The 65,048-nt window shown below is 45.5% G+C and overlaps 11 protein-coding genes, 1 long non-coding RNA gene and 1 other non-coding gene across 21 annotated transcripts in view; 8 read left to right on the top strand and 5 right to left on the bottom strand.

The window, feature by feature from the left end:
- Nucleotides 1-357: 357 nt before the first annotated feature.
- Nucleotides 358-4,048, bottom strand: LOC112896960 (solute carrier family 35 member F1-like). The gene is made up of 11 exons (XM_025965099.1): nt 3,687-4,048; nt 3,061-3,155; nt 2,501-2,558; nt 2,213-2,407; nt 1,958-2,034; nt 1,727-1,809; nt 1,575-1,626; nt 1,299-1,367; nt 1,110-1,196; nt 884-948; nt 358-780 (listed from the first exon to the last, which is right to left on the bottom strand). Exons 1-11 carry the CDS (start codon nt 3,838-3,840, stop codon nt 681-683), a joined length of 1,035 nt encoding a protein of 344 aa, XP_025820884.1. The 5' UTR covers nt 3,841-4,048; the 3' UTR covers nt 358-680.
- A 2,025-nt stretch (nt 4,049-6,073) lies between these two features.
- LOC112896959 (PTI1-like tyrosine-protein kinase 3) lies at nt 6,074-10,438 on the top strand. Of its 2 annotated transcripts, none has more exons than XM_025965098.1 (8): nt 6,074-6,493; nt 7,032-7,165; nt 8,212-8,444; nt 8,621-8,747; nt 8,864-9,137; nt 9,534-9,621; nt 9,850-9,936; nt 10,113-10,438. In XM_025965098.1, the coding sequence occupies exons 2-8, from the start codon at nt 7,078-7,080 to the stop codon at nt 10,254-10,256; spliced, it is 1,041 nt and encodes a 346-aa protein (XP_025820883.1). In that variant the 5' UTR covers nt 6,074-6,493; nt 7,032-7,077; the 3' UTR covers nt 10,257-10,438. The 2 variants fall into 2 exon arrangements, with proteins under 2 accessions (XP_025820883.1, XP_025820882.1); XM_025965097.1 differs by having other exon boundaries at nt 9,489-9,621; nt 10,113-10,435.
- A 183-nt stretch (nt 10,439-10,621) lies between these two features.
- LOC112898381 lies at nt 10,622-11,639 on the bottom strand. Its single transcript, XM_025966706.1, has 2 exons — nt 11,377-11,639; nt 10,622-11,267 (listed from the first exon to the last, which is right to left on the bottom strand). The coding sequence occupies exons 1-2, from the start codon at nt 11,637-11,639 to the stop codon at nt 10,949-10,951; spliced, it is 582 nt and encodes a 193-aa protein (XP_025822491.1). The 3' UTR covers nt 10,622-10,948.
- A 6,251-nt stretch (nt 11,640-17,890) lies between these two features.
- LOC112898382 lies at nt 17,891-20,710 on the top strand. The gene is made up of 3 exons (XM_025966708.1): nt 17,891-17,915; nt 19,693-20,541; nt 20,655-20,710. The coding sequence occupies exons 1-3, from the start codon at nt 17,891-17,893 to the stop codon at nt 20,708-20,710; spliced, it is 930 nt and encodes a 309-aa protein (XP_025822493.1).
- Nucleotides 20,711-25,145: 4,435 nt separating this feature from the next.
- On the bottom strand, nt 25,146-33,093 carry LOC112896944 (transcription initiation factor TFIID subunit 4b-like). 7 transcript variants are annotated; one of them, XM_025965074.1, is made up of 14 exons: nt 32,701-33,073; nt 30,579-31,081; nt 29,878-29,973; nt 29,453-29,716; nt 29,039-29,356; nt 27,844-27,953; nt 27,662-27,749; nt 26,972-27,107; nt 26,830-26,885; nt 26,708-26,764; nt 26,474-26,617; nt 25,956-26,021; nt 25,629-25,887; nt 25,146-25,533 (listed from the first exon to the last, which is right to left on the bottom strand). In XM_025965074.1, exons 2-14 carry the CDS (start codon nt 31,053-31,055, stop codon nt 25,373-25,375), a joined length of 2,232 nt encoding a protein of 743 aa, XP_025820859.1. In that variant the 5' UTR covers nt 31,056-31,081; nt 32,701-33,073; the 3' UTR covers nt 25,146-25,372. The 7 variants fall into 7 exon arrangements, with proteins under 7 accessions (XP_025820859.1, XP_025820858.1, XP_025820857.1 ...); XM_025965073.1 differs by having other exon boundaries at nt 29,039-29,359; XM_025965071.1 differs by adding an exon at nt 32,382-32,552 and having other exon boundaries at nt 25,373-25,533; nt 29,039-29,716; nt 32,701-33,080.
- A 307-nt stretch (nt 33,094-33,400) lies between these two features.
- LOC112897115 (biotin synthase, mitochondrial-like) lies at nt 33,401-37,807 on the top strand. The gene is made up of 6 exons (XM_025965313.1): nt 33,401-34,034; nt 35,763-35,942; nt 36,144-36,250; nt 36,538-36,743; nt 36,888-37,027; nt 37,257-37,807. Exons 1-6 carry the CDS (start codon nt 33,834-33,836, stop codon nt 37,560-37,562), a joined length of 1,140 nt encoding a protein of 379 aa, XP_025821098.1. The 5' UTR covers nt 33,401-33,833; the 3' UTR covers nt 37,563-37,807.
- Nucleotides 37,808-39,546: 1,739 nt separating this feature from the next.
- LOC112896476 (probable E3 ubiquitin-protein ligase ARI8) lies at nt 39,547-45,977 on the top strand. The gene is made up of 15 exons (XM_025964449.1): nt 39,547-39,889; nt 40,468-40,589; nt 41,174-41,276; nt 41,398-41,488; nt 41,751-41,923; nt 42,035-42,136; nt 42,235-42,323; nt 43,109-43,216; nt 43,300-43,390; nt 43,621-43,710; nt 44,218-44,265; nt 44,453-44,524; nt 44,620-44,713; nt 44,808-44,961; nt 45,206-45,977. The coding sequence occupies exons 1-15, from the start codon at nt 39,683-39,685 to the stop codon at nt 45,459-45,461; spliced, it is 1,800 nt and encodes a 599-aa protein (XP_025820234.1). The 5' UTR covers nt 39,547-39,682; the 3' UTR covers nt 45,462-45,977.
- A 280-nt stretch (nt 45,978-46,257) lies between these two features.
- On the bottom strand, nt 46,258-48,723 carry LOC112896477 (calcium-dependent protein kinase 21-like). The gene is made up of 4 exons (XM_025964450.1): nt 47,734-48,723; nt 47,512-47,635; nt 47,248-47,391; nt 46,258-47,169 (listed from the first exon to the last, which is right to left on the bottom strand). Exons 1-4 carry the CDS (start codon nt 48,361-48,363, stop codon nt 46,385-46,387), a joined length of 1,683 nt encoding a protein of 560 aa, XP_025820235.1. The 5' UTR covers nt 48,364-48,723; the 3' UTR covers nt 46,258-46,384.
- A 447-nt stretch (nt 48,724-49,170) lies between these two features.
- Nucleotides 49,171-52,380, top strand: LOC112896478 (probable RNA methyltransferase At5g51130). Its single transcript, XM_025964452.1, has 8 exons — nt 49,171-49,485; nt 50,322-50,436; nt 50,678-50,725; nt 50,806-51,046; nt 51,151-51,238; nt 51,333-51,398; nt 51,828-51,896; nt 51,985-52,380. The coding sequence occupies exons 1-8, from the start codon at nt 49,312-49,314 to the stop codon at nt 52,072-52,074; spliced, it is 891 nt and encodes a 296-aa protein (XP_025820237.1). The 5' UTR covers nt 49,171-49,311; the 3' UTR covers nt 52,075-52,380.
- A 2,228-nt stretch (nt 52,381-54,608) lies between these two features.
- On the top strand, nt 54,609-54,680 carry TRNAT-UGU. Its single transcript has one exon. It is a non-coding gene; the product is annotated as a tRNA-Thr (tRNA).
- A 2,732-nt stretch (nt 54,681-57,412) lies between these two features.
- Nucleotides 57,413-62,413, bottom strand: LOC112897737. 2 transcript variants are annotated; one of them, XR_003229732.1, is made up of 5 exons: nt 60,865-62,413; nt 58,774-59,440; nt 58,054-58,112; nt 57,788-57,882; nt 57,413-57,689 (listed from the first exon to the last, which is right to left on the bottom strand). It is a non-coding gene; the product is annotated as an uncharacterized LOC112897737 (long non-coding RNA). The 2 variants fall into 2 exon arrangements; XR_003229733.1 differs by having other exon boundaries at nt 58,774-58,835; nt 60,865-62,410.
- Nucleotides 62,414-62,898: 485 nt separating this feature from the next.
- On the top strand, nt 62,899-64,208 carry LOC112898384 (putative magnesium transporter MRS2-D). The gene is made up of 5 exons (XM_025966709.1): nt 62,899-63,138; nt 63,243-63,296; nt 63,448-63,590; nt 63,718-63,840; nt 64,040-64,208. Exons 1-5 carry the CDS (start codon nt 62,899-62,901, stop codon nt 64,206-64,208), a joined length of 729 nt encoding a protein of 242 aa, XP_025822494.1.
- LOC112896357 (peptidyl-prolyl cis-trans isomerase FKBP16-3, chloroplastic) overlaps nt 63,942-65,048 on the top strand; it is a 2,590-nt gene continuing 1,483 nt past the window's right edge. Inside the window, exons 1-3 of the mRNA XM_025964299.1 lie at nt 63,942-64,237; nt 64,379-64,581; nt 64,672-64,976. Coding sequence (XP_025820084.1) covers nt 64,518-64,581; nt 64,672-64,976 — 369 coding nt within the window. The 5' untranslated portion in view covers nt 63,942-64,237; nt 64,379-64,517. The remainder of the gene's footprint in view (nt 64,238-64,378; nt 64,582-64,671; nt 64,977-65,048) is intronic.

Genomic DNA, 65,048 nt, shown 5'->3' on the forward strand with positions numbered 1-65,048 from the left:
ATCGATGCGCATCAAGGATGGGTTATAGATGGCTTTTTGGACGAGATATCGCTTCCTGAGGACATTGAGATCCTTCAGCTTTATAGCTCTAGGGTCTAGGCAAGTGACCCAAATGGTTTGCGAAGCACTCAAGTGACTATGGAGAACTCTGTCACCGTTCTATCAGTGTTGACATTACAAAGTACTGAGCAAGATGCTGTAGAAATCCTAAGAAAACTACCAAATTTGACCTCTATTTGTCTCTGGACAGGCCATTTAACTGTTAAGTACTTCATTTTCATAACAGTAGTTTTGTAAATCTGATGGTGCTGGAAACTGGTGAGCTGTATAAAGGTCAAATCAGTTAAGTTTTAAGAATAAGCAATACCTCAGCCTAAATTTCAGGTGGTTGACTGTTCGTGGGCTACCAACTGCTCCTGTTTACAGAAATTCCACCACTTCTATCAAGTCTCAAGTAAGTGCTGCTACACTTCGTCAAATTGTTTCTGGTACATTTCCTGCTCTCAGGCCTAAACTTTCTCAAGCTCTTCCTATATATTCGGCCAGTGTCATATGCATTCGCTATTCAAGGCATGCTACAACTCAGAGCTAACCTAGTAATCTCCTGGATGTGCTGGGAGCTGATGGCAGTATGGCACTTCCTTGCTATATACCAAGCTGCCATTGCCGCCAGCAAAGTTTCACACTGGGTTGTGTGCTCCAGCCTCCTCATCCCCCTCCTTGCCCTTTTCATCACTGGCCCCAGTGACCTGCGCCGTCTCCTCCACTTCCATGGAGCCCCTGCGTGCAACCAGAGGTATCAGTCTCAGTAGTCATGGAGAACCATGTATGTAGCTTGCCAAGATGCGGCCATAGCTGAAATGACAGTACAAAGGAACCATACTTGTATGAGTATATGATGATGCCAGCTGCCGTGCATGCAAAAGCAACGAAGTAGATCCAGTCGACCTGACCATGTGTAAACATGCTCCATGAGTATAATTTTTTTGAAAGTTTTGAGTATTGCTTGGAAATGAGGAACTGAGACAAGCCTGATCCTCATTGGCTTGAATTTGAGCGAGTTTCTTTGCCAGGAAGACTGAATGCGTAGAGTAATGCAGTGTACAGACCTTCTCATGGTAAGCGAAGATGCGGATCAGGACAGCCCACATGTCTGAAGTCAGGAGCGAGAGGTTCAGCATGGTTGCGCCACATATCTGCAACAGACGAGGGAATGCAAATGCAAATTCAACAGGAAAACCCTGGAAATATATACTAGCAGTCAGAATCATCAGTTGAGCTCAGGAATCCTGCAGTACCTTCAATACTGTTGGTACAGTTGAGTAGAACAGGAACATTGCTACCGCATATCCAAGAAAAGGGAGCACCTGAAACAACAGAAAAGGGGCATGATAAGGAGAATCAAAACAATGTCTGGATAATAGTAGGGGGGACAATCTAGAATTTACATCAATCAGAGTTTAACAAACAAAATCAGAATGTTTGGCATTCATGTGTTCTACAAAAAAGGGCTACTACTGCTCAACAAGATTGCCTGTCTGCAAGCACTGAGAATGATAGGGAGAGATACTTACTGCACCAGCATTCCATGTGATCGAATGTAGTTCTTTTCTCTCGAGTATACTTCTGTAGAAATGTCAAGGGAAAAGAACATAGAAACTAATTTTGAAGGGAGGAGAGTATAGAATATGATTGAAGATGCTAATGGATCAATTCCCAAGGATACATTTGTATTGCACTGACAATTGCTCCAAAAAGCCCCAGCATTGCCATCAACTCCACTCTGTTGCTTTTCTTGACCACAAACTCCTGAAATTTAATGAGAAAAATTGGTACATGCGTTCAGCAAGGCCGATTTTACAGCTAGCACAGCCAACTAGAAACAAATGATCATAAAATTGTTCGATGCAAATAACATCAAGTAATTTGTTAGGGTTTCTCAATAGTTGCTGGTTACCTCGGTAACATTACTGCAAGCATAAAGCATCGAACCAAAAATGACAAGCAAATCACCCTTCAGAGGGTTAGGTCCTTCTGCGAGGCAAATGCAATACAACATATGTTATGCTCTTGAATCTTAAGCATAAAAAATCGAACAATTTTACTATGTGTCCTGGTCAGAGTTCACGAAAGTATTTGCTGAAAGAAAAATATATTGTTGTTTATTGTCTTGTACGGGACTTAAAATAGCTTGAGAGAAACATATCCTTACTAGCTCGATCAGAGGCATGGACGTCTGAAAATACAACCAGTATCAGGCCAGCCACACAAACTCCAACGCCAAGGAACTTCCTGAGCCCGTACTTGGTCTTGAGAAATACCCAAGTCAGAACAATGACGCATGGGATCGACCAGCAATCCAGCAGCATCACGCTTGTCAAAGATGTGTATTGGTATGACTTCACAACTGCCCAAATTGAAAGCAACAAAAGACAATCCAAATCACAGAACCAACAGAAACTGCATGATCTTTCATTTGTGGCAACTGGCAACTACATACCGATGTAATTCGCTTCGACGTCGATAATTCCAAGTATCAAATAGTAGTACCATTTTATCTGCACAAAAATGTTACAATTTCACGTCATGATTGTGCCAAGCTCTATCCAAATAAAAACAGAATTGGAATGTTTTTTTAGCGAACTGGCATGAGATTATGCCAATTAATTTAATAGGAGCTTATTTAGATCTCTTAATAAGGAAAAAACACAGAATCAGAATAAGCATCAGTGCTGCTGTACTCCTGTTCCCATATACTCCTGCAGATAACAAATAGGCAGCCGTCATGGGCTAGGCCCTACATATAAGTGATAAGATTGGATACGTCAAACACTGTAGTCTGCAAGCTTCAATCAACGGTGCAGGAAAGAGAACAATCCAAGCAAGACCACCCACTGGTCAAAATCGAACAAACCAAAGGCTGGCCATGTGCTGGAGAAGCCGCAAATGGCCAAGAACATAGGAATCTAGGGGTTCTTTACGTCACTGAACATTTTCCGTGTACGAACTCTCTGAACTGGCAGGTCGTTCTGACGTAGTAAGGGATAGATGCAGACGTACCGTGAGTGGCTGCCTCCGGTAGAGGAGGACGCCGCCGTAGACGACGGCGAGGAGGACGTAGTTCAGGAGCGACTGCGATGTCGGCGCGTTGATGCCTGAAAATTCAGCATGTCGCAGTGCCTGTCAGTCAACTCGACAATTGCTTTGGGAGAACAAAATCTGAGTGCAGTCTGTCACAAGTTTGAAACAGAAGTTGTTAAAGAAAACTGAACTTTTTACCCCTAATGATTCGTTAAAGGATGTAGGGATCAGATTAAGTAGAGGTAAAAGCAGCACCACAGCAGAGCACATTAGATGTTGGGTAAGGCCTTCTGGAAAGGCAAGCCGATGGTTTAACCGGAAAGGCTAGGGAATTTTGTGCTCTGTATCGAGCAAAAGCGCCGCCAGGCCAAGAACAGCAAACGATCCAGAGATTCCCGTGGTTGCTCGCCACACCGCAGGAAAAGTCAAAAGCGCGATCTTTGGGAGATTTTTCGTCCCGTCAAAAATCCAACCTTTTGTCGTGGAAGTACTATGGTTGCCAACAGTAAGGATCACTCGTCGTCAGCGGCGGCGGCGGCCTTGAAGCAAACCAATCTAGCTAGCGCGGGGCGGCGTCAGGGCATGCGTGTACGGACGGTACGCACCTCGGCGGGCGAGCTCGGAGGAGGCGAAGCCGGTGGAGGTGATGAGCAGCGAGACGAACTGCCCCAGCGCCAGGCCCAGCAGCACCCACCGCGCGCCGCCGCCGCAGCAGCGGCCTCCACCTGCGCCGCTCTCATCTTCAGGCGGCGGCGCCATTGATATCTCGGCGAGGTGCGCGCGCGGGGCTGTGGGAAGCGAACAAGCTGCCAAGCCAAGCCTAACTAACAGGCAGCCCGGGCGCGCGCGCTGTGCTCTTCGCAGTTGAGATTGGATTGGTCGGTTGCGGGCGGGCGGGCGCGGGGGTGGGGGGGTTGGCGCGGGGCATTACTGGACGCACGCATCGGAGGGTTGGCGATGGAGTTTGACGCATTGACGTCTACACGGACACGGACGGCGAGGCCCGTCGATATAGGGCCGCTTGTCGCGGATCTAAACAACCCTATCCTCAGTCTAATAAGTTTAGAGTGTTAAACTTAAAAATACACTCAAGCACATACTCTACTGGACCTTTTATTTCGGAAGGTACATCCAAATCTTACCCTCCACCCTCCATTCCTAGAGAGGCTCTCTATTAAAATTAGAATTGAGAGCTATTGTTTGAATTGAAGTAAATTTAAAATCTCCTTAAAGTAGAAGCAACTCCCATTTAGCATTTGTAGGATCTAATTTAGGGGTTATTGCTGAGGTTCCTCTAAAGCACTTATACAAAATTTATCAAGTTTGAGATAATGCAAGATAAAAGAATTCCGACTAAAATAGTTATAACTTTGTTTTTTACTATTTCATACTACTTTTAACCACCTGCATTTACGATAATATTTAGTTAGTGTTTTAAACACAAGAAGATATCTTTTTGATCGTCTGACAGTATACTCCATTCCCTTTAAAAGGAATGTAATTATAATTTTATCCTAAGTCAAACTATCTTACATTTGACCATATTTATAGAGAATGGTGTCAACATTTGTAACACCAGATAGATCTATACCATGAAAATAAGATTCGTGGTAAATCAAATATTTACTTATTTGGCATTATAAGTGTTGATAGTCTTTTCTGTAGATTTTTTTGTGAAACTGAAAATAGTTTAAGTTAGACAAATCAAGAATTGCTTTTTTTTTGGGGGGGGGGGGCAAAGGGAGTATGTGTTAAAAAATAATGGTCCAAGTTAATTGTTTACAGGGACTGTTCTCTCTTTTTTTCCATGCGTTATTCAAACTTCATTCAGACCGTCCCTTTCAGGTTGGGGACAAAGGCTATATAGCTTTCCCTAGTGAAAAGAACGGATGGTGTGTATTGGTGTAGTCTTGCTTTCATGATTGGGTTGGAGAGCTGAGACCGAGAGTGAGAGAGACTTGGGACGTGTGGCAAGATGCTCCTTTTTAGTCTTTGACCCTGCAATTTCTGCTTTAATATAGTAGCCTTTTTAAGGCCAAAAGTCATGGACCATCGCCGCAAGCTAAGATCATCCACAACGACGTGTCTCCGTGCTTTGCTTTATGCTGGGAACTGAAAAGCTAAAGAAGCAATGTATTATTGCACTCTCAGTCATGTCATGCTCAAAGGTCGTCGTCTTCTTCCACACTAGCCCAAGCTCACTTCGTTTTCTATAGAATTATATTATGTCCGTTTAAATTAAAATAATTACATGTTATAGAACTTTTTTTCATGATCAGTCTATGTTATATGTGCTGGGTGTGGAAGTTGAAATTGGAAAAGGTTTCGCCAGCTGGGATAATCCGAAATGATTTGTACTGGCCATTGGGGATAAGCCGATAAGGTAGTCGCTAGTCTGCTAGTGTGCTTGTGCTGAATGGCAGCCATCATCGAATCAGTAAAAGCCTTATCCTAGAAGAAGTAGACCAGGTTATTAGGTGAATGGCACACATTACCGGAGCACGTAAAGAAAATGTGGGACACGTTTGAAGCCATCAATCCGCTGCGGTTGGGTGGGCCTGCCGGCAAGCCGGCGTTCAGACTTGCATGCAGTTCAGAACCCAAGCTAGGCAAACCTGTCAAGCTGCTGCTTCTGCTGCTTCAATCATCTTCTCGTGGAACCCAAGTGTTGGAGCATGGAGGCATGGGCTCCATGGCCACCAACTCTGATCGGATTCAAGCCATGGACAGTTTCAGACGTCGACAACGTTGCTCTGAGTGATGATGAATGGATTCTGATGAGGCCCGTGGGCAGAAATTCTCGCCGGGCCGCCGCCTCGTATGTTCTTGGGCCGAGATGTCCACGGCCTCCAGAACAACGTGGTGGGCAGTTTCGGTTGGAACGTGCCGGACGGCGTCTCCGTCTTCCTTCGATGAAAGCGACTCCTCGCTACTCCTCTACTACTACTACTACTACCTGGCAGCCAAGAACAGTTTGTTTCCACACCTAAAAAAGCCAAGCATTTCGCTCTCAAAGCAGATGCTTTCTTAGCGAAATTTTAAGCCTTGTTTATGCCGGCGGCGATCAGTTCAATCAATCAAACCGGCAAGGACCAGCGCGACCAAATCCTCCAGAATCCAGAGCAGAACACAACAGGTGCCGATGGCGGAGGCAATCAACCATCTGGGCAATAATGATCACCAAACGCATTAGAAAAACCGCGGCGAGCTGGAAAGCCGGCGCGCGGAGGCCGACAGGCAGGCGGCAGCCGGAAAGGCGACTCCGCCGCCCAGACGAACAGGCGAAATCATTTGATCTGCCCCCGCCCCCAGCTCGGCCACAGCCACCCCTCCCTCCTACTCTGCTTCTTCATCCCCTTGCCTTTCGCTGACGAGCCCGCCAGACTCCGTCCATTGCCTCCCGGCGCAGCAGGTGAGGAGACTCGTCCTGCGGTTTGTGGGCTGGAAATGCGCCCCGCCGCCTGCATTCCGTTGGTCTTGCCCGGCTTGTTATTTGGGAAATTTCGGGATTGTTTTGCTGCGTCTTTTCTTGTCTTTTTCGATGTCCCTCCCGTGCACACAGCACACTAGAGATGCCAGTGTATCAATATGTGTTGTGGGCTTGGCTTCCTCTTTTTGCAAATTGCTGCTGTTGTTTGAAGGGCTCTCTGACTCTCTGTTGGTTGGTGATCATAGGATGAACAACGTACAGTAATGCTTCATGTTCTTCCTAGTTTGCCTTCTTTATGCATGGTTTACATGTAGCTGAATGGCTAGTAGTAAGCATTTCTTAGTTTAGTGTTACCATTTGCAGTTGTTGAAGGTTTGCGCAAAGATTAAACTTTTGGCCTTTTGGGTGAAGGAATTTTTTTATTTATTTTTGGAACAATTTCTGGGGAGAGGATCCCCACCTACATAACTTATGAAACTTGTTGGTATTTACATCAAATACTGTTACCTTTTTCTTGCAGTTCTTTACATCAAGAAAGAAGAGCAAGAAGAGTTCAGTAGGTCAACATGCGCCGGTGGTTTTGCTGCACTCATTTTGACACGCCATATCTTGAAAATGAAAATGGATTCAAAAGCAGTCCGGACAGAACAAGTGGTACGTCTCTTGTTTCTGATGCCTACCTGTGTTACTTTATCATCCTAGCGCAGATTAGGAATTTAGAATGCAAATTTCAGCCTGTACTTGAAAGCACAAGACGTAATTGTGGCATTGCACGCTAGTGCTTGATAAAACTAGATGAACATATCCGGACATAACTTGTCAACAGTTGCTTTTCCATTTTGATGGAAAAAACAAACAGTTGCTTTTCCATTTTGATGGAAAAAACAATCTTGTATGATATAGTATCTCAATTACAACACTCAACAACTATGGATACATTTCATATGTATGCATTATATTGTTGTCTGTTGACCTGTGCACCTGCACTTGAACCTTGCTGTTCACAACCTGAAGTCTGAAGTAATACCAGTGCATGCCTGCGTCAACAAGCTAGCTGTACAGATTATTTTTTCATAGAGACTAATGATGTTCAGGGATACTACTTTTTTCCAAGAGCTCAATGGTGAGAGTGAGGCACAAACCCCACCTGAAATTTTTATTTCAAAAGGCGAACTGAGTACAGGCCTGCTACTCCGATGTTAGTTGCTTATCACTTATTAGGTCAGGATTAGCATTTGTGCGTGATGTTCGAACGATACAAAATCCTTGTATCGAGAAAACAGAGCCAAGCAAAATTGACTGCACAGCAGTATTCACCATTTAGGGGACCTTCTGCCTTTCTCGCTAGACAATGACTTAAGTCTGTAAAATAAAGATTTGTACAGGCAATTATGAGTGTAACCACTTACCAAACCATATTCGCAGTGCAAATTTGGTAAATTTAAGCTTACGCAAGACCTTTCAGGTATCATGTTTGGTACAGATGAGGACACTAATTAGTTAGACTCTCATGCTGCTTGAACTTTTTGGTGGCTCAGCTACCTTCTAAATAGTTATTTCTTAATAATTTACTCATCGCTTCATGCTATTAATTGAAGAAGGGTTTACGTGGTATATCAATGATTGTTCTGTGTATAATTTCTCTGCATTCCATGCTTCTGCTGCTGAGATCATAACCATATTCAACATATGCCTTTCAGGAACCGGTCTTACTTCAAACAGTGATCCTGCGAAACCACCTTCCATTGAAGTACCCGCATTGTCATTTGATGAATTGAAAGAAAAGACAGATGATTTTGGGTCAAAGGCTTTGGTTGGTGAGGGGTCATATGGAAGAGTATATTATGCTGTTTTGGAAAATGGAAAACATGCAGCCGTGAAGAAGCTTGATGCTTCAGCAGACCCTGAGCCCGACAATGAATTTCTAGCACAGGTATTGCAGCTTTGCGCAGACCCTAATACTGCGAAGACTTAAAATGTATTGAACTCTTCCACTTATTAACTGCAATAAAGTTGGTTTGCAAATTATCTTTTCTGCGAGACTTTTAATTATTAGTTATGCTTCTTATTGAACAAACTATTTATTCCCCTCCTATCCTCTTGATATAGGTCTCCGTTGTTTCAAGATTAAAACATGAAAATTTTGTGGACATGCATGGTTATTGCATTGAAGGAGATCAACGTCTGTTGGCTTATGAATTCGCTACAATGGGCTCCCTACATGATATTTTGCATGGTATGCGTCTAGCCACTTAGTCTTTTAACAAATTCTCGCCATGAACTTAGGGATAAAAGGAATTCATGTATGACAATGTGCAAGTCTTTTTTTCACTTCTGGTTTTCTTCCAACAGGAAGAAAAGGTGTTGCAGGTGCGCAGCCTGGTCCTGCTCTTGACTGGATGCAAAGAGTCAGAATTGCTGTTGATGCTGCAAAAGGTCTTGAGTACCTTCATGAGAAGGTTCAACCTTCCATAGTCCATCGAGACATACGATCTAGCAATGTTCTTCTATTTGAGGACTACAAGGCTAAAATTGCGGACTTCAATCTTTCAAGCCAATCTCCAGATATGGCTGCTCGCCTACATTCTACCCGTGTCCTCGGAACCTTTGGATATCATGCTCCAGAGTAATTATTTGACTCAGATATCAGTTGCACTTTGTTCATACTTTTTGCACAATGTATTTGGGATTACGCTCCCATATTATCCCCTATTAGTATTTGGCTTCATTGTCATAGTAAGAAACATATAATAATCTTTTGACTGTCTTGCATCTAGAAAATAACAACTGGAAAATAGGCTTCTAATATACCTAAACAAGACTTTCGTGTATGTTCCGACAAATTAACGGATTAGTGGAGTTTATAATCTTTAGTTTTACATACTTAGATCTGATATGAACAGCACAAGATAATTGTTTAATTGGAAAAAGATATATGCATGATTTTATAATATAAGAGATGTCTTATTCAATGCAGGTATGCTATGACTGGCCAACTGACTCAAAAAAGTGATGTTTATAGCTTTGGCGTTGTCCTTTTAGAGCTTCTAACTGGAAGGAAACCTGTAGATCATACAATGCCAAGGGGCCAGCAGAGTCTTGTTACTTGGGTATGCGTTAACTTTTTCACATTGTAATTTACAATCTCCTGAAAAATTGCATAGTTTTTGCTATCATCCCTGAAAAGTTATCATCAAGGTATTTAGAGAAACTTATACAACATACTTTTTTATAATCGAGAAAAAATTTACGAGATTAGCAGGAATGAATATTCCAAATTTTATGCTGTTATTGTTTGCACATTGATTTTTTCATTTGTTGTTCCATCTTTAACTCAGGCAACACCAAGGCTCGGTGAGGACAAGGTGAAACAATGTGTTGATCCAAGGTTAAATGGAGAGTACCCTCCAAAGGGTGTAGCCAAGGTATGTCTTCAACTCTGCTTCTGTCTATGCTCGTGATATGTAACTTAATATATCCAAAATACATATTTCTCAAACTGGCTGGTGAGATTTTGAAGTGACCCATAACTCTGCGTTGCTGGAACCAAATTTGTGAAATACAATGCCCTCAGCAGTTGTTTTCTTTGCTGTCGATGCAGCTTGCGGCAGTGGCAGCTCTCTGCGTTCAATATGAATCTGAGTTCAGACCAAGCATGAGCATTGTAGTCAAGGCATTGTCTCCCCTTCTTGCAAATGCACCCTATCAGGCTGCTCCTGCTCCTGATACACCTTCAGAAGCCTGACAGAATGTTCAACTCAGCACTCATGTAAAGAAGTAGCATTTGTTTCTCGGTATACCAATTTTACCAATTATTTGTCTTTTATACATCTGAATTGTGTTTGTGTATCTACTTTAGAGGAGGGAAGAAAAGGAGAAATGCAAATTTTTTTAACACGTACTTCATATGCTTGAGAACTACTGCAATTGATCTTTGCATCTGTATGTTTCATCCTTTTTCTATAATTGTGTTCATAATATTTGTGTTCTTCAGGCAGGGCCTAGCGTGTACGTTTAACTGCGCCTGTTGTAACTAGCTTGTGAGTTGTCACCCAGTCTGTCTCATGTTCAAAAACTCAACCTTTGAAAGTTCTTGTCTGTCAACAAAGAATGCCTTGGCTCTGGGTTTGCATTGTCCAATCCGTCAGCATGTTACATAAAGCTCTGCTTGTAATACAACCTTGGAAGCTGTATTGCTATTCCAAAAAAATAATACGCTACGACATAACTTGAAGAAAACCAGAAAAGAAAATCTTAACTCAACTCAATCTTCTGTTTAATCAGAAACACAAGGTACCAATGAACCTTCTTTAATTTTTTGGGCAATTCCTTGTATACCATCGAATCTTCTACCCCCTCAGTAATATACTGCTTGCTGTTCATCGTTGTCGCATAAAAGCAGGATCTTTTTTAAAAAAATTAATAGTGTGCAAGAAATTAATACTTTGCGTAGTAAGCTCCTGAGGTTGAAGGATCGATCAGCTCCCTCAACGTTCGTGTGTCCTCTGAGAGACAGACAAGGCCCATCAAGCTGCAATCATCGTCGTGCAGAGGAGTGGCGTCGGTGACCACAAAGAACCGCTCCCCTGACTTGTTCTTCACAGGGAAGTTGCCCCTCCAGCATTTCCCCGTGAATATGTTCCCGATGATGCTGTTCAAGGAAGGGATGTCATCAGGGTGGACGATCAATCTCGTGATGTCCTGACCAGCAGCTTCTGCTGAAGAATAGCCGTACAGATGCTCGGCGTTCTGGTTCCTGGGTGGCATGGAAGCAGAGAGAATTAATCGAACTTTGATCGAGTTCATGTAGTGATTGAGTAGATAAAATGTCTCATGATTCTTAGACCAATAACTTCGAAGGTTACCAGTAGAGGATCTTCCCCTGGAGGTCAAGGACGTGCACGGCCTGGCCCAGCGACCGCATGACCATCGCGTGGTGGCGGCGGGACAGCCCGGCGGCGCGGCGCGCGGGGGGGCGGAGCGGCGGGGAGTCGGCGGCCTGCTGGCTCTGCGTGCCGCCGCCGCAGTGCTCCGTCCGCAGCTCGTGGAGCTTGGACACCTCCCGCTTGAGCTCCGCCTGGCCCTCCTCCAGCGCCCGTATCTTCTTCATGAGCTCCTCCTCGTCCATCACCGGCGAACGACGACGAGCTCGGTCACTCTTTACTGCCGGATCAAATGGCAGCGCATCATATAGAGGCATCGATCAGCGTCCGGCAAGAAACCCAACGAAGAAAGAAGAAGGAAACACAACCGCCATGGAGTGTACGGAGATGAGAAATTAAAGATAATAGGCAAAGGGTCAAAAGCTTCGCTCATGCCTGACATAACCCGGAATGGAGCATGCCATGTCATGCGCATGGCAATGGCAGGCCTGGCAGCATGAGATGGGATGAGAAAGACGAGCAGAGATCAATTCAGATCGTGCTTGTCGCTTGCCGGCTTGGATCCTTGCTTGTGCAGTGCAACGAACTGTGCAAGGAAACTAGCTGGCTTCCTCATTGGACATCGAGCCCAAACTGTTCTTTTATTTAGCTCCTCTGTTAAGGTAGGTCAAGTTTCATTGTACTTGCATCGGATCGGTGTACAAAATATAAATAAATGTCTACGCAACAACTAGGGCATTTTTTTCAAAATAAGAATTGGGCCATGCGGTTTGGCCCTTACTCATTAACAAAGAACTATGTGAATGAGAAGTGCACTTTCTTATTACCTTTACTGTTCAAGTGTTTGTATAATCCAAGTGTAGTGGTTTGGCCTCATTTCTCTCCACTTTCATGGCGAAGCATGATAATATTTGTTTGTATTATATAGCAGCTGTGGAGCAAAGCCGACCTAAATGGTACTGCCTTACCCGAGAATCTACCACACATCATGCGTGCAGTCGCCCTAGTACTACTTGCACCATATACACGTGTTGCCTAGTACTACTTCCATCCCAAAATAAATCATTTCTAGTTCAAAAATTTATCCTAAAATAAACCAACTTTTACCCTCAGAGCAACTCCAACAGGAGTCTTAAAATAAGTTGTAAATTGAAATATAGGGCTCAACACTAAAATAACTGATCCAATGGAGACCCTATTTTACAAACAATCATCAAATTTTTTTGGCCCGGACGGAACCGGCCCCAAATCAGGGACTCGAAACCAGCGGTCCTATATGTAGGCGGGAGTGAAAATGTAGGCGGGAAACAACGCGGGAGGCAACAACAAAACTGAATTAGTTGGAAATGACGGGATTTGAGACCCGAGGGTTGGAGATTAATAAATTTTTTGGATCCTAAACTAAACAAATCAGACTCTAATACAAATTTTAGGACCCAGATTTAGGACTTCATGTTGGAGTTGCTCTAACTACTCTTTTATCGTATTACACGTCGCTCTACTCATTAACTTGTAGATCACATTGAATTTAAAGAATGAACAGATGAAGGGCATCGAGGTACGGTCATTTCTTTAATTTACTATTTTTTCCAAAAGTTGATGTATTTTGGAATGGAGAAAGTATTGCTTTGACTACACACAATGGCACAAGCCTTAAGCGGCAGCAACAAAAGCTTGAGCACTTTTATTTGGGTGTAATGATTTTTTTAAAATAAAAGAGAGAGTGCAATGAATCTATCCATTTGGTGCATGCACATGGAGACTCCTGCATATGACCCTTGCTATTCTATGCATGCATATGGACACAATCACACAACAATACGCGCCATATGTTTCCATACACTTATTCATAACACATACATATATACGGTGCACCTAGCTCATACAACTTCCATGAAAAATTAAATGATCATATTTGATTCGACCTTATTATAATAAACATATCCGTAGCTAAACTTCATTTGTTTTTCATGGAGACTAAAACGTATGCAAACCTATTTTTCATAATATTTTAGTCTATCACATTATGATCTCTTAATTTATATTTTGTTAATTATAGGGTGTTGGTGTTTAACCTCCAACCCCACCGAGGGATACCTCCAAGGTGGTAGATCGTAGGTGGGGTGTCGCCGAGATCAGGAACACGAAAATTAGTCAGATTCGGGTTGCAGTATGCGTAATACCCTACATCCTGCATGCTGGTTTGTATTACCTTATGTTGTGATTGTTGTGTCTTGGAGTTCTTCCGAACTCTACCTTGAAGGTGTCTTCCGAGTACTTCTTTGGTTGCATCGAGACTGTGAGGTGATCATACCCTATGTAGTTGTGAAGTCTTCTTTTATATAGGGTGCGATAAAACTCACACTCCATATGGAATAGCCCCCGAGCCCTAGGTTGATTCGAAGAATCAGGCTGAGGGTCAAATTAGTATTAAATCTTCTACTCTTATCTTCTAAAAATTTGAAAAATAAGCCGTCGATGATAGTGTCCTGCAGCGCCCGAGTCTTGAATCCAAATCCCAAGATTTGGAAAAAGGATCAAAAAATCGTGGCTTGCATTGTGTAAAAAAAAATAAGAATTTGGCTTGATAGTTAAAATGGGCAAATTGGTTCAGAAATTTAAAAATCTTTTTTTTGAAATGAGATCCCTGGAAAAATAGTTAAACAAATAACTTCTCCAAAGGAACCCTAAATTACCGCTCAAAACAAATCTTATCCCGAGAAAATCTCTTCAGCTTTCGCATAGTGATACGCTGAGTTATTTTCTGCGCCCAGCCTCGAGTATGGGAGGCAGACGAGCCGCCGAAAGCACGCTGAGTGCCCTGTCGCGCCAGCCTCCAAGCACAGGAGCTAGACGAGCCACCGAAGGTACACCGAGTAGCGTAGGTACCGGTCAGATCAGAGGAGATACGTCACATGGTGGGCGGCGCCGGTCCCCGAGCCTGGGGTTCGGCCGAGTCGCCGCTAGCATGCCGAGTGGTCTGTGCCGACGAAGTGGTGGCCAAGTAAGGAAGCTCTCGGGAGCCTACCTCAGCCAGCGGCATGATCCATATTTGGTCCCCTACAAGGTAAACATATTTTGATATACATGATATCGAGTCGGTAGCGAATCCGATCATTATAAAATGCATGTAAAATTTTTCGCGTCTTGCTCTTACTAGGTCACATAATTTTCCCGGGTAGGTAGCGTATTATATTTAAGCACCTGATCCCTGATAGTCATAGCCCATAGCGCAGGGAGCATGGTTGCATGCACGCGATAGAACATAGGCGTACAGACGAGTCAAGATCTCACGGATTAAAGCGTGTGCTACCCCGGTATTTTAGCGGCCGTTAAGAGAAAACTGGAGCAGTTGATGCTGCGTGAAAAAGGAGAATGCTCGTGGAGCGTATATTATACACCCGTTAGGTGTAGTCCCTACTGCAAGCCCAGAGCTACATGAGTAGTCACGAACGCAAATATGGTGTGGCCACGGAGGCACATGATTAATATACAGTGATATAAAAAATATTAAAGCATGATTTGGCTTGATTTGTGGGCGATTGTCAATGAAACCGCAGCAGTTGTCGATGGAGCCAACTAGTCAGAGTCGATCCCGAGTAGTTCTAGTCAAGCGGAGTAGTCGGGGTCATCATCGGTGTGTCGATGGTGTGAGCAGGAATCGTGCCGAGTAGTTGAGGTAGTCGGCAACGCAATCTGAAGTCGTGCCGAGTAGTCGTTGTAGTCGGCGACACAAGTTGGAGTCGTGCCGAGTAGGAGAAGAGTGGCGGCAGCTGCGGTACACGCCGTAGCCTGACGTAGATCGGTGTATAGGGTGAGACGGAGTTGCACAGCTGCACAGCCATGTTGAGCACATGCCATCGGACATTGGGTGGGACTCAAATTGTGTGGACTCCTAGATAGGAGCCGCGTTGCGTAGCCTGAATAGGAGTTGGGTACGATGTTCCCCAAATTAGATTGAATCGGATCCAAGAAGTTCTGGTGCAGCACTAGTCGAAATCGCGTCGAGAACGGACTCCTCCTTGATCTCCATAGCTAGACCAGAGAGTAGCATCTTATCGAGTTGTCGACAAACTCGTTGAGATGACTGTGTTGTGTTGCTAAAGATGCCTCTGGCTCCCTCGTGTCGGCCAGATGGCTGATGAAACTACCTGATTCATTGGCGACGCAGAACCAGAAGCCGAAAACAGCGCTGTTGAAGTCGAAAGATGCCATCAAATTCGCCGATGGATACTCGATGAACCCCCGTACTTGGCGCGTCAGTTTGTCGGTGTTTAACCTCCAAGCCTACCAAGAGATACCTCTGAGGTGGTAGATTGTAAGTGGGGTATCGCCGAGATCAGAAACTCAAAAGTGCAAGGAACACAAAACTTTAGTCAGGTTCGGGCCATAGTATGTGTAATACCCTACGTCATGTATGCTAGTTTGTATTGTCTTACGTTGTGATTGTTGTGTCTTTATTTGGAGGGGTCTCTGCCCGCCCTTATATAGTCTGGAGGATAGGGTTACATGAAAATCCTAATCTGATACTTAGTTTAAGAGTCCTAGCCGAGTACTGATTAGGTAGTTTCCTCCAGTTCCTACCAGTCCTACTCACGTACGAGTAGTTACAACTGGTGTAAAGTGTGGGTCATGTCCCATACTTTATCCTAGAATATATATAATATGTGCGCAGTCCCGTAGCTCCGGAGATCACATTGATTTTAGTCTATCATGTTAACTTTTATTTTGTAACTAAACATACTTTCTCAGTCGGTGAATATGGTATATTATGAATAAACATTGCAGAACTGGGAGAATATTCACTGCTAGGTCATTGCACTTTGAGTTTGAACCCACCATATTGTTCAACTCCTTACATTTCATGAATTTTCATTGGTACACAAAAAATCAATTTTCTTATGGAAATGGATGGGCTTACCCCTACTATATATTAATAAAAATAGAAATTGTAAAAATAGAAATAAAAAAGATTACACAAGAGACTCTAACCACGTTCTAATAGAGGGGAAATATCTAGGCTTCGCACGGCGCATAAACATGGAGAATTCGTGTTTAAACATATACAAAAATCAATTCGTTGGGTAATAATAATATCCCGAGGTCGTTGAAAGGCCAGTTATCTGCTGCAGTGTCCGTGTATCATCTGAGAGACAGAGACAGACGAGGCCGATCATGGTGCCATCATCATCATCATACAGCGGAGTGCCATTGGTGAGGATGGAAAACCTCTCGCCTGACTTGTTTCTGACCGGAAACTTTCCTCTCCAGCATCTTCCTGTGAATGTGCTCACGATGATGCTAGTTGCTGGACCAATGTCGTCAGCATGCACCAGCAGTTCCGCGACATTGCGACCGACTGCTTCTGATGCAGGGTAGCCATACAGATGCTCGGCGCATCGGTTCCTGTTACATGTAGCAGCAGCACCAGGATCAAGTGTGTATGAGAATTATATGTAGAATCACATATTAGTGTATTACTAATTTGATATGCTAGCTTCTTGTGCCATGCAACTTAATAACCGTTAGTTGTGTCTTGTGTCACTTTGTGGAACTACGTCCTGCTCCACTGTGTACTAACATTTTTCCAGCTTTTCGAAACAACATTTTCCCAGCATGTTTCTAAATAAACATTTTTCCAGCATGTCCAAAAGAAAACTTGATGCTAAAAGGTATGCACAAGAACAACTTAACCAAACCCAGAAAGAAAGAAAGAAAGAAAGAAAGAAAGAAGTTGGGAGAAGCCTTACCAGTAGAGGACCTTCCCCTGGAGGTCAAGGATGTGCACGGCCTGCCCCAGCGACTGCAGGACCATGGCATGGTGCCTGCGGGACAGCCCAGCTCCCGTATCCTCTTCAGGAGCTCCTCCGCGTCCATCGCCGGCGAACGACCCAGTCCGGCCTCACTCGCTCTACTATACTTTTAGTCTTTCAGATCAAATATACTGACAACAAATCAAATAGAGGCATCAGCGCCAAGAACTGAAGGAAGAAGACAAGAAACCGAGCCGCCATGAAGCGTCTCAAGATGAGGAGAAGATCATGAGCAAAGGGCCTTAGCTATCTCATGCCTGGCATACGAACGGCCGGTTGGCCGGAGCTTGCCGGACTGGATCCACCCTGTCCGTGTGATCGAAGAGGGAGATGGCAGTGTTGGAAATAAATTCTGCACTGTTAAGAAAAACGTTTAAACCATCTAAACGTGATTAAAAAAACCTAATGATAAAACCCTAATGGGCTGTGATCAGCAGGCCCATTAGGCCTGTTTCCAGAGGCTGGCCCCAGCCCCACAGTGCCTATAAACATAAGGTCGTGGTTAGCACCCTAATGACCTAATTAATCTCAATCTAAAACCCTAGCCACCACTAGTCTGATCGCTAAGGCATTGGAGGGGTTTGGAAGGCCAAGCACTCCCGTTGGCGCCCGAAGGACGCCGATTCGCCGCTGCATCTCCTACACCGACAAGAACGCCTACTTCCTCTACGGATCAGGCGTAAATGGCTGCCACCACTGCTAACGCTGGTATAATGATTACTGTTTATTCCGCATTAGATTGATTTGTCATGAACTAGGTTGTGTTAAGATTCTGGATAATCTTGCTGTTAATTTTAAGTTTTGACAAATCTAACAATCGGTATCAGAGCCATCTTAACCTAGTCATGCACGGTCATATTTTGAGCCCTTTTTTTATGCCTCTGTTTCGTCGGTTTTAAGATGCAAAGTGCTGTGCAGATTAGATCCTATTGCACAGTTAAGATTGATTCTTTTTTAGACGTAATTAGTTCCTGCAGAAAGGTTTTATGTGTTAATCATGCTTGATTAGATCTAAATCATGGTTAATTAGTTTTCTGATCACGAGATTATATCTAATCTAATTCGGTTTATGTCAAATTTAAGTTTAATCTTGATCTGTTAATGCTAAGTGTCTCGAATTAGATGCAAAGGTTTAACATTTATTCTAATTCATGGTTAAACCGAGACAAAATCGATGATTAGCTATGCAATTAAGGTTAGGGCATGCTGCTAATTAATCTGTTCCCAAATTAGATCTCTGTTCATGTTTAATTTCCGCAAAATAAGATTCAAAATCATGAACAAGATGCATAAGTAAGCATTGAGAGGAAGGGGAATACAAATCTCAGATCCCGTCATGAACCCTAACCCTAAAAAAAAACTCACCTGCGCGCGGCAGCCGGCTGCCCGCTGCTGGGCCCGCCCGCGCGGCAGCTGCACCCCGCGTGCGCCGCCCGCTCCCGCAGCGCCACGCGGCCGCCCCGAGCGCGCCACCCCGAGCGCGGCAGCCCACGCGGCAGCCGGCGCCCGCCACGCGGCACCCGCGCGGCCGCCCCGAGCGCGCTCCAGCGCGCGGCAGCTGGCGCCCGCCCGCGCAGCAGCCCGCGCGCCTGCCCGCGCGGCAGCCGGCGCTAGCCCGCGTGGCAGCCCACGCGCCGTCCGCGTGGCCCTGCGCGGCCGCCCCGAGCGCGCAGCCCGAGCGCCGCCTCGCGCGCCGCTGGGCCCGCCCGCTGCGCCGCCTCGCGCGCTGCGGCACCCGCGCGTGAGTCTGTGCGACCCTGTGCCGCGCGCCGCCGCGCGCCAGCGCCGCCCCCAACGCTGCCTCTGAGCGGCGGCTGTGCCCGGGGGTGGGAGAGGATGAAGTGGAGTGAGAAAGTTAGGGTTTCATTCCGACCGAGCTGTTTTATATGAGCTGCCGTAAGTTTCTGGCCGTTCGATCGGAATGGAGCGTCCAGATTTACACGCATTAGGGTTTCCGCGGGATGGGCCAAATGGGCCTAATGTGCAGATTGGGCTGCGCGTATAGAAGGGATTTTTGGGCTGTTTTATGAGTTTTAGCCCAGTTAATGTTTAAAGTATTTTATTTACTGTTTCTTATGTTTAAAGCTCAAGTTAATTGCTGTTATGTTTAAAGTTTTAATTATTTCTGTTGCACTTATTATTACCAGCATTATGTTAATTAATTTCCATGAGTTATGTAATTTTTTTTTAATCCTGTTTTAGTTACATTTATTCGCTGAAAATTATGTTCATCCACCATAAGCAATTAAGATGCACTCTATTTAAATGGAACCATCGGGAAGTTTATTTAGACACTTATAATTAATTCTAACCATCGTTGATTTAATTATGAGTTTAATGATAAATTTTGTTTGTTTTCCCCATCGGTGATGCAAATTGAAATTTATGTATGATTTTAATCAGACCATCGTAGGGTTAATTTTATACTTCTTATGCGCATCTTAATTGTGAGTTTAATGAAATTATTGTTCTCATAATTTTTCAGTGAACACTGTGACGGGCTACCTGAAATCCATTGAGCCACTGAATGGCACCAACTATCCAAGCTGGTATAAAGATGTTAATGTTGCCATTGCTGTGTGCGAGTATGATCTCGCCTTACGTCAAGACAAGCCAGCAGAGCCCGCTGATCCCGATGGTGATCGTACCGCCATTGAGAAGTGGGAGAGATCAGACAGGATGGCCAACATGATCATTAAGAACACGATCACTCCGGCCATCTGTGGTGTTATTCCTGATAAGGACCAGGATGGTAATGATCTGAGCGCCAGGGCATATCTTGCCAAGGTGGAGGAGAACTTTAAGAGTTCTTCCAAGACTTATGCTAGCACCCTGATCATGAAGATGCTGACTTCACAGTATGATGGGCAAAGTGGAATCAGGGAGCACATTATGAGCATGTGTGACATGGCAAATAAGCTGAAGACACTGGATATGGCTATCTCTGATGGTTTTCTGGTGCACTTCATTATGACTTCTCTGCCAGTACAGTACAGTCCCTTCAAAATAAGCTACAACACTCAGAAGGCGACTTGGAGCATGGCTGAGCTCATTAGTTACTGTGTTGAGGAAGAAGAAAGGCAGAAAGCTGAAAGGATGAAGGATGCTGTCAACATGGTCAGCGAGCGCTTTGGGCGTGTTAGCATGAATAACACTTCCAAGCATCAGGCTGAGTCTGGCAGCAACAGGCAGCATAAGAAAAAGTTTAAGGGCCATAAGAGCAAGGCCGTGTCACATAAGAAGACCTCTAATGAGAGGCTGTGCAAGTTCTGCAAGTCACCTAAACATGAGCAGAAGGAATGTCATGGATTTAAGGAGTGGCTTAAGAACAAAGGTACAATTACTGATTATGTATCTTTTATTGATGAATCGTTCTTAGTGAATTTTTCTCCTAATACTTGGTGGATTGACTCAGGTGCCACTGTGCACATTTCCAATTCACTGCAGGTATTCAGTTCGATCCGAACTATAAGAGAGGAGGAGCGAAGCCTAAGAGTGGCTGATGGCAATGAAGTGAAGGTCGAAGGCATTGGGAGCTTCGATTTGGAGTTACCAGGCGGCTTCAACCTTAGTTTGCATGATGTTCTTTATATTCCCAGTTTGAAGAGAAACCTTATTTCTGTTTCGCGTTTAGATAAGTCGGGACATATTTGTGAGTTTGGCAACTCTGTGTGCAACATTAAATTTCATAATTTAAGTGTGGGCCTTGGTCATTTGCAAGGCGATCTTTATTTGCTCTCTCTTGATAATGTTTATTCTGCAATGAATGTGGATGATGTATCGCATAAGCGTAAGCGTGATGATGAGACTTCTTCGAAATTGTGGCATTGTCGTTTGGGCCACATTTCGAGGGGGAGAATTGAGCGTCTCATAAGAGAAGAGATACTCCATTCATTAGATCTCTCAAACTTAGATCAACAGTGCGTTGATTGTATTAAGGGGAAATTCGCTAAGACAATTAAGAAAGGAGCTACTCGGAGTTCGGGCCTATTAGAAATAATTTATACTGATATTTGTGGCCCGTTCCCAGTAAAGTCTGTTGATGGTTTTGACTCCTTCATTACTTTCACAGATGACTTCTCTCGTTACGGTTATATTTACCCCTTTCGTGATCGATCCGAGTCATTAGATAAATTCAAAATATTCAAAGCTGAAGTGGAAAATCAGCATAATGTCACTATTAAATTAGTGAGATCGGATCGAGGTGGTGAATATTATGGGAGACATGCTCCATTCGGCCAAGTATCTGGACCATTCGCTAAGTATCTTGAAGAGAATGGTATAAAGGCCCAGTACAGTATGCCGGGCGAACCACAGCAAAATGGAGTTGCTGAGCGTCGTAATCGTACACTAATGGATATGGTACGTAGCATGCTTAGTTATTCTACTTTATCTGTGGAGCTGTGGATGGAAGCATTAAAAACAGCTGCGCACATACTAAATCGTGTTCCTTCCAAATCTGTGCCAAAAACACCTTATGAGTTGTGGTTTGGGAAGAAACCATCGCTTAATTATTTACGTGTGTGGGGCTGTCCAGCCGAAGCTAAATTATTTAATCCACAGCAAAAGAAATTAGATAATAATATGGTGAGCTGCTATTTTATCGGATACCCTGATAAGTCCAAGGGATACCGATTCTACTGTCCTGATCGCCTCACTAAGTTCGTTGAGACCAGACAGGCTGTATTCCTAGAGGATGCAGGAATCAGTGGGAGCTTTCCGAGGAGGGAAATTAATCTTGAAGAAATACGGGCTGAGCTTCCCATTCCCGTAATTCAAGAAACAGTAACACCTCAGTTAGTGCCGCTGTTTGTTCCTTCCGTTCAGAGTACACCATCTGATCAGATTACGCCTCCTGTTCAGAGTACTAGTGCTACTCTGCCTGTTGAAGTAGCTCCTGAGCCTGCGAGCGAACAACAAGCTGAGCAAATGGCGCCTAATGCTGAAGATGAGAACCCTGTCGAGGTGCCTCAGGCTGCACCTCAACCAGCACCTCAGCCTGTAGAACCATTAAGAAGATCACAGCGGGCTAGGAAAAAGACAGTTTTCCCTGATTATGAGACATACTTAAGTGAAGATATGTATAATATTAGGAAAGCTGATGATCCGAACACGCTTAAAGAGGCAGTATCATGTGAGAACTCTGCCAAATGAGTTGAGGCCATGGAAGAAGAGCTTAAGTCCATGAGTTCCAATGATGTTTGGGATCTGGTAGATATTCCTAATGGAGTCAAACCAGTAGGCTGTAAATGGGTCTACAAGACTAAACATGATTCTAAAGGGAATGTCGAACGATTCAAAGCAAGGCTTGTAGCCAAAGGTTTTACACAAAGGGAAGAGGTCGATTATAATGAAACTTTCTCCCCTGTGTCTAAGAAAGATTCATTTAGAATCGTTATGGCGCTAGTAACTCATTATGACTTAGAGCTATATCAGATGGATGTCAAAACTGCGTTCCTGAATGGTGACTTGGATGAGACCATCTTCATGGCACAACTGGAAGGTTTTGTTGTGAAGGGCAAGGAACATTTAGGATGCAGACTTAAGAAATCTATTTACGGGCTTAAGCAAGCGTCAAGACAGTGGAACCTTAAATTCGATCAAGTGATTAAGAAATTCGGATTTAAGGAGAATGATGTAGATAATTGTATCTACACTAAGATAAAGGGTGATAAATTTATAGTTCTAGTGCTTTATGTGGATGATATCCTATTAGCGAGCAGCGATAAGCGTATGCTGCATGAGACAAAGGGATTTCTTTCGTCCAATTTTGATATGAAAGATCTTGGTGAAGCCTCTTATGTTCTGGGTATTGAGATACACCGAGATAGGACCAAAGGAGTACTAGGATTGTCTCAAAAGGCATATATTGAGAAAATGCTTAAGAGATTTAATATGGATAAGAGTAAGGCCACACCTGTTCCATTAGCGAAGGGCGATAAGTTTAATGAAGTCCAATGTCCTAAGAACCAATTGGAATCAGATGAAATGAAGGACATACCTTATGCTTCAGCTGTCGGAAGCCTGATGTATGCACAAGTCTGTACGCGTCCTGACTTGGCTTTTGCTACCGGAATGTTTGGAAGATATCAGAAAAATCCCGGGAAGGTCCACTGGGTTGGTGTCAAGAAGGCATTACGTTACTGCCAAGGCACTAAAGACTTCATGCTCACATACAGAAGATCAGATAACCTTGAAGTTGTGGGTTATACTGATGCTGACTTTGCTGGATGCGTGGATAGTAGGAAATCTACGTCAGGATATATTTACACGTTAGCCGGTGGAGCTATATCATGGAAAAGCTCTAAGCAAAGTTTAGTTGCAGCGTCGACGATGCAAGCTGAGTTTGTGGCATGCTATGAAGCAACTGGACAGGCTGTTTGGCTTAAGAATTTTATTCCGGGCCTCAAGGTAATTGACAGCATTACGAAACCTATAACGTTATACTGCGATAATCAGTCTGCAGTATTCTTTTCGAGTAACAACAAGTCAAGTGGTGCTTCCAAACACATTGACCTTAAGTATCGTGTTGTGAAAGAAAGATGCCAGGATCGAACTATTAAGATTGAGCACATAAGAACTAATTCTATGTTAGCGGATCCGCTCACTAAAAGCTTACCACCGAACGTATTTAAGCAGCACGTTACTAATATGGGTTTGGTGGATAGTCTTTAGGTCCTGGTTTAGGGCCATTATAACTCCCAACTAATGAATAAGCGTTCTATCGAGGTGTTTCAGTGAGACTGTGGGTAATGGGGTCCCAGTAGTGCATCAAGCTACTGACGACGCATTGGTCCGGTACTTTCTGTTACTACTAAGGATGAACATTAGTATGATACGAACATTAGCCTTAACCGTTCGATCAAGTGGGAGAATGTTGGAAATAAATTCTGTTAAGATATTGTGATCTTCACTGTTAAGAAAAACATTTAAACCATCTAAACGTGATTAAGGAAACCTAATGATAAAACCCTAATGGGCTGTGATCAGCAGGCCCATTAGGCCTGTTTCCAGAGGCTGGCCCCCAGCCCCACAGTGCCTATGAACATAAGGTCGTGGTTAGCGCCCTAATGACCTAATTAATCTCAATCTAAAATCCTAGCCACCACTAGTCTGATCGCTAAGGCATTGGAGGGGTTTGGAAGGCCAAGCACTCCCGTTGGCGCCCGGAGGACGCCGATTCGCCGCTGCATCTCCTACACCGACAAGAACGCCTACTTCCTCTACGGATCAGGCGTAAATGGCTGCCACCACTGCTAACGCTGGTATAATGATTACTGTTTATTCCGCATTAGATTGATTTGTCATGAACTAGGTTGTGTTAAGATTCTGGATAATTTTACCGTTAATTTTAAGTTTTGGCAAATCTAACGGGCAGCCGTACGTTCCGTTACTCTCCGCCCATTGTTTAAGCTGAAGCTCCCATTCCATGCATCTCGTTTCACTCGGCGACATGCGTTGCATTTGCAGCCACGCACAGAAGGCGGTGGCACTTTGATCCTTCGTGCAATCGATCAAGTGTGTGTTTGTGTATGATCGCCGAGATTTGGAGAAAAAATTCAAAAAAATCTTTAATTCTCAAAGAATTTTTAGAATTTTTTTCTCCAATTTATTCTGTACCAAGCGTAATCGCATGCCCACTAACAGAATCTGTTGAGTTCGTGTAGAAGTTGTTAGAACTAAATTACAGTAGTAATTGTGAGGCAAAAGTTATCCTTTATTCATTGATCACTGGTATTTATACATGTATGAAGGGGTGGAGAAGGGAGGAGATGTCTGTTCAGTAATGATCGTGGCCGTTGGTGAAGTAACTGCCACGATCAGCGCCTGTGATTTCTCCCATCCTTTTCTTGATGATCAACTGATCATATATTGTAACAGAAGTCATGCATACGAGAGCAAAGGGTCCTAATCATCTCATGAAGCACAACGACAGCATATGACAACCAAGCCACTTGTTGCAGATGAGGCAAATGCCAGAGCGCCTTACACAGCAATTTTTACAGAAGACTTTTGCTGGCAATTCGCCACCTTTATGTGTTACAGATTTGTCACCAATATACAGTGCCACTCCACTCTCCAAACCACACCGGGGTTATGCTCCTACGCTGTTAAATACCATGCGTGGGCGCTAGTATACCACACTAAAGTATGCCTACTCTAGCCTAATCTGCGCTAGAATCTCCGGGCAACCGCTCGTGCAGCCGGAAGATGAGCCGTGATTTCGTCATCTGAGGTTCCCTCTCCAGGGCACAGATCACATCCTTCACAGAGATCGTCCGTTGCGGTCCTGCAAATGGCGTCCTGCCAGGTCTTTTCATGCCTCCTGAAACCAAAAGTTGAAACTTTTTTGCAATGACTGTTTTGGATTTACAAAAAGAAAGGTTGATGGAGGTCATGCCCATGACATTGCTACTTTACCAGTCCCAAATGCTGCAGAATGGCTCCTCTTTGAACCTTCCTGGTTTTCGCCGAGACCTTTTCCGAATTTGGATAACGACCTGGGACCTTGTCCTTTACCTGGCTGCGAAGCAGCAGCCACATCAAGGCCTTCTCGCTTCTGCCTGGCTTGTTCAGCCATCAGCTGCCACTTCGAGAGCATATCACTTCCTCCAACTGCTTGCCGAGCAGCAACGTTCGCCGCATTCGTTCTCATCTTATCATCTTCTTCCTTGTTGGGCTGTGCGAGGTTAAGGATTCAGGAAATGGAGAAAAGTCACAGCTGAGATATCACAGTGGAAAAGTTACCTTCACATTCTTTGGGCGACTTTCCTCTTTTTCCTTTTCCAACTCTGCAGCACCAGTACCATCAGCCTACAAGAAAGGATTTAGTTAATCAAATTGACCATCTTATACTTGAGTTCACCATGGTCAAATAATGAAGAAAACTCCCAGAAACTTAACAAACACAGTGGAGACTGGAGAGTAGCGTGCCATAAAAGACCAAGCTTCTGGTATAGTTGAAACAAACCACGGCAGATTTATATTCAAACAAGCTTGTTAAGTATAGGCAAGACATAGGTACCAAAACTGAAACCAAATTCAGAAAATGTAGAATCACTAAACCTTGGTATAGTTGAAATACAAATGAAATTGATGAACGATGAATATGTGTGTGCATGGGTCTGTGTAAACAATATACAATTCCAAGTTTCCAACAGTGTATAGTTACACGTTTAAGACTAGTATAAAGTAGTCAGCTACTATGAGATTTAAGTTTCAAGCAAATTTACACTAACTCGAAACAAATGGGGTTTATGAAATACCTCAGTTTGCTTCTTGTTCTTGTCAGCTTCTTCTGCTTGTTTTTTATCCCACTCTTCCTTAGCTTTCTGGTTCATTTGCAAAATTTGACGGCCAACATCTGAAGTAATAACTAGTCGATGCCCGGTCTTTTCAGTGTCAATTCTCTAACAGAAATAAGAATTGTTAGTATCACAAATAGGGAACTATGGCACTATGCCATTATCGGATGCTTTGGAACAAAAGACAAAATAAACCTGTTTTGAGACTCGTATGAGAGTACTTATGAATCTTCGCAATCGCTCCTCCACACACTACGAAAGAGTTGAAGTTATATAGATATTGCAAGATTGTTCATGAAATCTTAAGGATAACTCACCATTGATAAACAATGTTCAACATCAATATTAACATTCTTCATATTGCATTTCCGAGCTGTCAAAAACATGTGTTCTGTTAATCTTGCCATTAAAGTTTATATAGGATGGTTTCACATTTTTTATAAGTTCAAAGAAATTAACCTATTTCTGCTAGTTTCTTCAGGAGTGGGCCCTTCCATAGGAAAAGCTTTTCTTCTTCTTCCTGTGCAATTCTTCTTGCTTCTTGTGAGGCAAGGCTCTCTTCCTTTGGGGCAGAGAGTAGCTGTTCCTCCTCCTCCTGTCAAGAAAGAAGGTATCAACAAAATGCAAAAAACAGATTAAACGGGTGCACAAATTTGACACCAACAACACACGTGATGCACTGGGCTGAAAGCTCAGAGAATGCAGGAGATGGTGTGTGAGTTGTGACACTTTGAAGATACACAAGAAAAAAGTTGTCCCGTATGCAAGATTAGAAGATTATTTTGGAACATTTTTGTGGTCCAACTGACATAGGATGAGCAATCCCAAATTGAGCAGCAAATGCACACTGATGTCATAACATGTAAAAATACACTCATGGAAAATTTAATGCCTAATTCATCCCTATGTGATAAAGACTAAAGATGATGTAGTTCTTGTCCTTTTGATACTCTACAGGATGAAAGAAACTGATATATAATTTACCAAGTACATCTAACATCACATCTGCTACATCATGGTTATGTAGCAGATGTGAAGAGTGCAACCACAATTTTTTTACAAATAGAGTCAATATCCATCAGGAAGAATGTTATTTCTGCATGGAAGATAGCTTAGCCTAATATTAACATTAACCAGAGATGGGCATACCCTAATATTAACACCACTAACAGCAGTGACATCATTAAGTTGATCAATGCTTTGTTCCTGGAAGGCTCCAGATGTCTTCTGCTTTTTGCTGACGACAAAAGAGAACTTTGCTTAGGCATATCCACAAAATGTAAGTAGTATAGTACATTTAGACTTCAGTTAACATTTTTATTTAAAAAAACCTTGAAGACTGCGTAGTGCCTGCTGCTTCTGATGATTTCTTCTGCCCACCCGATTTCTTATTACTCTTCGCACCTCCACTAGCATTCGATGTAGATGAGTTTGGGGGTCCCTGACAAGACAGAAAGATGAGTCATATACAAATTACATGCAAACTGGCATCAAACAATTGCATAGTTGTCATTAAGTATGAAAGACATGCAAAAATCTGTAGTCCTACATAAAAAAGGGAACAAGTGTGATCACACAGAGGGGAAACAGTCCTACTACTATTTCATGTCTAAATAAATTATCAAATGTTTATCATTAAAAAAATGCATTTGGACTTCACCCCATCTGGATGAAGGCTGTAACGAGGCAAATGGAACTCATAGCTGGGAGTTTGGCTGACAACAGAACTAACAATTGGAATATTATATACGTGACTATATATCAAGTGATTCTGCATGGGTTCATTTGCTATTACAAAGCCTCTCATTTGTAACTACTGCAAAAGCAAATGCTCTCAGAAGTCAGAAGTTTTAACATACTACACTATACTGAAATTTGACCTAGAAAATATGACCTTATTAGATCTATTTACAAGGCAACATGCATGTTTTACTGTCTAGACCCTTATTCCCTGCCAGTTCAACCAACACCAAGAAGCTTGCTTCATAACCATATGCCAAATTTACAGTCCTGAAACTATCCTGCATGCAACAACTGGAACCTATGCAATAGATGCCCAACCAGCCAACACTGTCAAACTATATGGTGCTTAAATGTTGGCAAATGACCCAAATAATGGTGGTCTGGGGTTGGTATTTGTCTGAAATTCAGAATAAGAACAAAACTTAACTCCAGGACACTACAATGGGTCCAATATTCCAAACCTTGATTATAGCAAATACGCTAATAAATCAAAGTGCTGGGTATCCTAGGTGAGTCAATGCACAAACTTCTATTCGAAAAATAATGAGTGACCTAGCAAACATACATTTTGAATTACTATTTCTGTTTATTTTTGCATTAAATGGGAAATTCTAATGAGAGAAAAATATGGAGTATATAATACAAATTGCATAAATGAGATTTACCTGATGTCTCACATTATTCAAAGTTCATATTTAAAGCAACCGAAACATATTGGCATCTAGATGTAATTAGCTTGTGCCATATCAAAGCGAGGTTAAATGATGAATTAGGTGGATTCACCTGCTTTCCTTTAGCTGAAGAATTTCCTGCGCCAACAGTGCGGGCCTTGCCAGCAGATTCATAGTTTTGCTTTGCGTTAGCATTTGGAGGGAGAGTATTGGTTTTCAACTCCTTGTTTTGATGCATTTGCCATGCAACTGCATTGTGCTGCATCATTGGATGAGTAGGGGGAGGGGCAACTTTCGCAGGAGGCATTCCATGAGCATGCATGGAAGGCTGTGTTTCTGGAACTGGATTTGATGGCCTAAGAGAACCAGTGATTGACCGAGGATAACCCTGGGCACCAGGATTACTTGCTCCATATATTTGCTGTGAGGCCTGCTGGAATTGAGTGGGTTGATGCTGTTTGTTCTTTGTTTGCAATGAAACTGCTGAGTTCATTCTAGGTGGTTGATTCGGTATAGCATTTGGTACCTTTGCATCAGGATCTGGGTTGGGGTTATCATGAGAAAGATGTTGTGTGCTAGTTTGCGCTTGAGTGCCTGACTGTGGTGCAAAAGCCTGAGGTGAAGATGGCACCTGATTTTTCTGACCCTGGTTGGATGGTCCAGGTGAACGAACTTTCTGATCATGTAACTGTGCTGAACCACTGGAAGGCATCTGCTGTGCTGACGCTTGAGAGAATAAAGAATGCTGACTTGGATTTGCCTGGTTATTTCTTTGTGCCTGGGCTTGCATCTGTTAAAAAATGTTCAAGAAAAACAAATAAACACATGAAATATTCATCATAGAATTGAATCACTCGCTATACATTCTGATTTAGAACGCTATCAAACTTGATGTGCAGCCATTTGTTAAGGAAACAAAAGGAAGCAATGAAGTTTATGCAATTCATTCACCTGTAGAAAAACTTTATGGGCTGCCTGCTTGAGCATTTGATCCCCAACAATATTCCTGATCACTCTTAAGAAATCATCTTTGTGGACTTCATTACGCTATAACATGGAACAATACAGTTGCGTTAGTTTATGGTGCAAACACTTGGTGCTAAGAGTGTTCTTTGATCCTTTGTCCCTGTTGTTTCATCTGCTACCTCCACATAGGAACAAACTAGTGGAAACAAGAGAAAAAATGTGCTTTCTCATCATGCATTTACTTTGTTTTGGTGACACATGTAGCTAAGGAAATGCAGACCTTGAAGTAATCTACATTGTTATGCACATGGCTTTCTTTCTCCACTAAATTAGCAACGAAAGCATACTTAAACTATATGGAACGATATCAGTGATATGAACAGTTGGATACTGACATGCTCTCCACCATACTACTTGGATCACCTTTTATATGGCATTTTGTACATTAAATGTATACTGTGAAAGTAAATTTCATAAAAGGAATATTGTGGTCCAAATTTATATGGTCAACCTACATAATTTCCATATCAATGGTCAAAACTAGTATTTCATGACTACATGGATTCTAAGTTGACATAATTTAGCAACAGCAGGAGTACACGTTCAAACAAATAACAGGTGCCATATGTAGCCGATCAATTTGTGCATGGACCATGGCAAATAACAACAGAGGAGTAAAAACACACCCTAAGTTTTGCCCATACAGTTTGAAGTTGCATGTCTTTGTCTCTGTCAAGATGTGCCTGTAGGATAGGAATTAACATATTAAATGGTATAGATGGCCCTTTCCTTGTATCCTGGGCACCAGATGGTGCTTGTGGGCCAACAACTTGCTTTGCATTCTGCTGAACTACTGAGGGCTGAGCTACATCGACCTTGGAAACTGAAAAACTCTGCTGACCAAAACTCCCTGTTTCTTTCTCAGCTAACTGGAAGCTATTTGTTTCAGCCTGTTGCAGTCGACTTTCTGGCTGAAATTGTTGTAGCTGTGGATTCTGTTGCTCTGCTTGGACAGGTTGTTCACCTTTTGAACCTTCAGTTACTAGTTCTGATTTGGAGAACTGATCTGTTGTGTTCATATGTGGTTGCCCTGCTTGTTGACTTGCATGGACACTTACTTCCTGCTCTGTTGCTTGCAGCTGACCATCTGTAGCTTGTGACATAGCAATGTTATCCTGGTGCAAAGAACCTGGTGCGGAAGCGCATAATTTTATTATCACCGAAAACAGGTGGTAACATCATATTACTGAAAAGCTCTGAGTTGTAGGTTTTTTTTCTGAACATGAAGCTTAAATATGGGATAAAAGATATAGTAAAGAAGTATTGTCAGGTCCAGTGGTCCTAAAAAAGGGAGGGTCGAAAGTGCCAAGATATCATAATACAATAGCTTAGCAACACAGCATCATCAACAAACACATCCACAGGGAGAGGAAAATGCTACCCCTGAAACATAGACAAGGATCATTCCTTCCGTATTTACTACAGAACTGATTCATTAGACATACCATGGATCGTATCACTGTGTATCATGCTAATCATGATTGTTTCCTGTGGTCCGGGACAATGTTGTGAAGCCATTGCCTAATCATCATCAGATGGCCCAGATTGATGACTACTCGTGTCCAACTCAACTAGCTAAGCAAGGGGCCCAAGCCTGCCTCATCAAGCAGACATCAGATGGCACTGTCTAAGTGTTAAATGGCAACTTGCCTGGGACCTAGGCCACTCTAAGGAAGGATGGGGTATAGAAGTGTGAAGATTAGAGTCCAGAACTGATCTGGTCAGCTCAGCACCTCAGCTGTGTTCTGACTTCAGAGAAAATTCCAAGACTGTACTATTATGGACTACAGCAAATACCAGCCACTTCATCCCCCACCACCACCAAAAAAAAAAAGCCAAGGTTTCCTACTCTCAAAAATAAAAGGCAACACAAGCCACTCAAGGTTTCCTACTTTAACAAGCTCCAAACAAAGGGAAGACCTCGACACACCCAACCAATATTTTAGTTTTCACACGGTGCCCAATGAACCCAACAGCAACAAGACATCATGAACTCCAACCACAACTGCTCCCACAGTAACTGAAAGCATATCAATACACCATAATTGCACAAACAGACGAAGAAAAAAAAAAGGGGAAGATCTTTGCACACTACTCAATCTCGGAATTTCACAGCACCTTGCTGCAGCTAAGCCAGCATTGGGGTACCAGGGTTCAGTTAAAACAAAGCCCTATAAGTTCTGGAAAATAAACTAACTGCCATCATCACGCCCGCTCCTCCAGACTGCAAAGAAGATTTGGACTTGATTGGCCACAACAAGCGAAGGTGCGATCCTGCGGAGCAATAGGCTATCTAGGGATTCCTTACTATAAGAACAAAGTGAAACGCAGTCAAGGTGGATTTCCATCTCGCGCGGTCGCGCCAGTACACAGAACAGGAGCAATAGGCTATCCTGAGGATGATGATTTCTTCGAGGTGGGCAACGTGCCTTGCTTGGGCGTAAGGGGGAGGGAGCCTCAAGGTGTCCGCATGGGGTCAGCAGAGAGTAACCACAGCGAGCCAGGGGGCGAGCGGGGGAGCTGTTGGTGGTATTGCGTGACCTTGCCTTGCATCACCACGCTGCCACAGGGGAAAGTGTTGCTTTGCTCAAAAATTCCCTCTGTAGAGACAAGGCTAAAAATTACCTAGCAGCTCACAAATTAACTGCAAGGAACAACTGACATTTAGCAGCTCAATGACCTCAGCCAAACATCAATAGCAGCAGTAGCAGTACACTGGACAACTTTACTAGCAGTAGAATCCAATACCTCAAAAATCCTCAAAGATCCGGAGGCGTGGGGAGCGCCAGCCGACCAGCGAGGACGGGCGGTCCGGCGGCGAGAGGAGCAGATTCCACGGCGCGGGGGCTCCGGCGGCCTGAGGGCCCCGTCGAGATGGCGTGGCTCCTGCGAGGCGCTACGCCAGCGAGACGAGGGGCTGCTCCGGCGAGGTGAGGAGAATCCGCCGAGCTGGGGCCTCGCCGCCTGGGCAACCGGGGCGGAGTGGGGAGTCGAGTTGGGGCCTTGGGGGGCGTGGGGCGGACTGAGGGTGTTCCTGGGAGGTGCCGGCTGGGTCCCGCCTTGGGGAGGGTGCGCTGGACTGGGGGGAGGGAGGCAGGCGGTGGCGGATTGGTGGAGACGGCGGCGTGTCGCGTTGCAACTCGCAAGCGAGTCGATGGGGGAAGCGCTCCAGCTTCCAAACGAGCCCCCGAGTTTAAAATTTAATCCTATCATATCACATATTTAGACATTAACTATAAGTATTAAATTTAAGCTTATCCGTGCGGTGCCCAGCGGGAGACAAGACAGGGGCGGTGCCCAGCAAAGCCGTGCGGCGGGGGGGGGGGGGGGGGGGGGGGGGCGGCGCCGGCGCGGGGGCCAGGGGCTGGCGCGCGCTCGCCGGTCGCCGGTCGCCGGCCGGCGCTCGCGTCCGCGTGGGAGACGAGCCGTTCCGTTCCACCGAACAGCGGTAAAAGTAGAACCGCTCCATTCCATTTCCACACTCATGCCAGACCCTTAATTACGTCCGCCCGTTCGAAAAATAAAATCCCGTAAATCGAATCCCGGGCTAGCAATTCCGTAGGCGCTAGGCCTTTTAGGAAAGTTGGGTAGAGTCGTAAAGTTGCGGCCGCCAGCCCGCCAGCCAACGAGCGTAATCTCACGCTCGGTTCAGAGCTGCAACGAACTCCCTCGGCCATATCGCCGCTGCTCCTATATTATCCCTTTCCTGCCCGTCTCTTAATCTCACCCCTCTCTCGTTTCTCGGTCTCAACTCGCTAAATCGGAAAATGGGAGAATGATGCAACTTGTGTAATCATGCTCGGGCTTAGCAGCACACGTTTCTTCCGCTTTTTGTAAGCTTTTCAGGGTGAGCAGCAGGTTGGTATGCTCTTGAATCAGGCATGGCCATGATGCTGCTGGCCCGCAGCCTACGCTCCAGCCTCCGCCCGCCGCTTGCCTCTGCGGCGGCGGCGTTCTCCTCGGCGTCGGCGGCCGCGGCGGAGGCGGAGCGGGCGATACGGGACGGGCCGCGGAACGACTGGAGCCGACCCGAGATCCAGGCCGTTTACGACTCCCCGCTCCTCGACCTCCTCTTCCACGGGGTACGTACACCCTCCTGGGCTGAACACTCGCGATCCCAAAATCCCGCCGTTAATCCTCTGGTAGTGCTCGTGTTTGGTACTGGATTAGTGGTGGCACCGGAAATTTTGCGAAAGATTCTGTCTTTAAGCTTCCGGGCGCTGAAGGCCATAGATTTGCTGCTAAGGTGTACATTTACGTTTCTTTGGGCTGTGAAGGCTGGATTTGGAGTGTCCGAGGTGAAGCCTTCCTTCTCTCAGATGCTCGCTAAATGTAATTTTTGCTGTTGCCTAAGTGGAGGTTGGAGAAGTGGAGATTGCTACATAGTTGCAGCTTGGGTATAATTGCAAAAGGTTTCATTGTGGGAGGATTCCTTGTGCTCGTGGCAGTAAGCGATAGCGATTGACACTTCAGCTCTGCTGGGATTTGTCATGAGGACAGTGGATATTTCTATTTGTTTTATCAAGATATATCTGAACATGACACCTTTATGTTAGCTGTGCTGGTGGATGTTTTTCAGCATTCCCATCCATGTTTATCCTTCTCTTGATGGATTTAGTAGACTAATAATATTGATATGACACTCATTTCTTTGTATGATGCTAATAAGCACCAGCTTTGTCACTTTGGGCCTTAGGATCTTTTAGCAGTGGGAAGACCTGATTTATTGACAGTGATGTCAACTTTATTGGGTTTATTTTTACTTAGCGTACAGGATTTTCCACTCATGATCTATAAACACTGAAATGAGACCACTGGTAAAAAGTATTATAAGTAGTAGCATATTACAATGGTTGCGTTTTGGAGCCTTGTTGGTTATTTAGAGTTTTGTAAATTGATGACGCCGTTTCAGTATGTAAAAGTTTGAGCTTATTGCCCGTGCAAGAAAAGATATCAGATGATGTGTACTGCGGTATTGTCATATAAAGAAATTGTTGTGTTTATATAGACGTAGGTGTCAGTTTTTGAGTCTATAAAAGTGTGAGTTATTTATGATCCATCTGTAGTGTTGGTAGGAAGGTACTCCCCTCAAGGGCATTAAAAGGTATAGTGTGGAAATTCACAGCAACCATTTCTTTAAGGTGTTTTTTTTGGGTCATCCCTCGTTGTGGTTTTGGATAGTTGGGATTGCAGGTAATGCAAGGTTTCACTTTCAGATATAGATGAGAAGCTTTTCTAAGATCCGCCTCTAGTAGGCTGTTGAATCTTCTCATACCTATTGGGCAAGTTTTAAAAGTATCACATAATCCTGTAGAGAAAGTAAATATATAAGTTTACAGTTTATACTGCTACAAATTTCTAAAGTTTGATGCTACCTATAAGAAAGGCTAGTTCTTATTTTAAACCATGAAATGAAGATCATGCTTCAGGCATGATGATTCATTGTTAGGCAAGTATTGCAGGATAGTCTGATAAATGCAAGTCAATAGAAAATTTGGCATGACTAATGCCCAATTAAATATGTTTGATCACAGTAACATATTCATTTGGTGTGTTGAACGATTACATTCGTGCATCTTGATCCATCATGGATTGTAAGCATTTACTCCACAGATTACTAGTCTGTAAAAAGGAATAGATATATAAAAAAGTGAAACAATTCAAATGATGTATTATTCTGCTGAAGAACACCATGTTCCTTTACCATATCGGTTTACCTGTAAGGCTGTAATGGAGCATTTAGCATTCATGTGACCATGTCACCACGCCGTTTGTTCTTCTCATTATTGAGCAAATATTTATGTTTTCAGGCTCAGGTCCACAGAAATGTTCACAAATTCAGAGAAGTGCAGCAGTGCACACTTCTTTCAATTAAGACTGGTGGGTGCAGTGAAGATTGTTCTTACTGCCCTCAGTCATCAAGATACAATACTGGATTGAAGGCCCAAAAATTGATGAACAAAGATGCTGTCTTAGAAGCAGCAAAAAAGGTACTGTTTGTGTAATAATTGGCTGGGAGGTGAACAAGTTCACTTTGGCTGTTGTTTTTGAGCTGCTGCAAAGTGGCAATAAAACCTTGTATTTTTCTTGTTTTGTAGACTTTACTATAGCTCATAGTTTTGTGTTGTATTATTATTGTTTCGGTCCACCACTCTATATATTGTTACATCTTCTAACCTATTGTTGCACAGGCAAAAGAGGCTGGGAGCACCCGTTTTTGCATGGGAGCTGCATGGAGAGAAACCATCGGCAGGAAAACAAATTTCAACCAGATTCTTGAATATGTCAAGGAAATAAGGTATTCACTGGAATCTTATATTACTACCATAGAACTATGGTATATGGTGCAAGTTCTGCATAACCATGCACATGTTCTCTTCTAGGTCGATGTTCTGTTATTATGTCTTACTCGGCTAGTTTTTGTACTTGTTTGGAACAAGATAGCATTGTCTATTAACTTTACGATGTAGTACAGGTCGCTGACTTAAGGCCTTAATGCATGGAATATGATGAACAATAATTTTTTTTCTGCATTATTATTTTTATTTTAACATTTAAGCATGCATTGGATAACTAACTTTGCAGGGGTATGGGCATGGAGGTCTGTTGCACGCTAGGCATGATAGAGAAACAGCAAGCTGAAGAACTCAAGAAGGCTGGACTTACAGCATATAATCATAACCTAGACACATCAAGAGAGTATTATCCCAACATCATTACCACAAGATCATATGATGATAGACTGCAGACTCTTCAGCATGTCCGCGAAGCTGGAATAAGCATCTGCTCAGGTGATTATCTGAAGTCACTGGTGTTTCTAGCTTTCTTCATGTGAGGGCTGTCCTTCAAAATAAGTGTTCCTCTTCTCGCTTACAGAAACCTGGGATATATATGTCTTCAATATAAAAAATTTGGTGCACCATTCTTTCGTTCAGGTGGAATAATTGGTCTTGGCGAAGCAGAGGAGGACCGTGTAGGGTTGTTGCATACACTGGCCACCTTGCCTGCACACCCAGAGAGTGTTCCTATCAATGCATTGGTTGCTGTAAAAGGAACGCCTCTTGAGGATCAGAAGGTATTCTGTACTGTTCATTGTTTTTTCACTTTATGTGCTTGTAGCTAGTATTTGAGCAGCCTGTATTTCGCACACGGAAAAAAAGGCATGCAACTCTGTAGTCTATATAGTACAAGTCTAGGTAGCAGTAGCACATTGTGAAACTGCAGTGTGCAGTATATCCGGGTTTAAGATTATACATGCTGATTTTTTGGGATATCTTTTTGTCCTAACCAAAGTTCTACATCAGCCTGTAGAGATCTGGGAAATGATCCGCATGATCGCCACTGCCCGGATCGTGATGCCAAAGGCAATGGTGAGGCTCTCAGCAGGTCGCGTGCGGTTCTCCATGCCAGAGCAAGCGCTCTGCTTCCTTGCTGGGGCCAACTCCATCTTTGCTGGCGAGAAGCTCCTCACGACAGCAAACAACGACTTCGATGCGGACCAGGCGATGTTCAAGATCCTCGGCCTAATTCCCAAGGCCCCAAGCTTCGGCGATGAAGAGGCTGCCGCTCCTGCAGACACCGAGAAGTCTGAGCAAGCCGCTTCAATGTAAAACGTCATTACAGAATTTGTGCATCAAGCCGCTTTAATGTAAAACTTCATTATAGATTGTGTGTCACAGTTAGTGCAAAACTAGCACTGTTGTTGCAGCTAAAGCATTATATTGTAGAAACCAATACATTGTCTCGTCGCTTGAGACTGATTAGGACTAAATAGAGAATGACAATATGTCATGTATTTCAGTTAGTAGCTTCAACCTCTGATCCCTCTCGATGCAGCGCCACTGAGCATTAGTCATCTGACGGCTGTGAACATCTGGGACTGATTCTTGTAACGTCAGGAGTTCAGGATTGTGGTTGGTAGCTTGCTGCATGCTTGTGCGTGTACTATAGCATGACACGGGCAGACGGGTGGTGTCAATCGTCAAATCATGTACGTTGGAGCCGTGCTGCGCATGGCATGCTGTGGTCCATAGATTGTAACAAACACCGGCATCATCGCTTGAAGGGACGTGCAGAATACCATAGTCATTGGTCTGTCGGTCATGATCGGTGAAGCTTACCATACACAATTTGTATCTTATTTGACAGTAGTTATGTCTCGGAAGATTTAGGGGTGGTTTGGCTAGATCTTTGGGTTCGCCACAGCTCTCTTTGGCAACTTGAAGCCTTGACTTGAATAGAGGTAGCCAGTGTTGGGTTCTTAGCCACAAGTTGGTTAGGCCAAACTATTTTCTAATCAAGTAATCAAGGTCCCTATGTGGCATAGTCACAACAAGTTGTAGGAAGATTCATTTGGACATTGTATTTTGCGTTTCAATTTTATTCACCATGTTTATGATACATTAGGCAAAAAAAAATTGGCAAGCTTCAGTTATCTTTAGCGTACAAACCAAACACCTTTAGCGTATTTATTTGTGGCCTAACTATAGGCACTTTCATAAACTATTGCTATACATTTGAATATTAGCTCACAAGTGGGTTTCATATCACCGAATTAATAACATATCAAAGTGCTATTTGAGGTGTGTGTTTTTTACTTCGTGAACAAGGAGAAAACATTATGTTCTTTCCCCCTCTTAAAAAAAAACCTTGTATTCCATTTCTCGCGGTCCATGATACTAGGCTAAATAAAAGAAGCATGCTAATTTTATATTTGTTGTCACCTAAATTTTTCATCTTAAATTTTAGCTCTGGCTCAACAAAGATAATAAATTCAAACAATAGGCAACATTTTGCGACGAGGATTGGATGACTACAACTCCACCTTATTAACGCACTAACTTACACATAAGCATTTTTAGTTGCCGTTTTAGTGTTTCATTTTGTTCCTATATTATTAGGAGACTAGATTGCTACGACTTTATTTTAACTTGTAAATTATAATAATTTCTAAGTCGCAATACACGACAAGAAAGTTTCTTTTATCAAGCGAAATGTGGTAGGATGCGCGCACATGGCCATTTTGTGTGGTGTTTGTACATGTTCCTTCAAATCTAAATATTTGAAAATTGGCATGAAATAAGGCAATTCAGGGTTGAAAAAGGTAGTATCTCGTTCCTTCACAATCTCACACATGTTCATGACGCTTTAATTTAAACCAACTTTCTTCCCGTTTAGACTTTTACGCTTGCGGTTCCAGATGCTAAATATACACTCCGTAAGTTCTAAAAACTCACGGTCGATCCGTCTCCCTAACACTCTATCTCCCTCTTTTTTTTCTCTTCAGCTTCCCGTTTCCCTTGCGCAAAGCGGCGGCGACCTCCCCCGGGCGAGCTCGCGGCGCGCGGAGGCGGCGGCGATCTCCCCGGGCGAGATTGCGGCCGGCGGCGGTTCACAGACATAAATGAAGTTCACTCGAACTAGACGAGTCAAACCGTGAAGGAAACGAAGAGCCAGCGCGACGCCTTAGCTTTCGGTTAACCCCGTCCTCTAACCATGATTCCTTTCCCAAATCACCCCCTCTCGCGGCGACGGCGTATAGAAAACCCAAAAGGAAACGCCATTAAAAAAACGCAGCCCACCATTACGGTGCCGACTTGGGCACGCAACTCCGCCGATCTCCGCCCACCCCCAATCCCCACTCCCCCTACCCCGCCCCGCCTCGCCGGAACCCTAGCCCCCGCCCCGCCCCGCCCCCTCCCTCCGCCTGATCCCCCGATCGCCGGGCGCGATGGACTCCGACGTCGAGATGAACGCCGCCAGCGACGAGGAGGCGATGGACGACGAGGACTACTACGACTACGACTACTGCTACAGCGACGCGGGCGACGACCGGAGCGGCGGCGGCGGTGACAGCGACGGGGAGCTGGTGGCCGGGGACTACGACGAGGGCCTCGAGGCCGAGGGGAGCGACGAGGTGGTCTCCAGGCGCGAGCAGGTGAGGCGATGTTCGGGTGGGGTGGATATGGATAGGGCGGGCGGCGCAGTGCTTAGGGTGGCCTGGTTTCGCCGGAATCCGGTGGGTTCGAGGTCGGATGTGTTTGAATAGACTGGAAAACGGCGTGCGCGTGAGGAATGCTCGGCTTTTTTAGTTGTTGGGTAGGTGATGCGCCAGTGAGATGAGGAGGTGATGCGCCAGTAAGATGAGGCTTTGGTGATCTCTTCTGATACTGAAGTGCTGGAGTAGTAGCAGATTAGATCGATTCATCATAAGAGTAAAGTGTTAGATGTTCGACATCTAATTGATGTTTATGTCAGTGCTGTGGCTGACAGATTGATGCTTCTGTGTATCACTAAAAACACCTATTTGTGTGTTGAAATTGAGCTTAAAGCAGCGTCCAGATAGGAGGTTGCTAGCTATTACCATGCTCCTAGATGAGTGAGTTGCCCCGCCTCAGTATCAGTGTCGCACTTGGGCTCATCTTCGTTTTTTGTTGCTTTACTCTTGTATCTGTATTATTGTTTCGTGGGATGCTCTTGAGTTTCGCTAAGAGGGTTTGTGTTTGCTATGAACAGACCTTCGCGGTTTTAAGCGAAGAAGATATCTCTGGACGTCAAGAAGAAGATATAAGCAAAGTATCTTCCGTGTTATCAATTAAAAGGGAAGAGGCATGTGTTCTCCTTCATCATTATAAATGGTGAGTTTGCTCTGTTAGTGCTCCATCAAATTTCATTTGTGAAGCCAGTAAACTCTTAAAAACATTTGTAATGGCGTTTATCCACATTATACTGTATTCTAATAATACACAAGCTACTCAAATCAAATGGTACTCTATGTCCATCTCTTTGAACACAAGAGTATCATAGAGCAGATGGTGTAGGTTGTTTCTTATTTGTAACCACTTCCCAGGAAGCTTGCTGGCCCCTCTTTTTAATGTTGAAAATTGCCTCTATGAAGCATAAGATAGAACCTGTAAATAATCCCTCAAATACTCTCTCTCAAATGAGCAGCGGATGTACCATTTGCTAATCGTAGCAGTGATTTTCTATTTTTCCCATAGGCTTGCATCTGTACATGAGACGCCAAAATCGAAAACTGCTATCTTTGCAAATCTGAGCCTATCAATTTCCGTTTTGGTTACTGGGCTTCACAAAAGCCAATGCACATGGGCAATGATAAATAAAATCTGGTCTAGAAGCAATGCACTGACATTTTAGTATTGCCAAATTGTGTGGAAGTGGAACTAATGTCATACATTTGCGTTCTGTATTCACTATGCAGGAACATCAGCAAGTTGAGTGATGAATGGTTTGCAGATGAAGAAAAAGTCCGCCATACTGTTGGCTTACTTTTGAATGGAAATGACCGTCCTCACTTGAGGAAGGCAAGCTTTATTTATTTGTATTATTTATGCTTTTTTTCCATCAAATCAGCATGTCTGATCTGATAGAGCCTTTGGCCTATGTTCATCATTTCTTAATCTCTAACATCTCTTTTCATTGCAGCTAACTTGTGGAATATGTTTTGAAGGGTATTCTTCTGATATGATGAGCTCTGCTGGTTGTGCTCATTTTTATTGCCATGAATGTTGGGAAGGTCTCTCTCTCCCTTTCTCTCCTTTGTCTCTATGGTTGCATGATTAGCCATGTTTTGTGATCCTTCTGTTGTGAGGAGTAGACTAATGAGAATTATTGTAGAGTATTATGCATACATAGAATATAAGGCAATGATATTCAATCGGAGCATGTGTAGTTTTGTTCATTAGTTCATCATATTACTTCTTATTTTTTACTTCAATGCAATTCTCTCCTTCATCCTAAGAAAGGAAAATTCTGATGGCTCAAGTCAAATTTTGTAGGCTATATTAGCGCTGCAATAAGTGGTGGTCCAGGATGTTTATCGTTGCGGTGTCCTGATCCATCATGTGGTTCTATGGTTCTTCAAGGGATGGTTAATAAATTAGCCAAAGATGAGGATAAAGAAAAATATGCACGATTTCTCTTACGTGCATATGTTGAAGGTAGCAAGATGGTAATAAGTTTGAACAAGCTGATTGATTCTTCCAATTACGCAGTTCCTTTTGTTTTATATCATGTTCTTTTTTCCTGTAAACTCATTTATTACATTTATCACTTCATGCAGACTAAATGGTGTCCAGCTCCTGACTGTACATGTGCCGTGGAGTTTGTTGGTGACGAGAACTACGATGTCTTATGCAATTGCAAGTTCAGCTTTTGCTGGAATGTATGCTGGTTCCAATCTCCTAATGACTTAGCTTTCATTTTCATGGGTCTTAGTGATCAAGTACGTAAGGCTTCATCAATATTCATTACTGTTTGCAGTGCACCGAGGAAGCTCATCGACCAGTGAATTGTGAGACTGTTTCTAAGTGGATATTGAAGAACAGCGCAGAATCTGAAAACATGAACTGGTTTGTCACAAGCTCGATACTGTAGTACTTTATGCATTTTTCAAGTTCTGTTTTCAATGTCACCATGTTTTAGTTCAGACAGGACAGGAGTTCCTTGATTGTGTTTTGAACAATACAACCTATTATAATTTTCCACCACCTGATTATTTGTTTTGTAATATTCCATGTTTTGGTTCAGACTTAGCACAATTCTAAGTAGTTCCTGTATGTGGTTGAAGCCTGATGTCCTATTTTGTTGCCAACCTTTTAGCGGTTTAACTGTGAGATGGTGAATAATCGTGCTTAAGTTGAGTTGTACTGCACATGTTTTGGGCACAATCTTTCTGAGTGATTTAAGGTGACTTAGAAGTGTGTGGGGAAGCAGGCCCAATATTTCTGTGAGGTTAAGTCACGTCTTTTCAACTCTGGAAAATGCGCTAGCAATTTTAAGACAGTTTTAGGGTAGCCTTTCTTTTTGTTTCATCTCCAGCCTACCCTGACTTGCTTGGGATTAGAAGGCTTTGATGTTACAGTTGTAATTTGGGATACCTAGTTTGCTTTGAGGTGGATTCTGAATACTTCAGGATTAATTCATTTTACATTTGTTTGTCTTGCTTTCTGAAAAATTTAACGTACTAGGCACAAGTAGACAAGACTCTGATTAACAGAACCTGGCAATGCCAGCGCATAGTAATAACATTTACATGACATTCAGATACTGTGTCAATATCATGTTTAGCTGATAATTGTGTTCCTTATGGCAAGTTGTATGAAAAGGTTTATCATGTTATGTTCAATCATTTCAGGATACTGGCTAATTCTAAGCCTTGTCCAAAATGCAAACGGCCAATAGAGAAAAACCAGGGATGCATGCATATGACTTGCACCCCTCCTTGCAAATTCGAGTTTTGCTGGTATAGTTCCTTCCACTGCTTCAAAGATTTACAGTACACATGTCATGTTTTAGCTTCTTTTGTCTGAGGTTCTTTGTATTTAGGTTATGTCTGGGTGCATGGTCAGATCATGGAGAGAGAACTGGTGGCTTTTATGCCTGCAATCGTTACGAATCAGCGAAGAAAGAGGGAGTTGTATGTCTTCTTATCATAATTTTACAGAAATTCTTTTGTAAAATTCTAGTATAATTATTATGTTATTTCTGTGACTGCTGCTGCAGTGGGATTTAGTGTGTCAGTTTGATTGTAGGAGAATGGCAGCTCATCTTATTTGGGATGCTGTTGCGGTTTTCTGTGGTTCTGAATGCACTGTTCTGTTCTTTTCCATGGATTTTTTGTTCTGAACTTAATTACTTATGTTGCAGTATGATGAGACTGAAGCAAGGAGGGAAAGAGCTAAAAACTCTCTTGAGCGATATATGCATTACTATGAGCGCTGGGCATCCAATCAGACAGTATGTTCATATACCCAAGTTTGATTTACATTGAATATATATTTGTTTTCTGCTTGTGTTGTAATGCTATCAACCTTATCGCTTATCTTGTTATGCTATTACCCAATCACGTAAGCTATAGTTCTTGGAGGACTACTATTTGGTAATATTGTGTTGGCTGTGCTTAGAAGAATAATGTCTTAACCAAATATGTTTTGTCAACTGTATACCATCCAGGTCTAGCATTTTTTTGAGGTCCATGAGTATTTTTGAGACTCGGTTTCATGACGATTGTCTCAGTAAAAATAATTGATCACCTTTTGATGTGTATGCATACTATCTGATTATTTCATGGCTACCAAGAAGTTAAACAAGCCAAAAGACATATTTTTATACCTGATGTACGTAGTTCTGGATATCTGGTGCATGTTAGTGCTGAGCATTCAGATGCTTTCGTATTTCTTAATGTATATTTGAAACTATCAACTGTAATTCCTGTTCTGATGTGATGTATGCCTTTATTGACAGTCGAGGCAGAAGGCCCAAGCGGATCTGCACAAAGCGGAAAAGGAACAAGTAAGAAAATAAATAGTATTATTATGGCCTTAAGGGCTCTCGAAGTGTTACATATAGAAGTTTATCTGCTTGTATTGGGTGGTTTCTAATATTCTTCTGCGCTCTACTATCTATGTTGCAGTCTTGAACCTGATTTCTTCCATTATAGACTAACCATATGCTTTTTCACTATTCCTCTGTGTCACAGCTTGCAAAGTTAACTGACATTTTTGGGATACCAGAGACCCAGCTGAAGTTCATAATTGAAGCTTGGTCACAGGTCTGCTATTGAAGCTTTTATATTATGGTCTCAATGAATTTTGTACTTTACAATATTTTCTCATCTGAATCTTTCACCACTATATTGTTTGGCAGATTATAGAATGCAGGCGAGTGCTGAAATGGACATATGCTTATGGCTACTATCTAGATGATAAGGTCAAGAGTGAATTTTTCGAGTACCTCCAAGGTTGTTATTTCTATTGAATGTCAACAGTATTACTGAGGTTTTATTATTACTTGCGGAAACTTTCGGAACAACAGTGAATACTATTTTTTGACAGGTGAAGCTGAGTCTGGTTTGGAACGTCTCCATCAATGTGCTGAGAAAGATTTGCAAGCATTTTTGCCTTCTTCGAAACCTGATAGCAACGAAACTACGACACCATCAGTGGCGGAATTTGGCGATTTCCGCGTAAAGCTTGCTGGGCTCACAAGGTATTACATTTGGCATACTTTAGATCTTTGTGTTGCAGTACTGTTTACTATGCTTGATATCAGGGGTTCTGCTGGTTTTTGTTTTACCATTCTTATATCTTTTGCCAGCACCTCTGTGTGTTTCCAATATCATAGAAACACTATTTGAGCCCCTGCTCATAGAAGGGTGTCATCTTCCCATTGTTCTATTTACTGTGCTGAGCTTTGTTTACAGTTGTGATGACTATGCTAAATTTCACTGCAGTGTTACTCGGAATTACTTTGAGAACCTTGTTCAAGCTTTGGAAGCTGGGTTGGAGGATGTCCGTTCTACTGGCCAGGCAGCTGGTACATCCAGCACGGCCACCAGTTCCAAGAAAGGTGGAACTAAATCCAAGAAGAAGCAGCACTCTAAACCATCATCTGACCACACTGATGACAGCTGGCCCTGCGAGCGCTGCACATATCTTAACCTTCCTTCGGTGGATGCGTGCAGTGTCTGCGAAAAAAGTAGGTACTAGATGAGAGAATAGCTCGAGGGAGCCCCCTCAAGAAAATCTCAAAGCTCATGAGACAGAGGGGCGCTTTCCATCCTGCATTGGATGCCATGAAGTTGAGCTTCCAGCAGTTGCGATGGTGTACAGGGAGTCATCGAAGGGCCTAGGTTGCAAATGCAGTGGAGGCTGAAAAATCGTTACATGTGTGTTGGGGTCCATTTGGTTTGCTAGTCTGTGTCTGTTGTTCCTTGTAAATATTAGTTGTGAAGTGTAATCTGTGTCTATGTGGTGGTGGGTTTTGCCTCTGACCGACCTGTGAAACTAAACTTGGAGGTAGCTCTATTTATTCCCACAAAATATTCCAGGGTCCTTGTATTTGCATCTAAGGACTTGACTATGGTTACTTACCTAGACTGCTAGTGTATATTACCACGCCTAGCATCATGTTATCTGTGTGTGCTCTAAAAGATGGCAAAAACTGTAACCTCGATGGTATGCTCACTTCCAGTTCCCAGATCCTGTGAAAGTTTGTTTTCATCACCTCTCTTGGGAGTTGTTAGTATTCATGTGAATATGTTTGTTCGTTGGACGCAATTGCGTGTAAAATGTTCGGAAGTTGGTGTTCGCCAGCTGGCAGAGAGCCTGAGAGTTTGTAATATATTCAGAGAGCTAGATATGCTTCAAATTCAGAAATTGGATTTCGTCCTGTTTCTCTGCCTCCTCTGTGCGTCCCTTCTTTTTTGCAAAAGTGTAAGTTTTAATCTGTAAGTTCAGTCCTAAGTTACCCATTTTCTGTCAGACGAGCATCAACAGTACATGCTTTCATCAACATCAATGTTGTTTTCGTTTCAGGCAATGGATCAGAGAAGCGATTGGCGAAGAATTCTCGACGCGCTCCCGTGGTTGATCGTGGCTACCCTCCTCCAAAGTCCAAACTGGTTTGGCTTTCACGACATGTCCTTGCAGAGCTTCCGGCTGAGGCTGTTGAAGTTTGCCCTGGAGTACTGGCGCGACCCGTTCCTCCAGTCGGTGCCGGCCTTCATCATGAGCTCGAACTCCTGGTAGCTGATGCGTCCGTCCTGGTCGGTGTCGACGTCGCGGATGATGTCGAGGATGACCTGCTCGTTGGGTCCGAGCTCCTCCCTGAGCTCCTCCAGCTCGATGAAGCCGCTGCCGTCCTTGTCGAAATACCTGAACGCCGACGCCAGGTACTCGTCGTTGGTCATCTTCTTGAGGTGCAGCGACACCGTCACGAACTCGTCGCAGTCCAGCGTCCCGTTGCCGTCCGTGTCCGCCGCCTCCATGAGCATCCGGATCTCCGACTCTGGCACCGGCTGGCCGTTGATGTGGAGGCCGTCCATGAGCTCCTCCAGCGACAGGTTGCCGTTCTGGTCCTTGTCCATGAGCCGGAACATCTGCACGTACTTGTCCAGCTCCTCCACCGGCAGGTTGCGCGCCACCACGCCCAGCGCCTTCTTCTTGAACTTGTTCATGGCGGAGAACTGCTGCAGCCGCGCCCGCACGGCGTCGCCCAGCGACACGTTCGGCGCCGCGTCCGCGTTCTTGAGCCACGGGTGCTCCAGGACCTGCCTCGCCGTGAGCCGGGTGGAGGGGTCCGGGTCGAGCATCCTCCGGACCAGGTCCTTGGCGTTGCCGGACACCCGCGGCCACGGCTCACGGTTGAAGTCGATGCCGCCGCGCAGGATCGCCTGCGCGATCTTCTCGTCGTTATCTGCATTGTTGTTCGACGTCATGATCAGCGTTCGTTCGGCACAGAGGAAGAAATAAAAGATCGATCGCCGCCGCCTACCTCCCCAGAAGGGCGGGACGCCGCAGAGGAGGATGTAAAGCATGACGCCGGCGCTCCAGACGTCCACCTCCGGCCCGTAGCTCCGCTTCAGCACCTCGGGGGCCATGTAGTAGGCGCTCCCCACCACCTCCGTGAACCGATCGCCTGCAGATCGACCGATCAGGTTGATTATATATGGTGGCGATGATGATCACGCACGGAATCGATAAGATTGTTATTGGGTTGAGGAAGCAAAATGAGATGCTGCATGCGTTGGTGCTGTACCGGGGTTGAAGAAGACGGAGAGGCCGAAGTCGATGACCTTGAGCGGGGAGTCCTCGGATTTGTTGGCGAAGAGGAAGTTCTCCGGCTTGAGGTCCCTGTGGATCACCCCGTTCGAGTGGCACAGCTGCGTCATCGATCGAAGCGAGAAGATTCGGTTAGCTATCGGCTGGTGGAGACGTGTTATATGATGTTCTTGCTGATGATGATCCGCGTGCCACCTACCTGGACGACGTCGACGATGGTGCGGAAGAGGTTTGCCGCGGCGCGCTCGGAGTAGTGCCCGCGCGCGACGATGCGGTCGAAGAGCTCGCCACCCTCGCAGAGCTCCATGACGAGGTGCACGGCGCCGCCCGCCGCGGCGTCCTCGCAGCAGGCCTCGCGGAGCCGCACCACGGCGGCGCCGCCGCGCGCCGACATGCGGCGCATGATGGCCACCTCCCGCTGCACGTCGGCCGCGTGCGCCGCCGCCGCGGCCGCCGCCCTGTCCTGCGCGCCCTGGGGGTTCCCGGCGGCGCCCCCCAGGCGGCGCGGGGGGCGGCGGCGGGGCCTCCGGATGGTCTTGCACGCGAGCGCCTCCCCCGTGGCGGCGTCCCGGCAGCGGCGCGTCACCCCGAACTCGCCGCGGCCCAGCTCCCGGCCCAGCACGTAGCGGCGCGCGAACTCGGCCGCGGTGGTGCGGACCACGGCGGGCGTGGAGTCCGCGCGCGGGGACGGGGACGGGGAGGCGGTGCTCGTGCTGGCGGCGTCGCTGCTGGAGCGGTCGTCGCGGTCGGGCTCGGGGACGGGGAGCACGAAGGAGATCTGCCCGCGCAGCTTCCGCGAGCAGGTGTAGGCGGAGTAGCAGCCCCCCATCGGAGGAGAGCGCGCGGGCGGGCCACCGGAGGAGATACGCGCGCGCGCCTTGCCGGCCGGCCGCCACCCCCCCTTCCCCCCGGTCGCCTCGGCGCGTGCGCGGGGCGCGCGCTGGCTCTGCCCGTGTTTGCCCTGCCCTCGCTCGGCTCGCCGCGCGCGTCGCGCCCGTGTCGCGTGCGTTAATAACGGGAGGCTGTGTCCTGGCTGTCGTCGATAGGAATGAGGATTGTAGGAATAGGGTTGGGTTGCGTGACGCTATAGGCGCATGGTGCCGTTGCCACTGGACGTTGGCAAGGCAACCAACGGCTGGAAAATGCCTTGGCAGTGCTTGGGCATGTTTGGAACTAGTAAGACTATGGATTTGTGCTAGCATTTTCAAAATTTCTAAACAACCATGCTTACAAGTCTAATGGCATAGATTTACAGCTTACTGAGTACACTGGCTAAACTGACACACGTCAACAAGTCTAACGGCCACGATTTACACTCTAACAATTCGATTCTTTTGAAAATTGCCTGTTTAATTTAGCTTTTATAGCTAGAATTCTAGAAAGAATCCACCAGCCAAAGGTGCTTCAATACATGTTCCCGCTCCCGATCCCTAGAACTAGATAGAATACCAGATTACCAAACGTGAGCTCGGAATTGGGTTTCCAATCATACCGCCATACAACGTACTGCGGCCTAGAAGCCATTCCCATTCCCGGCCCGCTCCGTTCTCAGCCCACGGCCGAAGCCCAACCATCCAAGTGGCCCAAACCGTCCTGGCCCTCCTAAACTCGCGCCGCAACGCAAAGCGCGCGAGGGTTTCCACCGCCAGCCGGCCACCTCTCCCGCCGCGTTCGCGGTCGCGCCGTTTCCCTCGTTCCAGTTCCAAAAGCCTCCCTTGCGGACCTCTCGCATCCCGAGGGCGGCGGCGAAGGAACCCGTCCCATCTCTTCCCGGAGCATGGCCACCGCGACGGGGCCGGAGGACGCGCCGTCCGCGGCCGGGGGCGCTAAAGGAGAGGCCAACAGGAAGCGGGGCAGCGAGCAGGGAGAGGGAGGCGCAGGCGGCCGGCAGAAGCGGAAGAAGAAGGAGGTCTTCATCTACGGCAACTACAGGAACTACTACGGCTACCGGGTGAGCGCAAAACCGCCTCTGCTTTCGCCGTCCCACCCCGGAATCCACGGCCCGTTCCTGTTTACGCTTGATCGCCAGCTGTTCGACGGTGTGCCACACCGGAGGTTGCGGTGCTCGTGGGGTTTGGGTGTTTCAGTTTTAAGATTCGAATTCAGAACAGAGTCAATGTTGCTTAGCGCGCCCTGCAGCTGTTCGACGAAATGACCCTGAGGTCTGACAGGCTGCAGCGCTGTTTTTCTGAGCTGCATTTGCTTTAGGGCCGTGCAGTTCCGTGGCCGGGGGTTTGTGCTTCTCAAGCAATTGAGGAACGCAGAGAGATGTCAAGGGTGGTCTGCTGTTATTTTACTGATTTGGTTTTTGTTACAATTCGTAGCATAACTTCATGGACGCATGCACATTGCTAAACTTGATCCCAGATTTGATTGGAATATATGGCTGCTAGTTGGTAAGCGCCTATAGTTCTTAGCTAGTGTGTGGGGTGCAAGTGGGTGCCCGATGTGTAGTTCTGAGTCACCGACTGTATCCCCATTTTTCTTGCTTTGAAGTCTGGATTAGTTCAATTGGATGACGACCCAGTGACCCAGAGAAAGTAAAATTGCATCCCATAAGTGTGAGCCTAGGCCCTAGGAGACGATTCAAGGGACAGAAACACTGGTACTGGCCTGAGTGTGATTGCTGGCCGGGCTAGTAGGCAGGTATGGAGTAGATGACCTGCTGCATGTACCCTCCTTCCATAAGATTCACCAATGTTTATACTGTACAGCATACCAAGCCTGAATAGGGCGAGAGGGTTAACATTTCTCAGCTGATAAATTGTACCTTCAATCATTCTACAGATTGATCGTAATGTTGGTGAAGATCCTCGCCTTGAGGCATTCAACAAGCAGTGGTTTGAAAACAAGGACTGTCTTGATATTGGATGCAACCAGGGTCTGGTAACGATTGGCTTAGGTAATTTTTGGTTCTGTTTTGCTGCTCATGTGGCATTGCGATTATTGTAGATAGCTGTTGCTGTAAATGTTATATTTTATTCCTATTATTGAGTATTGGCGATGAACTCTGAATTCCATTTGCTAAGTTCTGATACATCATTCGCATAGGGTGCTGTGTAGTTGTTCTTGTAGCCAAAGGTCTCAAGTGCAAGACGACTGTCATTAGAGTTTCTCACTTTTGTTTTCTTAATATTGTGCAGCCATGAAATTTAAATGTCGAAGAATCCTTGGAGTTGATATTGATTCAGGTTTGAATTGTTATAATAAACCCTTGTAAATATTTTGATTTCTCCTGGTATGTTATGTGGTTGTCATCTTGTCCTGTTAGGTTTGATCGAGACTGCTAAGTGGAATCTGCGAAGGATAATGCGGCAGGATAAAGTGGCTACAAAAAATGTTAAAGCTCAAGAATCATCAAATTCCCCATCTCAGAGCTCTCCAGGAGAAGTGGCACCTGAATTTTCAAATGGGAACAAACACCATGATCTTTTTAAGATTGTCTCTTTTCGACGTGAGAATTTTGTTGAAAGCTTGGATGGATGTTCAGAACAATATGACACTATACTTTGGTAAGTTACACATTACGAACAGTGATCTCTGAGGAATTTATGTTTTTCTTTCTACTGTTCATCCTCGTGGTGGCATTAGCTTATTTTGTTGTTCCTATGTGTAGTTTAAGTGTGACAAAATGGATCCACCTGAACTGGGGTGATGATGGCCTAGTGACTTTATTCGTAAAGATCTGGAGGCTTCTAAGACCGGTATATATGACTCTCTTTGCTGAGCTTTTCTAAATTGTGCATCAATGGTAAGAGGAAATTACATATTTTCACTGTTGTCTCTCTTGTTTTGCAGGGTGGGGTTTTTATCATGGAGCCTCAACCTTGGACTTCATACAGGAGAAACAGATTAGTTTCAGAGGTTGGTTCTTTTGATTCAGATTGATGACTGACACTTTTCATTTTACTGTATCGAAATTTTTTATGTTACCTAGGGCTTGCTTGACTTAGGTTAAAGGCTTAAGCCTTGACAAGTATGTGTTCTTATCTGCTCCTAAGCATGAGTGAACATACCATATATGCTCAAAATCCTGAGCTGTAGATAGAACCTTTTTTGATGGAAACTACGGCGGGACTATTGATCGGATCAGCCTGAACATATATTAACCAACAAAAGCAGTAGCCATTACAAGCCGAGAAAAAGAAAAGGAAGAATACACAGGGCTGTAGATAGAACTTTAAGAGAAGTGCCTGGTTCTTCCATGCTTCTTGACCTTTAAATTTCCCTGGAGCATAAGTAAAGTTGCAATTCTTGACCTTTAAATTTCCCTTTTTCACTACCTGTTTTCAGGTTGCAAAAGAGAACTTCAACACCATCTGTATATACCCAGAGAAATTTCGGGAGATACTTCTAGACAAGGTGTTCTATACTGGCTGCAGACTCTTAGTTCTGTTCTTGTCCCCTTCAGTGGAATTTTCACTAAACCATTTGATTTTTGTCCTTCCAGGTTGGGTTTAGGTCGGTAGAGTTGATTATGGACAGATTGGTGGGTACCGCCACTGGTTTTGATCGACCAATAGAAGTTTACCACAAATGATGAGACCGGATCAGGAATTGTGGCATCCCTGCCCAAATGCACATGCCGTAACCAAATGATTTGGTGGAGCTTTGAAATGCTCTCTGACTGATTGGGTACAACAAGTACAACAATGCAAGCTTTGCATGGTGCTGGATTGCAGAAGGTAATAGTTTAGAGGTCAAAGTATCGAGATGGAAGGGTGGTGGTACGTTGTTGTGTTCACTACATTTTGGGAATTTGTGAGTGGGTCTGTTCTTGTATAAAATGTATAATAGATACCCTTGTCCTGAAAGTTTTTTTTTTAAAAAAACATTCCATGAATTTCATGCTTTGGTTTCTTGGTTGCATATCAGCATCAGGGGCTCTTGCTCCAACTTCAGTATAGCCCAAGAGAATCCCCAGTTCATCGGTCACTTGTAGCTCAAGCTTAGGCTGACCCCATTCCAAAAGGTATTCAGAAAAGCAAGTGGCCAGTCGTCGTCTGAAGTGCAACTTCATTCCCAAAGCTCCAAGGAAGGCACCGGTGCACAAGTCTCTTTCCTCTTGCAGGCTCCGGACCAAGCAACGAATCCAACAACCTTCAGTTCACTCCTCCAGTGGTCCAGCACAGTTCGGCAAAATATATAGGCAACAAGCTCGCACCCTCTGCTCTGCATGCAGCAACAGCGGTAGTGTGCACGACTGCTGGGACAAAGCCTGATCACCTGGAGCACAATGGTTTGCCTGGGCTTCAGCGGATGCCAGGACACCCACCCGTCGGCCCTGGACTACTTCCTGGCCGTGGTCGTCGTCCTCACCGCTGTCGCCGCGGCGAGGCTGCTCGCCAGCGCTGTGGCGCGGTGCCTCTGTGGCGACGGAGCGCCGGGGCACCACCACCACGACCACCACCACCACAGCCCGTCCACCTCCGACGTCGACGAGGACGTGGGGCCGTGGGGCGGCGCTGGGCTGGCGATCTTCGGGCAGCCCGGCCACGACGTGCCGCCGCCGCCGGGTGGCGGAGCTGGCTGGTGGCCGCCGCCTGGACGTTGGAGCACGCGCGCCACGTCGCTCACCGCAGCACCCTGAATCTCGGCTAGCCGCCGTTTACTATGTACTTACTCCTAGTAGGAATGTCGCTATGATGGTATCATTGTTCGTGTAATTTCACTGTACGTAGTGACGAAATGAGCTAAGGTTCGTTGTCATCAGATTCAAAGTTTGGTTTCAGAGGTTTAGATTCAGCACATGGGTAATTACCTGTTTTTTTCAGCAATAGTCTATAGAATAATAGAGACCATATCTGTTTTAAAAAAATGATTACCTTATATTGTTCCATCACGATGAGATTCAACTTAATGATGCAGAACATTTATCGCGTTAGCCAAAACCATGCAAGTTCGGTTTGAGGCCTTGATGCCTTCAGAACTTGACGTGTATTTCCACACGATGATGGTGTGCCGTGTTGCGTGGCCAAGCGGCTACGAAGCCCTAGGAAACCCTCCGGATGGCGACGATGCGGCGCTGGTCCTCCCGCACGGACACCAGGAACAGCATGGCCTCGGCCTCCCCCTGCACGTCCACGAAGTGGCGCCGCGTGCCCGTGCCCGCGCCCGCGTCGAGGAAGCTCTCGCTGTGCAGCGCGCGCGCCGCGCCTCCCCTTGCCACCTCCGCCACCTCGTTGCCCTCCGTCACCGTGAACGTCACGCCGTCGCAACTGATCACTGGGGCGGCGCCGGCGCCGGCGGGCTTCCTCTGGCGCGCCGCCGGCGAGAGCGCGCTGCTGCTATCGTCGGTGGTGGAGCCCATCGTGCCAATCTCTTGCGGCCGCCGGACACGAAGTTTGTCTGCCCGACTTGGAGATCGATCGAGTGGAGGATCCCCGTTGGTGTGCCTTTGTAGACGGAAAATTTGGTCCTGACTCCCGAGTCCGACACAGGATGTGAGTACATGTATGACCCCACATGTCAGCTATTTACTGCAGTTAAGATGCATCAGGCAGTGTCAGGGCTGCTCTCTGACTTCTGATGACTCCTAGCTAACAAACTCAACTACATATTGAACAACTAAGAGGATCGCATTGATCGGAACAGCGCCAGCCTCTAGGACCTGACAGCTCTTTTCGTCCTCTTTTGTAGCCGGCTGCAGGCAGAACAAAATGCTGAATTTCAGGTCCCAATTGCACAAAGCTAAAGAGAGGTGGCCTCTCTCTAAATATCTGATAACTGAAGCTAGACGATTCTTGTTCTTCTTCGTTAATTTGCAGCTCAACTTCTTGATCCAAAAAGGAAATTTGCTTCTGAAGTTGATCTGTTACAAGCAGACGAGCGCTGACACTGTTGCACTCAGAAGAATTCATGGGCGAGTTGCCATTTCATGGGCATTGCCCACTGGCAGTGCCAGCACTAGTTACTCGAGCATGGATGCTCACCAGCCTCTGAGCATCAGATGCGAGCCGCTCGGCTCTCGGGCATATCCTTTGTTCCTTACCGAATATTTAGTGAGGTTCTGCAGGTGCCCGGTTCAACTAAAAAAATATAATATATATGTTAATCACAAAATTTTAAACGAGAGCCCCTATAGCTCAGTGGTAGAGCGTCAGTCTTGTAAACTGAAGGTCCGTAGTTCGATCCTGCGTGGGGGCATTTTTATTCCTTTTTCTTCTTCTTCTCAAGATTTACCATGCCATGCTCAACTCTTTTCAGTTTATATTTTTTTAAGAGGACTTTTAAGTTTATACTGAAAGTGCGCCCCCCCCCCCCCCTTTCTTTCCTTTTCGAAATTTAGTTGAGTTTACAAGCATCACCACTTCAGCAGCTCGATGGTGCGAAAAACACGCAATGCTCATGTATGATGTATGAGTAGATCAGAGACTATAGGGCCCATGGCACGCACACCGTGCAGAATATCTTTTTTAGCAGAAATTTTAACTGAAATCCTAGAGCTTATCGTGAATTTTATTCTTTTGGTCTAGTCCGAGCGTTTTTTTTATAACATACTTCCTCCTTTCCAAACGCAGCATGGGCACAGTTCTACAAGGCGACACTTCGGCCAACAGATTCTATGAAAATATGGTACTGCAAAGAAAGATGATTATGTATTAGGAAAGGACGTTTCAGAACGGAAATCTAGTAACTTGTATCATACATCGTCAATATACAGAATTCTTTATAGGTTGATGATTAAAAGATGGCTGAGAATCCCAAAATGGCATACGTTCTGAATCAGGCGGAGCATTTTGCAACACTACATTAGTACTGGAGATGGGTTGAACAGAGGAGGGGATTTGCAACTTGCTTGGCATGGAGATTTGTGTAGCATTCTTGGAGCTTTGAGAATGTCTGTTCTTAATGCCCTTCTAAATGGAGTCAGCTTAAGCTTGAGCAAGTGAGCGATGAAACTATGAAAGGGAGATTCTCTTCAGCTGTATGCAGTACCTTGACGTGAGGCGGTCGTGAGGCGTGTGGACCGGCGTCGCGCGCGCGTGGCCGTGGCGGGAGGAGGCTGATTCTCTGCCCAGCGCGGCGGTGCGTGGCCGTCGACTTGAATGCAAACAGGTGCAGCGCGGTGTCCTCCAGCCGGCGGGAGGCCACGCCGGCCCGCGACATGCAGACGGCGGCGATGCGCGCGGACACGAGGGCGTGCAGGTGTGCCTCAGGACGCCGTCGACGAGGTGGGGAGGGAGAGAGACGACGTCTTTACCAGAGACCTCGGTGCCCACCCGTCTCCTCGCGCCCAACGCGTGCGGCATGCTCGCCGCTGATCCGGCATCGCGTTGGCGTTGGCATCCGTTGCCGACAGCGCCGGTAGTGCGCAACCGTAACGAATTTCGTTCGGAGGGGTTGTTTTGTAATGTACAGGGACCCTTTTGAAAAATATCGGATCGTGATTAATAATTGCTATCCAAATTAGGGTCCTATTTAAAATTTTCGCAACCGATATTTTGCACAAAACCGCCTAACTCAGGGGCTATTTTGTAAAACAACACCGCCGGGCTTTTGACTCTGCCAGCTTCGTCCCCAACGCAGCCGCCAGCGGCGGCTCCATGCCGAGTTGCCCACCACCTCCACGCCGACCAGCTCTCCCCATGCGGCCACCCGTGATTGCATTGGCTCTGAAGCATTGCCACGACATTACTGCACCGCACAAAAACCACCACAGGCAACCGTTCGCCAGCTCCGCCACGGAGGAGGAACGACGACCATCGGGCTGTCGAGCTCGGCCGCTCGGTCGGGCCCTAGCGACATGGGCGCGTTGTCTCGCGACGGCAGATGGTGGACCTGCCTCTTCACTACAGATCCTTATCAAGAAAGGAGGGGCCGAAACCCAGTTTCGCCTCTACTGGGTTCCGCCCCTGCGGCCACAGAAGCGAAGCTCGGCTCCGAGGGGACCATGGCGCCAGATGGCCATGGCCTGGTTGCGGTTGTGCAGGGTCATGGCTGCCACCAAGACGTCGTAGTCGATGGAGGTTTGCGTGGAGGTGCCGGCCGTCTGCACGCTTAGGTTGGTAGCAATGCTGAATTTGATCGGGACTGAATGAGATGAACGGAATGTTCACGGAGTTCTAAAAGTTAAATTGAAATTGTGGATTGCGAATACTCAAATAGATGCCTAAATGATTATTGGATGGATTCTTATTGCCTGAATGTTAATTGGTTGGATTCTGAATGCTCAAATGAAAAAGGGTCTGTCAACATGTCCATCGACTGAAATCTAGGTCTAGCCATGATTCAATATCCGATACTGTTGCTGGTGCAGAGTCGCTTTTACTGTAGCACACCCATTAAAGATTTAGGCAACGCCAAAATGGGTGTGCTGGCGGTCGGTAGACGGCTGGTGCTAACGGGGGCGGTACCGCCCCCCTATCGGCGCGGCGCAAGCGGGAGGGAGAGAGAGGGCGGGATCCATCCTGCCGGGCGGGAGCAGACGCTATCGCCCCGCTCTCGACCGCTTTGGCAGGCGCGGGGGCGGGAGGCGGGCGGGAGTGAGGTGTCGGGTGAGAGAGGTGAGGCGGGAGTGACGTGGCGTGTTTCTATTGGTCCACGCGGAGGTTGAAATAATTAAATTTGAAAAAGAAAAGCTGACGTGGAGGAGAGAGAGAAGTGAGAGTTGGCACTGTAACCTGTGCATTGGAGGGGTGGGGTGAGAGTGAGGGTGAGATCTAACATGGCGGAGATATATCTCCCCCCACCACTGGACTCAGCCTTAGCTTGTTTTGTTTGGTTTAGAATAGAAATAAAGAAAAGCAACAAATAAACAAAAAAAATACTTGTACAATTTTTTTGCTGATAATAAAGTTACATTTACCAGAACATTTACAACATCTGCGTGCGCCCACACCCACACACACGGGGACGGGCGCCCACTTACAGGTACAATTTTTGATATATGAAAAGACACACAATTTTTTATTATCATGGATCTGAAGAAAAAACATATATATGAAAAGACACACATTTACAGATACAATTTTTGGGCTGATAACAAGAAAAAAAACACATATTTACATGTACAACTTTTTGGCTGATAATAAGGAAAAAACACATCTTGAAAAACAGAAATTTAGAGGTACATTTTTTGGGTGATAACAAGCAAAAAAACACACTGAAAATTTTGACACAAACCTGAAAAATTCAACACCTGAAAATTTTGACCTGAAAAATCAAGACAGGTCCATGATAATCATTATAGTTCTTGTATACTGTTAAAAGCTGAACAACATATGTCATTGCCAAAGAATTAGAGATCATACCTCCTGTAAAGGAGATCCGTGTAGATGGAGCCTTTTAAGTGCCATCACGAGACCCAGTGCTTGACAACACGAGTACTGACTATCAGAGAGCTTTTCTAAAAAAAAAACGACTGTCAGAGTCATTCCGGTGCCAATCAAAGTAGGGTGGAAAACTGATGCATAAAGTTCAGTGCAAATATTTTAGAGCCAACTCAGTTACTGTTTTAGACTATTAGATATACCAGGAGCTAGAGAAGTAAAAAAAAATGTTCTAACAGCTTTATTACCTGAAACTGACATCAGTAGTTGAAAGATATTTCCAGCCGGCAAACATGAGCTTCATATACTGTAAATAGCTTTATCAATGGGCACTCATTTGTAGTACAAAAGTTAACTCGCACATTATCATTGCTCCAATAAAAATAAGAGCTCAAGTTAATCAAACTAACAAACGAAGAAGAAATTAGAAATTCAGAGTTGGCACAATGTGGCATGTCAAAACACAGTCATATGAAATCATATAAATTATTTCGTATAAAAGAAAAACCACATAGAAGTGGCAATAGAAATGCATAGTAGCAAGATATGGTTGCTACAATGAACAAAAAAGGATCGGTGTAAGTTGTATGCACAATCTTTTAAATTACAGTGACCATACACACAAGATACACAAAAATTTGGGGTGTAAGTACAGTATTAGGCAACTCCAATTGAAATAAAAAGAAGTCCAACTACCAGAAAGTAGTGTCACACAAAAAAAAATAGCATACAAATGTCCAAAAAAGGAGCAGCACATCCTAACAGAAAAGGCATGAGTCTAGATATCAAAAATAAAGTCCACAAAGATGCATATATGAACAGATCCTACTACATATTGAATAAAAGAGGCTTGATTATACCCCCTCAATCCAAAAATTTACAGCAAGCATGAACATAAGATACAAAAAATCATTCTCTGTAACTATAACAAGTTTAAACTATAATCGGGAAAGAAACTTGAAAAATACCTTGCTTGCAAAAAAGGACCCTGACCCCTTGCAGTGGAGGTGGAGTGATTCTTTTGGCTCCACTTAGGGAAAAAGGAACAAAGGAAACACAATATAATTAGTAAGGACGCATATAATCATTATAATAAGAACTGGCGGGAATAAACTAACACCCTTTTAACCCCAACACAAAAAGAATCGTGGAAGTAGTAGCACAAGGCAAAGGGGCCATACACAGGATACACAGTGACAAAGGGGCACATGCATTATCTTTAGAATTACAGAAATGAAAAAAAATAACTCTGTAAAGTACTGTGAAATATAGTAAAGGTTCTTATAGTTGTCTTATGCACAAATTACACTAAAACTCACATTGTAAGATCTGATGGGATGAAAGCATTGCAAGCTTTAACGAAACAAAATGGAAATTATATTTAACTACTTGATCTTCATAAAGAAAACAAGCTCATAATAGTTACTATGTAACTTTACTGGACCAAATAATTCAGAGACGTTATCTACTATGTTTAGAAAATTACACAGGAGTAATGTGGATATCACACAAACTTCTCTAGCTGTAAGTTTAGTATAATGACCACACAAGTTTTCCCCTAGGACCTGCTAAATGCACCGTGCAGATCTTCATCAAAGACCCTCACTGGTGGCCGTCACCCTTTTGTGGAGTCCTCTGACATAATCAACAACACCAATCAAAAGAACAATAAACATATAGCACTATATATAAATATATCAGAAAAGCAAAGAGTTTACTTTTTTACTTGCTACACAATAAAGTAATAATCTGACATGCAAAAGGTAAGACAAAGTCTTATATTAACTGAAAATGATCATTTACCAGATGCTAATACTAGCTTTTTGAAAACCCCAAACAATGCCAGAGGCTGATAAATGTTTCTTTACTTACTACACAATATAGTAATTATCTGACTTACAAAGCTAACACAATTATGGCTCTAATCAACCACAAATGAGACAAAATCACACAAACTGCAAAACACATGAACCTAGCAGAACATCTAGATAACAGTCTACAAACGGAACCTAGTAGTACACAAACCACAGATATAGTATGTGAAAAAGATAACTTCAATCTCTCTCTCACACACACATATACGCATTCAGACATCCAGTTGAGATCCTTCCATAGGATGAGCAGACTCAAACAGTCGACAAAATGTTTTGCGAAACGATACTGGCTAGACAAGGAACTATTAGATATCCAAATAAACTATCAGGGACCACTTGTTTAGAAAACATGCCACCATTTCATCAAAAATGCAACAAAGAAAATCTAAATTCTACAAAAATCAAGCACCACAAATTATCATCACAAGCTAAGCTAGATGAGCCAAAGCCTAAACCAAAATGAAACATCACATCACTCAAATTTGCAGATTTGGAAAACTTACATGACTAAAATTAAATGTATACATAGGTGCAGCATCATGTAATTACAATAAAAGAGTCTGAGTGTAATTATGTAAGAAGCTACATTAAGTTCATATGCATTATAATGTTGAGTGTTACAAATATGATAAAATGATGGAGAAAAAAAATCAAGAACAGAAGCTATACTATCTGATAAACTAAAACAGCTATGAGGGCAGATTGAAATTGAACTCAACGAACAGTTGCAAACTAATAAGGATGTGCCAGCACAGTAACTATTAACAAAATAAAATGCTTGCAGAAATTAATCAAATGTTTGATATTAAGCTGATCTCTGAAGTGCGATCATGAATAAGCATATACATATATATCAAAAATGTTGAACTCCCTCCCCCCTCGGTACCAAGCAGCTACTGTAAGCAAGCGACAGAGCACAGGCTGAGCACAGAAATCACAGATAAAACAAGAGGAAATCCCTAGAATCGCATAAAACCTATTAATTCTAGAACAGTACAATGGCACAAATCAACACACATTAGGCTATGAACCCCTCCCACGATCCCACCCGCCATGGGAACAACTACAGTTCCCCTCCCACCACCTCGGTGATCCATATCGGGAAATGGAAGGGGGAAATGATGCGACAGCGAATTTGGTTTTGGGCACACGAGATCTAGGAGGAGGGGGACTGGAAGTACTCACCGTGCGTGAAACGAATTGGCGGAGAGGACATGGCATCCGCGCCCTGTATCTGCAGGGGCAGCTTGCTGGCCGCCGGCGTGAAACGAATTCGCCTTCTTGCTGGCGTCCCCGGCCTGGTGCCACCAGGTCTGCCGTCGGCGACGTCACAGATTTTGCCCATCAGCATCGCCGATTCCGACGAGAAGGACTCTGATTCCTCGATTCGGCTCCCCTCGGCCCTCGCTCGCCGATGACAACGAAGCTAAGGCGTCGAAATGGACGGCACCCAGTCGATTCCCCTATTCTATACAGTCCAAACGGGTCGCTCACACCCGATAACAACGGCACCGAGCAAGCATTTTTTTCCTAGATACAAGATATAAAGAAAGAACAAGCATGGAGTTGCATACTTCATGGATCCATGACTCACTATGTTGCCCTCTTCTTAAATCTCAAGCTAGAACTACATCACCAATCCAAGAGCTTATTCTGAATTATAATTCTTTTGATCTAGTCCGAGCTTCTTCTTTTTTGTTTTTTGTTTTTTTGCATTCTCCACCTGATGTACAACTAGATTCTGGAGAATGAGATTATGATGTGTATGGTGGGCCTTGGCGTCCTGCTGCTGTATCCCTCAGATACTCAATTGTTTCTTCACCAGCTGCGGCGATTTCTGTTCTGTGGCCAATCCATGGTCTCAAATCTCAAAGCTTTCGCATCCTGTATGATCTGCGCGGTACGAATTTATACCAAACTGCGAGGAGACACTGCATAATCTCTCAATTTCCAATTTCCACCCCCCCCCCCTTCTATTTTCGCCAACAAATAAAATTGCATCTTGAATGCTGCAGCACTAGCCGATCAACTGCAGTCTCATTAAATTTATTTTTATACGAATGGGCTAGGAAGCAGCCGGCGGTGAATTTGCATTGGCCATACGCGATAATGAAACGAACAGTCCAACACCATGGATCAGAGCAGAGCTTGCTCCAGCAGAACGTACTTGCAGTGACGAGAAGGCACGGCGGCACTGCAGCAGCCTGGCTACGGCGACGGCGCGTAGCAGGTGGGCAGGGCGCGCGGGTCAGCCAGGCCGCTCGCGCCGGCGCCGCTCCCCCGGTTGGAGTGGGACCGCCGCCTCACGCGCCACCGCCCAGGGGCCAGTGGCGAGCTCGCCGTCGCGTTTGGCGAGCGCCAGGGCGACCTCGCGGTACCGTAACTGGCCAGCTGCCCAGCCTCCAGGTCCCGCACGGACGTAGGTCGTCGTGGGGCGTGGCCACCGCGGAGCTCATGAGGCCGCAACCGGAGAGCCCTGTGGGCCGAAGTCGCGCGCGCGGCCGGGGCGGGAGGAGGCTGATTCCCCGCCCTGCGGCACGGCGATGATCTCGCCGCGGCGGTGCGTGGCCGTGGACCTGAACGCGAACAGGTGCTGCGCGGGGTCCGCCAGCCGGCGGGAAGCAATGCCGGCCCACGACTTGCGGACGGCGGCGAAGACGTGGGGAGGGAGAGAGACGGCGGGTTTCTCCGTCGCCGGCGGCGCGGGACGGGAGGAGCCATGGCGGATTTCGTCGGAGGGGTTGATTTGTAAAATACAGGGACCGTTTTGAAAAATATCGGATCGTGATTATTAATCGCGATCCAAATCGAGGTCTTCTATGGAAATATTGCGTCGAATATTTTTGATCGCGACTGTTAATTGTGATCCAAACTAGAGGATTTTATGTAAAATATTGAAGATATTTCGATGCTTACGTGTGGCTTCTTCCTCTCTCGTCTGTAGGCTCAAGCCATTTCTCTCAGCCCAAAGCGCATCGGCCCTGGTGGCAAGTGACGCGTTCGTTGACCTCACCGGCTCACCGCATGGGAAATGCTTTCGGGTCCACAAGGCAGCGACATGATCCCTTGACCTCACCGCGGCCTCGCCCGTGTGGCCACTCCCCCGCATGCTGCCGCCTCCGGCAAGCCACGCCACGGGGCACGCCCGCGCGTACAAAGTAACCCGCAGCCACGCCACGGCCGGCCCGTCCCGGATGCTAACCGCGCCAGCTGCCGGCCATGGCCACATTGACCACGCCACCGCGGCGGAGGCACGCGGCGGCGGGGGAGTGGGCGATGGTTTCCGCGGGCGCGGGCGCGTGGCGGGTGGAGGCGATCGGGAAGCACCAGCGGATGCGGCGGACGGGGCTGCCGGCGCGGGACCTCCGCGCGCTGTCGTACCCGTCCAGCCTCATGGGCCGGGACCGCGCCGTCGTCGTCAGCCTGGAGCGCGTCCGCGCCGTCATCACCGCGTCCGAGGTGCTCGTCTCCGGGCCCAGGGCCCATGATCAGACATGGAGCTTTAGTCATTTCTCATCAGACATCCATTCCTGAAAAACTCTGCTTGATACATTTCTTATCAGCCTTCCATGCTGGAGAAAGAGGCATACCCAGCGTTGGATGCGCTCACCTCCAAAGTCAGCACTCTTGAATCTTGAGCCGATTGGTTGCGATTTCCGGTGGAGTTCATAAGGTGATCGAACCCCTGAACAACGATGGTTACGCTTGCTAGCTAGCTTCAACATTTCGGGTAATGCTGAAGCACTCTCGATCTCGAGCATTTGACAGGTCAGAGATGAACTAGAACACCTGCTAGATGACGACACGGACATGGTAGCCATGCACCTGTCGGAGAAGGTCGCGTACCAAGCAGCCGGCCAGTCGTCGAGATTCGACATCGGCAAAGAACCGGCCGAGTCCTACCAAGAGGGGTACTGAACAATTCTGATCGGCGATCGCCTTCAGACAAGCTAGCATTTAATTTCCTTCCACAGCTTACCTTACTGCCACTCTGCTGGAGATGTTGGAATCTTCATCTTCGCTTTGCACGATGAGCAGGGAAGATGGCGAGGCCGAACAAGAAGACGTCGACGGCGACGACGAAGGATCCGGAGCCTTCACGCCCAAAGTCGACGAGCTGGAGAACTTGCTGGAGGCCTACTTCGTGCAGCTCGATCGATGGTTACCCATCATGGACTGAGAAACTAACAGCGTTTCTTTTCAATCTTTTGATCGATGGATTGGGTCGGGATCGGGAAAAAAAAAGCTGCGGGAGTACGAGGAGGACACGGAGGACTACATCAACATCATGCTGGACGACAAGCAGAACCAGCTGCTGCAGATGGGGGCGGTGCTGTCCACGGCCACGCTCATGGTCAAGCTGCGCCATCGCCGTCACCGCGGTGCTCGGCATCAACATCCGCATCGCGCTGTACAGGATCCCCACCACCGCCGTCTTCTGGGAGGCCGCCGGCGGCATGCTCGGAGGCGCGGCCGCGCTATTCGCCGTCGCCATGGTCTGCTACCGGAGGAACGGCATACTGCGGTGACCATGCGCTGTAATTTTTTTCCGGAACGTGTAAATGTTCTCTCTCTGCTTGCTGGCCACTTCAAATTTGGTCAATACCATGTTCCAAATCTTAAGTTTTGAATTTCTTCGAGGATTTTGTGTGCTCAATTTTTGCAAATCTTATGATCCGTATCAACTGGCCGGTGCCAGGTGGGGTCACATCTCGCACGGGCGCAGATTCTGGTGGGCACGCTTGGCGGCCAGCGAGTGGTGGAAACCAGCGAACTCTCTATCCACTCTTGGCTCTTCCCCGCCTTCCTCTTGCTCGCTCCTCTCTCCCCGTCCGTCCATGGCGGCCGCACCAGCGTCCTCATCCGCCTCCGCCTCCGCCTCGCCGCTCCTCCTCCCCTCAGGTCCGTTCGTCGCCACCGTTGCCCCCGCACGTGCAGACAGCTTCCTTTTCGTTGCCGTCTCAGCTCACCCGTCCGTGCTTGTCCACACAGGGCCGAGGCGTGCGTCGGCGTCGAGGGCGTGGCTCCGCGGCGGCGGCGCGTCCAGGAGCAGGGCGCTGGGATCAGACGCGCCGTGCTGCTGCAAGGCCGCCGCTGCCGGCGGAAGCGCCGCTCAATGCGGGGCAACTGACGGCTTCGTGATCAGCAGTGGTAGTAGTACCAGGAGGGGGCTGCTAGGGGTGGCCCTGGGAGCGTCTGCCTTGGGGCTCGCCGCGCTCGATGCCGTCGCCGCCGGGTTGCCGCCGGAGGAGAAGCCCAAGCTCTGCGACGCCGCCTGCGAAAGCGAGCTCGAAAATGTAGGTTCAGTCTCCGTGTCTGTCCTGTGTCGATCTTGGATAATGCTGTTGAGTTTTTCAGTTGAATTGGTA

The sequence above is a fragment of the Panicum hallii genome, chromosome 6 (assembly GCF_002211085.1).
Source record: "Panicum hallii strain FIL2 chromosome 6, PHallii_v3.1, whole genome shotgun sequence".
Classification (NCBI taxonomy): domain Eukaryota; kingdom Viridiplantae; phylum Streptophyta; class Magnoliopsida; order Poales; family Poaceae; genus Panicum; species Panicum hallii.

Excerpts from the sequence above, each read along its gene's own strand:
- LOC112896960 (XM_025965099.1), bottom strand. The coding sequence starts at position 3,840 with ATGGCGCCGCCGCCTGAAGATGAGAGCGGCGCAGGTGGAGGCCGCTGC. Across the intron at positions 1,368-1,574 it reads TCACATGGAATGCTGGTGCA|GTGCTCCCTTTTCTTGGATA; the intron begins GTAAGTATCTCT and ends CTGTTGTTTCAG. Across the intron at positions 949-1,109 it reads TCTTCGCTTACCATGAGAAG|GTCGACTGGATCTACTTCGT; the intron begins GTCTGTACACTG and ends ACACATGGTCAG.
- LOC112896959 (XM_025965097.1), top strand. The coding sequence starts at position 7,078 with ATGCGCCGGTGGTTTTGCTGCACTCATTTTGACACGCCATATCTTGAA. Across the intron at positions 7,166-8,211 it reads CAGTCCGGACAGAACAAGTG|GAACCGGTCTTACTTCAAAC; the intron begins GTACGTCTCTTG and ends TATGCCTTTCAG. Across the intron at positions 8,445-8,620 it reads ACAATGAATTTCTAGCACAG|GTCTCCGTTGTTTCAAGATT; the intron begins GTATTGCAGCTT and ends CTCTTGATATAG.
- LOC112898381 (XM_025966706.1), bottom strand. The coding sequence starts at position 11,639 with ATGGACGAGGAGGAGCTCATGAAGAAGATACGGGCGCTGGAGGAGGGC. Across the intron at positions 11,268-11,376 it reads CAGGGGAAGATCCTCTACTG|GAACCAGAACGCCGAGCATC; the intron begins GTAACCTTCGAA and ends CATGCCACCCAG.
- LOC112898382 (XM_025966708.1), top strand. The coding sequence starts at position 17,891 with ATGGCTGCCACCACTGCTAACGCTG. Across the intron at positions 17,916-19,692 it reads TGCCACCACTGCTAACGCTG|TGAACACTGTGACGGGCTAC; the intron begins GTATAATGATTA and ends ATAATTTTTCAG. Across the intron at positions 20,542-20,654 it reads GGAGTGGCTTAAGAACAAAG|GTATTCAGTTCGATCCGAAC; the intron begins GTACAATTACTG and ends AATTCACTGCAG.
- LOC112896944 (XM_025965072.1), bottom strand. The coding sequence starts at position 31,055 with ATGTCACAAGCTACAGATGGTCAGCTGCAAGCAACAGAGCAGGAAGTA. Across the intron at positions 26,886-26,971 it reads GAAGAAACTAGCAGAAATAG|CTCGGAAATGCAATATGAAG; the intron begins GTTAATTTCTTT and ends TGTTTTTGACAG. Across the intron at positions 25,534-25,628 it reads TTCTGCAGCATTTGGGACTG|GAGGCATGAAAAGACCTGGC; the intron begins GTAAAGTAGCAA and ends TTTTGGTTTCAG.
- LOC112897115 (XM_025965313.1), top strand. The coding sequence starts at position 33,834 with ATGGCCATGATGCTGCTGGCCCGCAGCCTACGCTCCAGCCTCCGCCCG. Across the intron at positions 35,943-36,143 it reads TCTTAGAAGCAGCAAAAAAG|GCAAAAGAGGCTGGGAGCAC; the intron begins GTACTGTTTGTG and ends ATTGTTGCACAG. Across the intron at positions 37,028-37,256 it reads CGCCTCTTGAGGATCAGAAG|CCTGTAGAGATCTGGGAAAT; the intron begins GTATTCTGTACT and ends GTTCTACATCAG.
- LOC112896476 (XM_025964449.1), top strand. The coding sequence starts at position 39,683 with ATGGACTCCGACGTCGAGATGAACGCCGCCAGCGACGAGGAGGCGATG. Across the intron at positions 41,277-41,397 it reads ACCGTCCTCACTTGAGGAAG|CTAACTTGTGGAATATGTTT; the intron begins GCAAGCTTTATT and ends TTTTCATTGCAG. Across the intron at positions 43,711-44,217 it reads GCTGGGCATCCAATCAGACA|TCGAGGCAGAAGGCCCAAGC; the intron begins GTATGTTCATAT and ends CTTTATTGACAG.
- LOC112896477 (XM_025964450.1), bottom strand. The coding sequence starts at position 48,363 with ATGGGGGGCTGCTACTCCGCCTACACCTGCTCGCGGAAGCTGCGCGGG. Across the intron at positions 47,636-47,733 it reads CCATCGTCGACGTCGTCCAG|CTGTGCCACTCGAACGGGGT; the intron begins GTAGGTGGCACG and ends TCGATGACGCAG. Across the intron at positions 47,170-47,247 it reads CGTCCCGCCCTTCTGGGGAG|ATAACGACGAGAAGATCGCG; the intron begins GTAGGCGGCGGC and ends ACAACAATGCAG.
- LOC112896478 (XM_025964452.1), top strand. The coding sequence starts at position 49,312 with ATGGCCACCGCGACGGGGCCGGAGGACGCGCCGTCCGCGGCCGGGGGC. Across the intron at positions 50,726-50,805 it reads TGGAGTTGATATTGATTCAG|GTTTGATCGAGACTGCTAAG; the intron begins GTTTGAATTGTT and ends TTGTCCTGTTAG. Across the intron at positions 51,047-51,150 it reads CAATATGACACTATACTTTG|TTTAAGTGTGACAAAATGGA; the intron begins GTAAGTTACACA and ends TCCTATGTGTAG.
- LOC112898384 (XM_025966709.1), top strand. The coding sequence starts at position 62,899 with ATGGCCACATTGACCACGCCACCGCGGCGGAGGCACGCGGCGGCGGGG. Across the intron at positions 63,297-63,447 it reads TGGATGCGCTCACCTCCAAA|GTCAGAGATGAACTAGAACA; the intron begins GTCAGCACTCTT and ends AGCATTTGACAG. Across the intron at positions 63,841-64,039 it reads TTCGTGCAGCTCGATCGATG|CTGCGCCATCGCCGTCACCG; the intron begins GTTACCCATCAT and ends CTCATGGTCAAG.